The 60,948-nt window shown below is 39.5% G+C and overlaps 1 protein-coding gene and 1 long non-coding RNA gene across 4 annotated transcripts; both read right to left on the minus strand.

Moving 5' to 3' along the window:
- Nucleotides 1-5,793: 5,793 nt before the first annotated feature.
- On the minus strand, nt 5,794-24,642 carry LOC121526590. Of its 2 annotated transcripts, XR_005993328.1 has the most exons (4): nt 24,384-24,642; nt 13,597-13,667; nt 12,970-13,079; nt 5,794-6,682 (listed from the first exon to the last, which is right to left on the minus strand). It is a non-coding gene; the product is annotated as an uncharacterized LOC121526590 (long non-coding RNA). The 2 variants fall into 2 exon arrangements; XR_005993329.1 differs by lacking the exon at nt 5,794-6,682 and having other exon boundaries at nt 12,826-13,079.
- Nucleotides 24,643-30,139: 5,497 nt separating this feature from the next.
- On the minus strand, nt 30,140-58,528 carry tmem229b (transmembrane protein 229B). 2 transcript variants are annotated; one of them, XM_041813125.1, is made up of 2 exons: nt 58,412-58,528; nt 30,140-31,297 (listed from the first exon to the last, which is right to left on the minus strand). In XM_041813125.1, the coding sequence occupies exon 2, from the start codon at nt 31,247-31,249 to the stop codon at nt 30,662-30,664; it is 588 nt and encodes a 195-aa protein (XP_041669059.1). In that variant the 5' UTR covers nt 31,250-31,297; nt 58,412-58,528; the 3' UTR covers nt 30,140-30,661. The 2 variants fall into 2 exon arrangements, with proteins under 2 accessions (XP_041669059.1, XP_041669060.1); XM_041813126.1 differs by lacking the exon at nt 58,412-58,528 and adding an exon at nt 32,915-32,963.
- Nucleotides 58,529-60,948: the final 2,420 nt, after the last annotated feature.

A 60,948-nucleotide genomic window follows, 5' to 3' on the forward strand; every position in this document is an offset into this window, starting at 1 on the left:
ACCTGACACTGGAAACTTCTCCTGTCACACGTTAAATTGCTCTTACCTATCAAGGAACTCGTGCTGCCGTCACCTGTGAGCAATCACTCATCGTCCTTCTCCTGTTCCACCAAACGCTCACTTTAAAACAAACGGGGGCCGAATGCACGTCCACAGAGGGACCATTCTACGGCCAGACGCTGGCGTGCAAAGCTGCAGCAGAGCACTATTTTCATAATGACAAGAGAGATTTGTAGAAAGGGGGGGCGGGTTGTTGTGAGGGGCAGACATGATGTAAAATAACTTAACTGCTTCATGAAGTGCAAGAAGAGGGGGTGGAGGAGAGGAGAGGAAGGACAAGCTCCCATGAGGACCACAGTCGGACTACACAAACCACGCTGAGCTCTGAGCCAAAATCAACAGGAGTAAACCAGCACATGTTGTTTTTGTTGCTGCCAAATTACACTTCTTTGCTACTTGACCTTTTTTGTAGGAAGAAAGATGTTTTCTTTTCATTTTTATTATTCTGTAAAAAATCTGAGGAGTAACCATCCTCTAAACGCTCTCTTATGAAGCATGAGTCAGTCGTCTTTTAACAGTTAATGACTGATGGATGTAAACAGAATCTGTGATTTAATGCATGAGGAATTCTCTAACAGAACAGTTCTATGGCTTTTAGTTTACATGTTTTTATGAATTAACACAAGATGCTTGGGCCCCACAGAAATGATCAGAGCTCAGTGAAGAAATTTCTAACCCATTTCTATTTCCCCCCACAAGTCAACCGTGCCGACAGATGGGCAGCCAAAATCCAACACTTCAGCAGGTTGTTAGTCCCCCGCCACCTCAAGAGGCTGAAAAAGGGTCTCTTTATTTGACAATGTTGATCCATTCAACTCTGTAGAAAGTCAGTTGGTCTAAGCTCTGCCTAATGCCACTTTAAATCTGCAGAATTTCCCATGATGCCCTCAAGCCGAGTGTTTATATGTGTTTTAGATGTTTTTAATTGTGCTTAGATGTGTTTAAATGATGCCTGTTGTACGGTAATCACTGCTGGGATTCCTTTGTTCATGTTTCTGGTGGATAATTTTAGTCTAAGTTTTTAAAATTTTGCACTATGGGTGAAATTGTTTACTGAGTTAGTTACTTCCTGTCTGTAGAGTTTAAGCATCTGATATGTAGAGACAGAAGCATGATGCAGTAAAAAATACTTACCTATAAGACCACAATCATGCCCATGACTTGTGATATTACTGAGGTGATACATAAACAGTTGATTTTACACTCAAATAATCTAAAGCTCCCCTTAAACACATTCAGAGAGGTTGAGCCTAATGCAGCAATAAAAAATATACTTTAACGTAGCAGGAAGTAACACTCAGACTGTTGCAATGCAACACTGTTAGAGAACAATATAAAGTCAAAAGTGTTACATTTGATGAAAACTCTGCAGTGAAAATGAATGTTCAAAGTTTAACTTATCAAGAGTTAATTTAACTCTAACATTTTAACACTAAGAGTACATTTAAAATCAATCTGGGGTGGGACCATAAACATTCGGATATGGTGTTTAAGTGTTACTTTCACACTGCAAAATTTACTCTCCCAATAATGAAAGAGCAGACCTTGCTACAAACCCTCTACATCCCACTTCTACTGAACTCTACTTCTACTCTGAGTGCAACTGCACTATTATAAGACACACAAGGCTGAAAAGTTACACCTTAGTGCCTTAAATAGATCAGTTAAAAGGTTTTGAATTCATATTTTCTTTCATAAGCTTATGGTGGCCCTGCAGGTCAAAGAACCAAATGGCATGTCGAATATAAATCCATCCATCCATCATCTGTATCATTTATCCCATTTAGGGGCAGTGGGAGCTGCAAACAATCCCAGCTGTCATTAGGCGAAAACACTCTGGACAATCACAGTCAGTCACATGGCTACAGATACAGACAGACGCTCATGTTTACACTCACACCTACGGGCAATTTAGAGTCATCAATTAACCAACAAGCATGTCTTTGGTCTCTGAGAGGCTTTTGGGGTACCAACCATGCATGCACATGGAGAACATGCAAACTCTGCACAGAAAGGGCCTGTCTGACTTGGATTTGAACCAGGAACCATCTCGCTGTGAGCCAACAGCACAAACTAATGCACTACATTCACTCAGTAAACTGTTTTGTTTTAGTTTTTTGGAATGCTTTAATGTTTCTGAAATGTGATCACTGAAGCACTGTTGTGCTTTGACCCTCAGGGCCACCGTACTATTACTCTGATCACCTGCAGAGCATGCAGACGCTCCACACAACATGTTAACCACACATACAAGGAGATTGTTTACTGGTTTATCAATCTTTTATGGCATCTAGTGTTTCTTAAAAAGATAGAAATGTCAAAATAATCAGCTGCTCTCTATGCAGGGCTGTTACTGGACACTGGACTTCTATTCTACACTTCAGTGGAAATAGACTGTCTTCAGCTGCTATTGGCTAACACTTACAGGGAGGTATTCATACAGATGACTGGACCATGCAGCCTAACAGTGTTCATGTCAAATTAAGCCATGTCTGACTCTGACGAATATTTAAAGAGACAGCTCAGAACAATCTCTCTCTTCACGTCTTTATCGCCGTGAGAGGAGGAAGAGGAGTTCAGGTGTCTCTCTGCAGAGGTCAGACAGCTAAATGTTGAAAATATCAGCATCAAAGTAGCCTCTATAAATAAACCCTGACTGTACCCCCTCTGCTTTCAGCCCCTCCAGCTTTAAAAGGTGAAGGAGATGGAGTGTTTGGGTTGGGGGGGGGGGGGGTGTTTAACCACAGAACCGACCCGTGCCGGAAATCACGCTGTTTTCTTTGACTCTCAAATGGGGGCTTTTTTGACCGGACCAAATGGTTGCAAAAACAAAGGCTACGAAAGTGCGGCATATTTCATAATCAGACGTCATACTGCAGCACACCTGCACAAACAGCAGCCTCACTGTAGCCTCCTGTAGAGCCGCCGCCATGTGCTCACTTCACAAGCCCCTCGGTGGTTCTTACAGCAGGCTGTGCCATGTTTGGGCTCACGCACGTTTTGCATATAAAACTGAAGTTTAAACTATGAGGGGAAAGTAAAAGAAACAGCTGACCAGGCTGGGAGCTGCAAAGATCCCCCACCTCGATAAAGGTAGGCGCGGAAAAGGCCGGAGTGGTGGTGAGGATGTTGATGTACAGTCTGGGAAATACAGTAAGAGTAAAGAAGTAGTATTCATATCCTGTGCTTAAAGGAAGACTGCCAATACAACCATGCAAAAGTAAAAATTACCCAAAAATAATCCTTTTAAAATCTGCTCTGATCCAAGATGTCTTTAACATTACTATTAGAAACACTGAGGCATGAGAATCAGTGTCTCTCTGTGTGTCTCTTTTCCAGCTGTGGAGGCGACCCGGGCATTTTCAGCTCTGGCCTTTTTAAGCTTGAACTTATTTTCACTAAACTACTTCCAGCTTGAAAAACAAAGCTAATGTAAGGGTGCAAAACCCTGCAGTTCCTTTAGTGTCCACTGAAGGCTGCAAAAAAGTCTGGTAAACACCAGCATTTAAATTCTTTTGGAAGATACAGTCATGTTCACCATCTGTCATCTTTCTGTCAGCCTTTCCAATATGGCGACCACCACTGTTAAATGTTGTCCAGTACTTTTAAAGACAGACTAATTACTAGGGGTGTTCCTAAGCGTCTATTTCTCTATTTGACTAAACGCTCATTTACATTTCATTTAATCGACTAGTCTAAAGAGGAGAAACCCCCTAGAAAACAGTCAAATTCCTCACAGGGTGATTGTGTCAGTGGGTGTGATGTTAGCCCGATATACTCTCTACAGCGTGGCTAGCATTAAAAGCTAGCACTGCCCACCTTCATTCTTTTTTGCAGATTAATATCGTACTTTGATATTTGGCCTCTTTTCACCTCCGGTGAGTAGTACTTTAGAAAACTATCGTACCGCGGTCTTCCTACAACACGCTAACAGCTTAGCCACCGCTGAGCTTCTCATGTTTCCGAACAGTGAAGCGCCAGAGAGGAAGGCAGCGGCCATGTGGCTTTTAGTGGAGGGAGGTTAATTACATTTTAAAAGAGCATTATAGACCGTGATTTCCAAGAGTACCTTGCTGCAGACAAGATGGCCGACATACATCCAATCCATACCGGAAGTCTCAACCGGAAGTCTGTACATCTAAGGTTAGGCTTTGGCATTTAAACCCAAGTGGTTAGCTTCAGGGTAAGGCAGTGGGGAAGGTGATATATTTGAGATCCAGCACCAAGGGTTAGGGTTAGGGTTAGGCGCGAAAAAGACTGACAAACACTGGCAGCTGAGTCCAACTCGAAGAAGAAATTTCCGCGTGGGACTTCCAGCATGAATTGGATGTATAGTGAGGCCCATGTCGGCCATCTTGACTGCAGTTGGGTCCCTCTCGGGATTTCAAGCCCGTGTTCATAAAAAGTGATGGTAATTATTTTAACTGACTTGTAAAACCCAAGCCGGCTAATTTGATAAACGATTTTAACTGTTTTACCGATTAACCATGCTCATCCCTACTAATTACCACATTGTTTAAAAAGTGAGACTCTGCCAACCTATGTTTAACAAAATTGCTCTGTCCACACAAGAATGCAAAACTCTTATGCAGAGTCAGTAACTGTCCCATTTAGTTAGCAAAATGTCAAATAGCACAGGGATCATGCAGAGCATGCACAATGAGTATTTTTCACATTATTGGTAGTAATCTAAACTTTATTTATATGACTTGAGACTACTTATAATGACACCTAGCTAGAAGACATAAACAGCCATGTGGTACATCACTGTTGCTGTTTCAGGAGCATGCTCATTACAAAGACACGTTGTATTTTCCATCCGGTCCGGTGCTTGCACCAGTTACTGGTCTGACTCTGACTGGAGTAGGGTGATCACGTAATGGGTGGCAATGGGCTGATCCAAGGGGCCAATCTATCCTGTGTTTACAGCACGCATGTCCATGTGTTAAAGTTTGTTCTGCCTTGCTTCTTCTACATGAGCATTTAATGAACGTCATTTATCAGCAGAGTTGGTGGGTTTTAAAGCTCAAAGCTTCACATCAGAGTTCTGAAACTGTTAAATGACAGCACAGTGCAGAGCTTTGAGAAATTGTTTATCCCTAGTTTAACTTATCTAATATAGTGCTTGTTATAATATAGAAAGATTTCTTGCTTATGTTTGTTGTACAACTAATAAAATGAGGAACCTAAATAATCTCATATTAAATCGCAGTTGCAATATTGCGGGAAAAATTGCAATTACAGTATTTTCACAAATCGTTTGGATGTGATTTATTACTTCTGTCTTTTGAAAAAAACATAAGACCAGGAATTTTGACATTAGTGTATATTAAACAGAATATCTGGGAAAAAAGTCGCAATTAGGTTATCTTCCTAAATTGTTCAGCCCTTATTGTATTGTACTGAATCATATCATATTGAATGTATCATAACGAATCGTATCCAACTGTATTGTATAGAACTGTATTGCATCTAGTTGTATCAAGTTGTAATAAATTGCATCATATCAAATCTTATTGTATCTAATCATATTGAATCGAATCATATCAAATCATATTGCATGTATCATATTGAATTGTATCGAACTGTAATGAACCATTTCACACTGAATCAAATTATATCACATTTATTGTATCACATGTATTGCATCGAAATGTATCTCATCAAATTGTATCAAATTGTAATGAATCGTATCATACAGAATTGAAATGGATTGCATGTATGGTATGGAATTGTATCAAACCATATATCAAATCATATTAATTTTACTGTATCTATCTACCGTATCATATCAAAACAAATGTATTGTATCAAATTGTATTGTATCCAGTCATATCGCCTGTATTGATTATTTTATCATTGATCATTTCAAATCATATCCATTTATATTGTGTTGAATTTTAATAAATGTATCATATCTAATTGCAAAGGTTCAGCTCATTTTTAGATTTAGTTTAGTTTTATTTGCCGTAGCCTTCATGGTGTATAGTCCAGCAGCTCTCGGAGTGGGGGATACTAAGCACTGAGCAGACGACCACCATAGCTGTGGACTATTGGGAGAGACCCTGAATTGTTGGTTAGGAGAGATGCTGATGCTCGATTCCTGTCATAATTAAACCCTGTTTACTACTTCTTTAGCATCATAAAGGTATTGAGGGAAGATTTTGTGTCAATATTGTGACCAGAACCTTACTTATGTTGCCCCCAAGTGGTGGAAAAATAATTGATTGCAGGTTGATAATACCTGATGATATTCACTTAGTTAACACCCAGCAGGGTGTCTGTCCTTTCTCCACAGCTGCAGGTCTATTTCTGTATCAAAGCTCTGGAAGGTGTTGCTACACATGAGTTAAAAAATAGAGACAGGGCTTCTCAGAGAGGTAGGTACAGAGGCAACAAGCCAAAAAGAGCAAACAGAGGCCCAAACACACACAGCAGCAGTCACTCAAAGTAATGACATCCTGGAGTTTCTCAAGAGGCCTGTGTGTCGGACCCAACCACCAGCGCTTCAGCCCGCAGCCCCGAGGCTTCACATGGAAAACACTCGGCTCTACAGGCCAGTCATTCTGCTTCAGACGGAAAACATGATGATGACCGCGGAGGGTTATGCAACAAGAAGCCCCTACAGGAGAGAAGAGAGGGGCGAGTAATACAGTTAGATTCTTATCTGTACTTGTTTGAATGATGAAGTAGGGTGTTAGCAGACAGAACACGTGCTGGTGTTTGTGCTCCTGCAGATGTCATTAGTGTAAACACAGAGCAATGTGACAGTGATACCGTTAAATACAGTTACCCTATAATGTTGAGATGACAGTTTGTTTGTACTTGAAGCTAATTTGTTCCACGCGCTCCCGACAAGCCTTTGGTACATAGAGAGGCAGCAGGGCGGGAAAATGATTCTAGGAACTGTGCACCTGTTCAGGTAATCCCTATGATGGAAACCAACACTTCACTGAGTCCGCAATTTCTGCTTGTTATAAATTTTAACCATGTTTTCACATTTTTAACTTGTTTTCTCCACAACTACAGAGAGATGCTGGGCTTTTCCGACACCAATACATCCATTTATACTTTACAATAATAATATTTAAAAACATATATATCAATTACATCTTCATTTACATCAGGGGAAAAGGGCCTTTGTAAGAGAGGAGCCCAAGAACCTGATGACCACTCTGACTGGGCTCCAGAGATTCTGTGTGGAGATGGGAAAAAGTTCTAGAAGGAGAACCATCACTGCATCCCTCCACTGATCTGGGCTTTATGGCAGAGTGGATGGACAGTAAACTCTCTTACTAAGACCCTTCTCCTCGGATTGCTCCGTCTGGCTGGCTCTGTTATGGTCCAAACTTCTTCCTTGTGAGAATTCTGGAGGCCACTGTGCTCTTGGGAACCTTCAGAGCAGCAAAAATGTTCTTGTATCCTTCCCCAGAACTGTTTCTGTCACCAATCCTGTCTCTGAGCTCTGCAGCTCTGCGCTTGGTTTTTGCTCTGATATCATTGTCAGATGTGAGGCCTTCTATAGAGAGTTGTGTGTTTTTAAATCAGGTCATGTCAGTTTAATTTATCACAGGTGGACTCCAATCAAGGTGTAGAAACATCTCAGCAAAAATCTGAAAAATGGAGGAATCTTAGCTACATTTACAGTGTAGTTGGAAAGGCTCTGAATACTGATGTTAATGTGATATTTTAGTTTTATAATTTTTAATACATTTGCAAAAATTTCTAAAATTCTGTATTTACTTTGTCATGATGGAGTACTGAGTGTAGATTCATGAGCATAATTTATTTTTTTTTCTACTTTAGCATCAGGCTGGAACATAAGATAAACAAAAGGCTTTTACAGCCACTTTAACCCAACCCATCTGTTCACTAATACACACCACACGTTACTGGTGAGTTTTGCAAATGGCACTTGTTAGTGAAGTTTTCTGCACTACAGACAGCAACATACGCAAAAGCAAAAGGTCAGCTCTCCGCCCCAACTGTATGCTCTTTGTTATGTATGCACACACTTGGTAAAGGCGTATGAACTCTTGTAAAAGAAGCCCATGTTATTAGTTCAGTGAGATTACACACAGACACGGTGGTGCTCTGTGCTAAATTCTTTGACTACATGCTAACATATGCACAAAAATAATGCTAAAATACTGATAGTCAATAGGTGAACTGTTTAGAATTTTCAAGATTTGTTGCACACTCCAGCACATAGACCGTTTCATATCTCTACTGCATGAATGTATTTCACATTCATCTGGGAAAGCTCCCATAGAAAGTGTTTGGGAAGAGCGGGAATTTTTGGAAAATTATCTGAAGGTAATTGGAGGAATGTTCTGTCACATTCATGATGGGCCAATCAGAGCAACAAGGCACAATGACGTTGTACACAGACTCATGCCAAAGCAGGTCAGCAGAAGAGTGAAAACATCTTTTCCATCATAAAATGCTTTTAGTGTTGTTGATACTCTTTATTTTAAACAGAAACGTGGTCCAGTTCTTATAAAACAGCCGCTATGTTGTAGCTACATCCAAGCTAATCACCACACTGGAGGCAGCCATGCAAACGTCCAAACAAAAACCCTAAACCACCCTTATCTACCACCTCATTCTCCTCAAATGATGGTGACTGGTCTGAACTGTGCTTGGTGCGGCACAAACGTTTTAGATTGGAGCTTTTCAAGATGGATTTGCCTGATGACAAAGATGTAAGCTGGTAAATCCATCTGCTTTGCAAGGTTGACTCATTATTAAGAGTAGATCTGCCTCTGTAGGGTCTTTGAACACCTCTTCCATGTTGCCATGTGCGTTTTGGCCATGGGATAGCTGAGGATGTGTAGCCTTATAAACAATTAGAGTTTACACCCTGTTAGTCTGTTTCAAACTAACTAGTCTGTTAAACCAAGTATGAATACTTTTATGCATTAATTAGGCCCATAATCCTGGTCCATGCTTGGTCCATATGGTAGTACAGGCACTTGCCAGTAGTAGCCCTGTAGCTCTGGTTAATGGCTATGGCTGCTCTACTACCTGGATGTAAACAAGCATAGTCAGTGGATAACACTGATAGCATCTAATAGGAGCAGTGCTGTTTCTCAGTTTTTAATCTTTAGTCAGGACTGGGTGGACAGCAAAGACTCTGAACCAGAAGGTCTGGGGTTTGATCCCCAGCTCTTTAAGTCACATGCTGATGTGTCCTTGGGGAAGACACTTACCCCCAAGCTGCTCCCACTCGAGAAGAAGTCCTTCTGTTAGTCTACTCAGTATCCTTTTTCTACCCTAACAGTGCAGTCTTCACTCCCATCACTTTTTTTAAGCAGGTTTTTGAGTTATTTTTTCCCATAGAAGATGAATCCGGCTGCTTCTCTTTTCCAAAAGTCCCTGAGGTTATTTCCATGCTTGGTTAGGCTTTTCGTTGACTGTTTAGCTCAAAACAAGCCCCAAATAAAATCATGTCTGATGGACATTTCATTGCTTCTGTTACTACTGGTGGATAGAAAGCAGTTGAATTCATCTTCATCTTCAGCCAAGGTTTGGGGCCGATCAATCAAGCTTTGTTTGAAAGATCTCCATGGATGACTGAAAGTTCATCAACAGTATGCAAATACTTCCAACTACCTTTTCAGGTCTGCTGACATCAAAACAGAAACAGACACAAGGGAAACCATCACCAGACTAAAATACTCCAGTTGATAGTTTGATTTCTAAGTCTTTTAGGCTATTTTAAATGTTTTAAACCACAGAGAAAGACAGGAGTTCCTGGAATGTTATTTATTAAATGCTATTAAATGTTTCCTTTAAAAAGCGAAGAGGCATAAAGGAGCATTGGTACCATCACAGGCCAGTGAGGCTGCAGCTTAGGTGGCCCATTGAGTGTCTAAGTTCATGTTCACTGGGGAGAAACAGTGGGAATGAAGTGTGTAGTTCATAAGGAGCCAGTGTAACAGAGCCAGCCTCTGCATTTGGATCCCATCTAAACCAAACTGTGATGACGTTAGAATGTGCTAAGTGCAAGAATTCCCACTTCAAAGTAGGGAAGCAGGACGAGCCCGTCCGGCAGTACAGTGAGGCGTCTGTTTGAAGCTTAGCGGACCATGTTAAGACACAACGCAGACCGGGGCCCTTGGGCTTTTCTGGACCGAGGAGAAGCTGGCATCGGCTACGTTGGACAAATACGACACTCTGATCGGTGCCCAAAAACCTGCATCTGAAAAGGCCAAGTGGAAAGGAAGCTGCACTTGAGAATAAGCAGGGATGACACATGTGCACGCAAGAAAAATAAAGACACGTACACACTACAGTCTTCTGAAGGAGAGGAAGGATGGATGTTCACTGGGCCCAGTCCACCCAAACCCAGTTCAGCCATAGTCACAGACCGCAGGAGAAGAACATTAATTTTAATAGCTGCTCCTATTTTCTCTCCTGCCAGCAGCTATTATCCTAATTCATGCTCTGCTGTGTACCTGCAGAGCAAAGCAGCAGTTAATAGTCCAGGACACCTCGGCAAGAGGAAAACACCAGAAACGGGACAGAAGGGACATGCAATGAAGAAGAGGACTCCATCAAAAGTACCAGTCTTTAAAACTGCTCTGTTACAAATACAACATGTATGATCAAATGCTGTTCCATCTTAAAAGTCCAGGAGTAAAATATGTCCAGTCTTATCTACTTTTACTGACTTAATACACCTTTAAGTCCAGTGGTTCCCCACCCAGGTATGAGGACTCTGCAGAGACTACATGACGATTCTGAGGAACTTCAATGTTCACCAGGGAAGGTAAAAGAAGAGAAACAAGCCCTAATGCAAAAATTGCACTATGGATTACTCTAATTTGCAACAGCTGGGTCCTACATCTGTATTCAAACAGAACTCTCTGAGAATTTTGGAGCTGCTAACAACTTGGAGGCCAATTTTCCACCCAATTTTAGTGCATAAATTCAAGCAAATTTGCAAAAATTCAGCCACCACAGCTTGTGGTTTGTGAATACTCTGAGAGGAAGCATCAAGGCCAACAGCTGATGGTGATGATCTCCCATCAGATTCCACTAAAAAACTGCGGAGGAGGAGGATGCTGCAGGAGGAAGTAGTTAAAAGTATGCCATGTTGCCTAAGCTGCACACAGTTTGCACCATTTTCTGATCCATGTGTATGGATTTGAAAGAAAGTCATTTTCACTAATTTAACTGCAATTTAGGTGAGGAATATGGAACAAGTGGAAAGTCATAATTACCTTTTTACTGTCATTGACAACACGCTCTCATTTGATGAAAATACAGATGTAGTTTGCAAAAAAGCTCAGCAACAACTACACTTCCTGGAAGATTTTCTGGTTTAGGATGTGCATAAAATCCATGACATGTTTTACCAATTCCATAGTTATATCTCTCCTTGTGCTTGCTATCATTATAGGATTAGTTATGTTTAAAAAGGAGATAAAAGCAGGTTAGAACATGTTGTTTAAGGTTCCCTGTAAAAAAAAAAAATGACCTACATTTTCTTAAACCTTTATAAAAGAGTAAAATCTCTGGCTCAGCATCATCAGCATCATCTCCACAGTAAATCTGAACTCTCATACCTTCCAGTGGGAGATTCAGATCACGTAAGGTCAAATACAACAGGGTCAAAAAGGTTTCCATCACTCAAGCAATCATAAGTAAATTAAAAAAATGAAGTACGGTACTGTAAAATCCAGATTGCAAGTCATCCATGTATAAGCAGTGAGTTTAGATGCCTCACCCAAAAAGAAATGGAGACTTAAAGACTAACAACGTGGAGTGGGTGGGTGGATGGATATTATTTCTGTTCAAAAGTGATATCTTCTTTGACAAGGCTCAAACAACACATAAAAAAACCTAGATAAAAACTCATTCTAACCCAGAGTCATGACCCTACAGTCATCAGCATGGGAAGAGGGGTGGTATAGCAGGAAACAGTTGATAAAAAACATATACTGTATCAAATGTTATTGGCATTTGCACTTGCCGTCACTACAACATCTCTCAGCACAGATTTTATAGTATTTCATTTCAAGGATGATATCTTAAGATGGCTTTAGGATGGTTTTGGCTTTGTGATCTCTTGGCTCATTCTTGTATATATGACGTGTAATCAGTCTTATAGTTGAGTCTATTCATAGTAGCTGCGTTTTCTATGCTCAGTGGTTTTACCTAGCTGTAAAGAAAAGTTGTTCCTTTGGGGATGATAAAGTGAAATTTTAAGTTGAAGAAATCTTAACCTACTTGTACATTTTTTGCTGATATTTTGTTGCAAAAAAGGGTCATAAAACCAACGGGGAAATGCTTAACTCTAAAAGAGGCTGCTCATAATTTTCTATAAATATTTGCCTATTATCTGATTAACTGATGAATCCAGGATGTCATAAATTGATTATTTACAGTGCAAACAATGAAAGTGGGCAAGGCTGAGAGACATTTGCTCTGGTTGGCAGGTTCTCCACCTCGGGGAGTTTTGCAGCACAGCTAGACGGGCACGTTTTACCAGAGCTCAGCTTAGACAGATATTACACAAACATCCTGTGCTTGTGAGTTTCTTATGTTATGGATCCCTCCTATCTAAATATTTAGAAACAGGCCAGTCTAAGGTTGTCAGTTCTTCATTTTTATCTTCTCTACTGATTTATGTTACTGTACAGGCAGCTGTGAAAGCTCCTCCTCTGCACACTTCTATTCAAAACAAGCACTCCTGAAATAAAACCCATGTAAAGCAGCGTGGGAAAGCGTTCTCTTTATGCAAAGCCTTGCGGGAGATAAGCCGTGACCGTTAACAAAACGGCAGCTTTCTAGAGCGCTACAGCTGGCCGCACGTTCAAACTGTCGGCATCAGTAACCTGCTGCCTGTTGTTGAGGCTTTCCACAGGAGCAGCACCAGGTATGAGTTGTGTTTTTACTAACCCAGGCAGAGGGGAGGGCTGCTCCAAATATGGCAACTTTCACTCAGCATCTGTCATCTGGTGGCTCTCTAAAGACCATCTTTGAGACTGCCAGTGTCTCGTTTCACATGCCTGCAGACAGGAAATGGATAGTGAGTGGGCCTGTTTTAAGAGCTACCTCAGGGAACACACCTGGGCAGGAGGAGAAGGGTTCAGAGTTTGGAGAAAATCCACAAATCAGTTCCACTCAGTCTTAACATAAGCAATGCAAAGGGTCTTATATAAGGGGGGCCTGTGAAATAAAAACGCTTTAGAAGATTTTAACTTAAAAACGGACTTTTAGATTCCCCAAAGACTCTTGTACTGACAGCAGGACTAAGTGCTGTTTATGTGGAATAGTGTGGAGGTCCTGCTAAGTGTTCTTGCTCTGTATAAACTATGGAGAGATATGGTTAATGGCTCAGTCCCATTTTTAACTTTTACCCGTAGCCCCTTGTTTTTGAGGGACCATTTCAGCCTCGATTAGCCATCAGTAGTTATAATGTAACTGGATGGAACAATATAACTGGACATTTCTGCTATGAGCTTTATTTAATGCATGGATAAAAGAAGAATATTATAATACATAAATGAGGTGAGCTTGACTTACAGAGCTTTCCTTGATTGTGATGGTCTCTTTCTTCTTGTCTCTCGCTCTCTTTTTGCCAGAGTCAACCATGTCTGCAATAAAAACACGATCAATGTTAAATGAATGGTAGATTTTTAATATGTGATGAACTACTAGCTATTTTGAAATATGCAAATAATTTTATTCCCTCCAGTCTGTTCTTTCAGAGTCATTAGATCAGGTCAAAGTCTAGGGGTTGTAAATGATGACATAAACATTTACACATACAGATTTAAACCAGAGCTACTGACTCTATGAGGTAAGCCTGGGCAATATGCTCTGAATATCATATCACAGCATTTTTGTGCCCTTCTTGATAACAATATCATATCACAGCATTGCAGAATTGAAAGAGATTATACACTTAAATGCATATTCAGGGGTTACATCCATCCTTCTCCCCCTAAAACAGACCTGTGAGGATTTAAAAGTCTCTCTGTGTTTCCTTCTTTAGAACTGAACCTGTGGTTTTGAGTTTAACTCCTCATTTGCTGAGCTGTGTCAAGCTGTTCCTTTTATTGCTAACTTCCCAACAACAAACACTCATGGAAAATCACAACTACAGACTTTGATTTGTCTGAAAAAATAAACAAGATAAAATATCAAGAAAAGAAGACAAATGAACCTGCTGGATCGATAAATAAATATGTCTGAAATCTACTACTAACTACTGCTATACTGCAGCTACATTTGAGCTGGTGGCAGCCATTGTACTCACCAGCCTCCAGTCTTATTTCAAGAGAAGCTTTCAGTGCTGTTCTTTGGTCTTTATTTGATAGAGAAATGCTGCTCAGTTCTGATAGAACTGTCACTGTACTAGAGCTACAGTACTGTGCAGAAGTTTTAGGTATGTTTGGGCCTAAATTTGAGGCTGAAGTAAGGTGTGTAATGTGAGTATGCCCACTTGAAGGCCCCATCGGGCGGGAAGGAGGATTTACACAACCCAGGTCATGCTCTTGATGTCTTTGTACATTACCAAGGGCATGGGGAAATAATTTGATGAAAACAAAACAAAACATATGAAAAACCACAGCTTTTAGGGCGGAGTTATGGGTAGATGTGGCGCTTAAACATAGCCCAGGGTACTGTTAGGGCGGGTAGGAGGGGTTGTGGAACATCAGGACCAGTGAAGAACCGTTAGCGCTCTACATGGCTTAAACTTCTACACACTACCGTACATCCGAGCTAAATGCTACGCCGCCTGCAGCCATTGCTACTAGCTTCAAGTCCAATCAGACCCAGTATGTAGCTATCGCCTTGTTCTCCTCAGATGACGCTGATTGGTCTGTTTTCAGACCTGGCACAGTCGTTTCAGATTGGAGCTTTTTAGGATGGATCTGCCTGATGACAGACAGAGTCTGGAAAATCCATCTGCTTTGCAGGTTTAATATTTTGTTGACAAACTGTCAGTTCTGTAAGAAAACAAGATGTGGTCCACTTAGCTAAATAAAGTTTTGCAGCAGACAGAATAAACTGTGAAGTATAAACATATTAGCTTTGATGATATTATGATATTGGGTGTAATGATTACTCAGAATAAAATGAAAGATCTAATCCAAAGGAACACAGAGAAAAATATTGCATTTTGTATAGGCTAGGTTTCTTTTCCTGCATGCCCTGATGTACAGTAAACATCCTCTGAAATATGATGGCTTTAACTTCATTGTCTGTACAGAGGATGATTCTCATGAACTGGAAAACTGGCACTGCAGAGAGATAAACTAAGCTGGAGGGTGCTGCAGCCTCAACTTGCAGGGATGACAGTAAAAAGATGCCTTATGGACTCAAATGAACTTTTATACAGAGCCTGCACACCTCTTTTTATGGGCGTTTGTGTGTGTGTTTGTGTTTGTATGTCTCTGAATCCCACCTAAACTACGTTTGTTATGTAATATACTGGTTGATTAATAATAAGCCTGGTATGTATTTACGTCAGAGTTTACTGGAAAATAAGAAGGTCAGCTCCAATCTGGAAAATAATTGTCAAACAGTAAACTTAACTTCTCAACATCCTGGTTCAAACTGATGTCAGAGACTTCTTTAGAGACTTTTAGAGGATTCATTTGGCCTCATCAAAACTAGGAGACAGAGCCAGTAATGTCAGGAGGAAGACCGCTTCATCCTTCTTCAGCTGATGCTGCAGCTCTGACTGCAGGAGCTGCATCCGCCATCATGGAGGGAAAAAGTGATCCGAAAACAGGCTGGAGTTTTCCAGCAGGTTCCCAGAGAAAGTCTGTCCAAAGCTGTGTGAAGGCATGAATGTGTTTGAGCGAAGGCCCTGACGCATTCGCTCATTTACACGTCAAACATCTTTCCCCTCAATGGAGAGTTCTTTCTCCACCGCCTCTGATTCAGTGGAAATGCAAATGCCCAGGTCCTGCCCTGATTGGATGGAGCTATTCATTTTGTCAGCTTGTCCTCCCCTCAGAAACCTCTGCTACCCCCCCACACCAACCCTGCCCTCACTGACGCTCAACAAATGCACCATGACGCCGTCACTCGCACCACCGCTCTCCAACGCCAACCTGACACTCAGCTGTCCAACTGAATCTAAAACACACTTTTGTCCTCACACACCTGCACAAACACAATGATAGTTTATGGACTGAAAGGCCAGGGGAACCCAAAACCACCACAGACCTACAACCATATTATTAAGAGGTTTTTAGACATGATAGGAAGAATCTTAAATGTTTCTAAAGCCAGGTTCTGTGCACTTTACTCAGACTGTTGGTGGACTGGGGTTGTGACTGTCTTTTACTGTCATTTCCTTCCTTTTAATGCATTCATGCTTTCATTGCTTTAGTATGTAAAAGTGTGTTTCCACCAAGCAGGCTGGTTCAGTTTAGTCTGGTTTATGGTGCACAGTGATTTGTGTTTCCACTGTCAAGTTAGGAAAAGCACCAAAACCACTGACCTGCACCATTTAGCATCCATCTGCACCAAGTCTACCATCAGACCCTAGAGAAAGGAGCCAGACTCACAGCAGACTGCTGATTGGTCAAAAGTATCCTCACTTCCTCTGCAACAGCAGTGAAAAACACAAAATGTGCATGTTTTGTACCGAACAGCTTTTCTCTCTAGTTTGGTCATAAGAAACCGTGATGTTATATTTAGCAAATAAATCTTAGTATTATTATTTCTTAGTGATTTTGTGTGTGGTGTTTCTTATGTTGTGTTATTTTTTACTATGTCTGAATTTTAGGCCCTGTTTACATGACATTTCAAGGTGAAAATGCTAAACTTTAGTAGCATTTTGGCTTTACCGTTACATGAGAACAGCCTCTTTTTTTTAAAAAAAAAAAGTCTCCATCTCCATGTAAACAGGGAGAACGACATTTTCTGAAAATGCACATGCGCACTGCAGTCGGCTGTCAAGCGCAGCACTCTCCATGAAAGCTTGACGCAAGTGGTCAGGTGTATTTACCTCTGATTCAGGCTGTCATAGACAGCTGGATTTAGAAAAGGGGAAACATTACCCTCATTACTTTTGGAAATGACCCCTACCTTTTTTTACTGATCATGATAATCCCGGTCATCACCATCGTAGTCCGGCAGAGAAATGTCACCTCTCATTTTAATACAAAAAATGCTTTGCAAGATCTGTCTTGTTCTATAGGTATATACGCTGAGAATAATTAATTTTTCATGCACAAATTCAGCTCCTGCAGCCTTTAATTTCTCATGGATTTTCTCAAAGTGCAGTGCTGCTCATGAGCTCAGCTGGAGCCTTTTCAGAATGATATTTCTATTTCCCCCTTTTTATTTTTTCAAATAAATCTGCTTCTTTTGGATCTTCTTTCACTGCTGATGTTGTCTTTGTGTACCTTGTCTTTTGTGTGCTCCTGCTCCAAAACTAATTTCCTTTTGTGGGACAAAGAAGAGAGTCTGAATCTGAGTGATAATATTCAGGGCAGACTGTCAATGGTAACCTGCAAGTAGGATGGAAGCATGTGTTGCTAGAACTACTAACTATAGCCAGGTTTTCTTGACCACAGACTCGACTGAATGCTATCATAATTTATATTTAGTCAGATGGGAAATTATTCACCTAGGAACATCACTAATGTTTCCCTCTTAAATACATTTTAAACTACTGGCTATGAAGATTACGCAACCAATTTTGCAAACCAATCATAAAAGAATCACATTGTTCCCATTGGAGAATTTCTACTTGGTGCTTTCTTCAGGTAATTATTGATGAAAGCTACAGTTTAGGGTTTAGGGTTGTCTATTTTTGGCCACATCCTTAAGCTTGAATTGTTGATCTTTTAGAACTGTTAAGCATCAGTTTAAGTATGGCCTCTGCTTACCTTACAAAACATTAAAGGTCACATATTTTATCCCTTTAAGACAAAAACTCAGAGATCCCCGAAACATGCCTGGGAAGTTTGTTGCTGAAAAAACACTCCAGTTTTGGATTTTTGCATTTCTAAAAACCCATCTGTTTCAGCCCTGCTCAGATCAAGCTGTGTCTGTGCCTTTAAATGTTAACGACCTGTCTGACCCCGCCCCTGACTCCATGACATCATGAAGGGAAAATCTGAGAACGGCTTATTTCAGCACACATTTTCTGAAAGGTGGAGGGGGGGATTTTTCAGATTCTTGGGGGGATTGTGGACAGGCTAGGGGTACATATTTACATATTTTTGCTAGAAAAGTCTGAAAAAGTGTAGTTTGCATAATATGCAACCTTTAAAGTTACCACACAGCACTCAATTCAAAGTTTTAAAAGCCATCCAAGGTGGAGTTGCATCATGCGCCGCTTTGCTAACTGTGATAAAAGAGCAAATATTCCACATTTAAAACATTTCTGTCCACACCAACATCAAATTCACCCTACAGCTTACTCTGCAAAGCTGTCAGACTGGTTCTCTCCTGTCTTTCTTGTGCAGCAAATTAAGTTTAATAATGTTGTCATTTTAATTATTGTGGTTCTGAAGTTATGAAACCTTGAAGCACACGTGCACACGTGCACACGTGCACACGTGTTTCGATTTACCATCACATGCAGAGTCAGTCAAGTCACGTAAATGTGAATTCTGCGTACATTCGTGCATGGTTCTTGTTAGAGTTGTGTTAAAAGCTGCAGGTGAAGTGTGTCTTCTGAAAAACATCTTCTTCTGAATTAAAAGGGTTTATCTTGTTAGTCTATTCCTAACTTTATTTGGGTGTGTATTATTTAAAGGACGTTTGACCTTTGAGGTAAAAGTGTTACCTTTAAGAAAATTATTCGGGGGGAAAACAGTGACACAGATCTTTTTTTTTTTTTTTAAAGATTTATTTTTTGGGCCTTTTCATGCCTTTATTAGATAGAGGAGGACAGTGGATAGACTCAGAAACAGGGAAGAGAGCAGGGAGAGACATGCGGGAAATGGTGCCACAGGCCAGATTCACACCCGGGCCGCCCGAGTACATGGTGCACACCTTAACTGCTCAACTACCGGCGCGGATCCAAATCTTTTAACTGCAAAATCCAATCAGTCCATCCTCGAGTCCTTCTAGGACCTCCTATAATATTGTGTTTATGGCCCAGAGAAATGTTGTCCTGTTATTTTGAGACTTTATATACTTCTATATGGTAATGGGTTAATTAGGAAGAATGTATAGGGTGCTGTGCAGTTTAAATACAAACACATAAAAAAGAGGGCCTAAGGCCTGGGGAGGAAACCTGCTTCCTGTCCTGTGAGTTCCCTTGTTTTTAAAGACAAAATATAACCTTGTATTTGCTAGGGATGGGTGTAGTTAGATGACTGCACAATCAGACCTTTTCACAGTTGCACAAATTATTGTCGTTTTACTGATATATGCACAAACTATCTTTTTGATGCTGTGTCACTGGCCTTTTCTCCTCGGTCTAAGGTCAACGGCCACGTTCCTGTTCTGAAAATTGTCACTCAATGCTTTGATTATCTGTGAGTCTTACCTGAACCTGATAAACTCTATCCCCATGTACAACATCAGAGTGCTAAACCTTGCTGTTCCCACTACATGCTACTGGTGCCAGACCAACTACAGTGGTTACTAGTGAGAGCAGCTGTGTGACAGTTTAGACAGAGTGTTTGACCTAGATAGAGAGCCTGAAATGATTAAAAATACTAAGAATTAGTTTTAACCAAACCTGTAATTCTAGTGCCAACCAAGGGATGTTAATTTAACCATTTAGCGGGCTAATCGTGCACATCCCTACACCAGTTTGTCTTAGTTTACCCTCAAACACCGTCACTGGGCTGAAATGGTAACAGCTCACCATGTCAAAGACAGTAATGAAACGGTATGTGGTGTTTTTCTTACCTTTAGACTAGAATAATCTTACATTAAATATTAGTTTAACTGACAGAGAAATTAGTTGCTTATCTTTAGGGGAGGTTTAGCACATTTTACACGCTTTTCATTCTTCACTTTTTGATCATTTTGGCTGTGTTCATGTATGCGGCATGAATTGTGGCAACATTGTGCATTGTTGGTTTGATCTTACTATTTCCAGTTCAGCTCTTACAGTAAGTTTAAAACACACCAGTTACAAGCAAGAGTTGCACCCAAGCTGTTAAGAGCAAAAAATGCTCCATTGAAACCCATTTAAAGTTTTGATCTCACCTCCATTAAAGCATAAAACATGCATTTTATTACATTTGGTTGTAAATTTGGGCTTTTGCCTTAGAATTGATCATTTTTACTACTCTCCACCAGATGGCGTCATTTTGACCATATTTGGCATTTGACTAGTAAAATGCAAAGAATAATAATAATGCATTAAAAATTAACTTTGTTGCTATTCAGCCATACCCCAGGCTGTAATGATTCAACACGAAAAATAACTTTGCATGTAGTATATTGAAAATAATTCATTTTTCTGTTTTTTTCATTGAAGAACATGTTGGCATCATGACAAAAATAGTAACGAAAGTAGAATAAAATATTAATGTATAATATTTTAGATGGCTACAGTATGAAAAACACATTTTTTGTGCTTAGCAGCTCGAGAGTGACTAATATTAAAATTATCTTTAAGGGTGAAACAGGCTAATCGTGTACATCCCTACACCAGTTTGTCAGTTCACCCTCACACACCATTACCGGGCTGAAAAGGTAACACAGCTCATCACGTCAAAGACAGTAATGATACTTTATGTGGTGTTTTCTCACATTTAGACTGGTAAATTAATCTGAATTTAATTTTATGTTAAGCTGACAGAGAAATGAGTCACTAACATCATCCCTAGTGGCCTTCTTAATCTCATTCCAGGTCAGTAGATAAAATTACATGCCATTGTTTTAATGTCAGGTTAGTTTAAGATCTTAATCTGAATTATCAACCTGCATACCTGCAACCTGGACGTCCTCTCTTATAGCAGGTCTTCAACCTGGCCATGTTGGACTGGACCTCCTCTCTTATAGCAGGGCTTTAACCTGGCCATGTTGGACTGGACCTCCTCTCTTATAGCAGGTCTTTACCCTGGCCATGTTAGACTGGACCTCCTCTCTTATAGCAGGTCTTTACCCTGGCCATGTTGGACTGGACCTCCTCTCTTATAGCAGGTTTTCACCCTGGCCATGTTGGACTAGATCTCCTCTCTTATGGCAGGTCTTTACCCTGGCCATGTTGGACTGGATCTCCTCTCTTATAGCAGGTCTTTACCCTGGCCATGTTGGACTGGACCTCCTCTCTTATAGCAGGTTTTCACCCTGGCCATGTTGGACTAGATCTCCTCTCTTATGGCAGGTCTTTACCCTGGCCATGTTGGACTGGACCTCCTCTCTTATAGCAGGTTTTCACCCTGGCCATGTTGGACTAGATCTCCTCTCTTATGGCAGGTCTTTACCCTGGCCATGTTGGACTGGATCTCCTCTCTTATAGCAGGTCTTGCCATGTTGAGGGTCTCAGTGGGTTTTAGGGACAGCTTAATCCAGAGGAATTATTAAGCTGAAAATAAGCTTCCAACTGTAGAGAGCAAACTGAGCTCCTAGTTTGTAGATAAAATGATTATCTTACTGTTCCAGTGTTTACGGTGTTCTACATTAATTCCTGGATTTCCATCATTCGATACTTCCTTTTCAGTAGACTGGAAACTCGACACGCAGAACAATGAAGTCACACAAGAAAAGCACTATGAAACCCAAGCCTCAGACGAATCACATGTGAGTAGAAAACACCCTGACTAAACAGGCCCTAAAATCTGCCGCAGGGAGGACACTTGTCACCTCTACCTGTGGAGTGATTACAGGTTGTGCATCTCCATATTTGGAGTGCGAGTGACTGATTGGAGGAGGCTGGATGAAACCACACACTGACGGTGCCAAATGAGGCAGAGCCACAGCAGGTTCATGCCATTAGCGCAGCAGACACACCCTCACAGGTAGGTACTTTTGTGGAGCCCCCCCCCCCGAGGCCGCTGGCAGGACTCACTGATAATGAAAGGATTTGCCAGAACATGAAAATGACCCAGATTCTCGGCACCTGACTCGAGGTGTGGCAGTAAAAGAGGGAGGAGAGGGACGTTTCTGCTCCAGGTCTGCACTGAAACAGATAGAAATCTGTCAATATAACATCATCAGTTAATTTCTTTATGATTTTATTATTCTAACCTCATGGCAGGTTATAATGCATGGCTGGTTAAAGGCAGGGAGGAGTAAAATTTTCATATTCACTGTCATATAGTTGTGTTCAGTCATGTAAAACTCTAGTGCACACAGTTACACATTAAGTCAACCTCCCCTCCTCTACTCAGAGAGCTCAGTCATAAACAGATTTAACATGACTCAGGATCAGCCTGCATCCTCACACTGTCACAGCTGCTTCTCTTATTTGGTGAAAAACTGCCATCATGTGGCAAAAATGAGGTACTGCAGCATCAATGCCGACAGCAACTATCCTCTCCCCTAAGGTCAGACAGTGGCTGGATATCATGACAGAAACATTCAGGCATGATATTATTAAGGTGTTAATGTTGGTTATTTACCATTGCGAGAATTTTGTTCTTTTAACTGAGAAATATTTTACTAAAACTAAAAAAGGAGGTGAGACACTGAACTGTTATTGTAGCACTGGCCTATCTGACTGCAAGCGTGACAGTTTTGAAGGTTTCTTTAGAGCCCGGATGGTTACACAAATGGTTCCAAAAAGAACTAACGCTGTTAGCCATATTAATAATTCAGTCAGGCAGTCTATCGTTTACAGACACGCTGAAGACTGTTGAGAGATCAGCCTGCGAGGTGCTGTTATATTAGCATGGTTATGATTCAGTCACAGGCTAAGTCTTCTTCTGAAGAGCTCTGAAGATAATAAAAACCTGTGCTGATATCCAGAACAACAACCTGGAATGTTTTATTGACAGTTATACAAGGGGAATGTCCTGCCAGCACCAGCACGTCATTATTTTTATGTAATCAATCCTGTGTCTTACATAAATATGATCCTGAACACTTCTTCATGTGTCAGGTCTAAGCGTTGGGATGAACAGCTACTTTATATAATGAACCCATTTGTTTTTACATTAATGTTCCAGTGATACAGGAGTCTGTGGACAGTTGTGTTAAGATGTGTAAATTTTAAGACTGATTAATCTTGACAAAGACATCTGCTGTAACTTAAACAGACTGGATATAACATCTAAAGTAGACAAATAAATCCAGTTAAAAATAAAGAAATATTGTTGTACTTATATAAGATCTCATGAAGAGCGTGTCACCCAATTAGGTCATTCAGTTAAAAGTTAACATTGTGTTTTTACTTTCTGCAGGCATTTTTAGTCTAAATAGGATGAGTTCATCTGATTTCTGTCATACCTTATAAAAAAACCACTAAATCTCAGGATCATGGAAGCCAATTTCAACCACTTTAAGAAAAAAAAAATTGTAATGGCACTGTTATAAAATACTTAAATAATGGGAAAGCCAGTCATTTTATGAAACAAAAAGTCTAAAGTAAGTCACAATTATGAGATAGAAAATCTAAATTATGAGTTAAAAACATTTTTATGAAACAAAGTCATAATGGTAATAATTATGACAAAATTAATTCGTATTTATGAGTTTAAGCCATTAAAACAGATTTTAAAAAGTCATAATTTTGAGATAAAAAGTTATAATTACAAAAAAATCATAAAGATAACACAAAATGACAAAATTATTAGATTAAAAGTCACATTTATAACATAAAAATGGTCAAAATGATGAGATTTAAGACAAAAAAAAATGACCTAAGAAGTTGAAAGTATGATAGAAAGTCAAAATCATGACAGTAAGTTAAAATACTGAAATAAAATAATAAAAGTTGTATCTCATAATTAAATGACTTATAATATCGATATTTTCGGTCATCATTCTGACTTTTAATCTCATTATTTTGCCATGAAATTGTATTAATTTGTTTACCATTTATGATAATATAACTTTCATATTTTCTTCTTTTTAATAGCAGTCAGTCTTCAAAAGCCATAAACATAATTGTTATAATTAGTTAACTCTGCTCTAGCGCCACCATCAGGTTAATGCCATTAAGAGTTTCCTCACCTGAATTAACGCTTATTAGCACAGTAAAATAGCCAGACTGTAAATAACACGGTACACCTGGATAACATGGTGTGCTGCGGCTGCTAACGTTAGCATTATGCTAAAAGCCCCGGTTCGTACATTCAAGTAGAACAGTTAGCATAGCCGTTAGCCATGAATAATGCTATATATTTAGTCATTTTAGCCAATCCTCCAGCAAGCTCAGACCACAGAGGCAAACACTAGTTTATTTCAATATTTGATATCGAAACTCTCACCTGTTCTGACGGTGAAGCCGGCGTAATCAGTTTCAGGTAGTAACGAGCCGCCATGTTTTTCTTTGTAATATTTACTAATCAGTGGGGATGTGACCAGAGGTGGAGGGAGTATAAATACTGTGGTAGTCAAGTTAAAGTGCAATTACTCTGGTTTGAATTTACTAAAGTAGAAGTAAAAGAACTGGTCTATAAATCGACTCAGGTAGTTTAGATGTTTACTTTTAGTTCTGGGTAGCTGCCGAGGAGATGCCCAGCTAAATCTGATCTTTCCATATTGGAGATAAAACAGGAGAATATGGATCTCCAGCCAGGTCATTCAGGTAAAATCACACCTTTATAATTAGGTGATGTACAACAGCTGTTAAGGGAATCAATCTCTCACTTAGTACCGACTATCATGTGGAGTCAAAGCCAAAATACTGGCCACTTTAATCACAGACAGCTAGAAACTTCTCATTTGGGCTTTTTTTCTTTACTTAGTAATGGATTGTTTTAAGTATTGAAGAAAAATACTTACCCCAAAATGTTTTTTTTTTGTTTTGTTTTGTTTTTTTTAATTATGCATATGAAAGTGCCCAAATGTATCTACTAAATTACAGTAATTTGAGAAAATATTAAATTAAACTGTAGCACAAAAAGTAAGCAAATGTTTACTTTTTTTTGTTGTTGTAATAATGCTTCTTGTCAATAAATCTTATCCTGTTATAAAGCCTGCTTATTCCCCTTTTAAATGGAGCCACATTTGCAAGGAACATGCATTTGTGGGATGGGCAGCAGAGCTGAGTATGTGGGTTGGCACTGGCAGAGAAGATTCGGTAAATTTTTTATGGGTGGGAAACCTAAAACCAAAAATGTCATAGCACTTTTTCACGTTAAAATTAAGCTTTATAAAAAAAAAATACTCCAGCCTGGTAGTTTATGAACAAACATTTCCCAGTTCATTCATTCATAAGGCAGGCTATCAGTCATCATACATTAAATAGTCTCCAAAAAGACAGCAGAATGGTGATCAAATAAATACATTTAATCTCAAAACTTGATAAATCATACATGGAAACATAATCAAAGTGAGTGATATACAGTACAGTCATTTCACTAAAAACCTGTACACTGTATTAAAAAAGGAACCATTACAGTACTAATAATGGGGCTAATTATCACTTGGAAAAAAGTCCTTTCAGAGGAGAGGTTGAAAACTTTTGGACATGCAGCTTCAAGGTAAAAATACCAGAGAATCAGTTCAGTTTTAACATACTTTACATGCACATACACATACAGAGGAGGTGTCTCTGTAAAACACACTATACACTCACCTAAAACGCCTCCTCTCACATATTGCAATAAACATACACTTCTTGCATTTTCTTGTAGTTTATCTCATCGAAGCAGAAGAATTGGGTACAGACATTCGCTGCATACCACTTCTTATAATGTAGTTAAGTAGATTTATTTAGAGAGGAAAAGTTAACGGCCTTGAGCTGGATAATCACTGCTGGGTCTGAAGCCTCTATTGCTTTAAAGCCTGGTGATTTATGTATGATAAAAAAAACATATGCATCACAAAAATTAATTAAAAACATGATTAACAAAAAAAACTTTTTTTTTTTTTTTTATCCTAACAGGGACTTTGACTCCTTTTATTCCTTCAAGCTTCTGTTTGTAAAGTTTTTAATTTGTCCACTAGGTGGCAGCAATTCATCTGCCATGTGGAACAGCTCCCTGCTAGTCTGGTAGTGTTGTTCAAACACTGTTTATCATCTCTTTTTTGCAGTTTTTCATTTAGCAGTTAAAATAGAGAAGACTCTACTATTATGTTCTCCAATAGCAGATACTATTCTTCCATTTCATGCTTACATAAATCCCCTTTTACCCTAAAATCTCTGTAAAAAGGTCTGTGCCCATCGTATTTTTTGCTTGACTCAATAGCACCATAACCAACTCTCTCAGTCTAAAATCACAAACTTTATTCTGTTTATTTTGCACAAAGAAGGAGAGTGAAAAGTCTGGGTCCTTCTACTAAAAGAGGACAGGAAGTCACATGATCAACATGGACATGATTTAAGAAAATAAGCATTATTTGTCATTTTTTTTCACCTGCATGCAGTACCACACGTTTAGACATTAAGACCAGTGATTCCATAACATCTCAAACTGGTAATATATTTTATCTGGTTTTAGACCAGTTAACAGATGCTAAAAGTTAACCATGATGATTTTAAGCCATATTTAACCCTTCTGATGTGTTAAAGAAACCTTTCTCACAATACCACAGAGGTCTGCTGCTCCAGCTGTGTGTAACTTCTTAGTTTATGGTGTAAAGTCCACACTAAACCCTACACTGAAACTGCTTACATTGTAACGTTAATGTTTGGGTGCTCCACAGTTAGGGATGGGAATTGATACGATTTTATTGATATTGTTCTTTCAATTCTTTATAGATTCCTTATCGATTCCATCCTGAGTTTTCTTTATGGGAAAAGTAGACTATAGAGGTTTTCACTGTTAACCCAGATTTTATTGAGTGTCTTTCTCTCTGAGCACTGACCATGATGTATGCCAGCTTCAGTGAGAGTCAATGGCGAGCACACTTTAATTACTGCTATAATAAACTGTTCAGAGCAGTGGTTCTCAACTGGTCTAGCTTCAGGACCCACCAATATCTTTGATGACAAATCGCGACCCAGATTTCCAAATATTTTTAACAAGGCACGTTTAGTAAATAAAAATGTTTCGCTTAAGATCTTAGATGGAACAGAATTTATGACAGGAACAAGTGGCAGGTCAAAACTGACATGTTTTGTTCCACCTCTTTCCCAATGAAAAACATGTAAATTTTAGCCAATTTTCCAGAGATCTTGAGAATTTACTTCATTAACATGGTAAAAGCAATTCTTTTATTGCCAGAAAAGGAGATAGATGAGTCGAAATATTGATAGAAATTTAAAATTATTCATTATCACAATAAAACTGAGAAAAATTAAATGTATGGTTGCATGTTCTCGAAAGATTTTTGCCATAATTTTTTTCCAGATAACTGCTCCACGACCAACTTTTGGGTCTCGACCCACCAGTTGAGAATCACTGGCTTAGGCTACACTCAAACTGCAGTTAAAAGTGACCTGAATCTGATTTTTTTGCTCACATGTGACTCATATCTAATTTTTTTCTGACAGTGTGAACAGCGCAAGTCACATCGAATCTGACCTTTTTGAACCCGATTCAGGCCACTTTCGTATGTGGTTCTAAATCAGATACTTATCTGATCTTTTGGAAGTTGACTGCAGTGTGAACAGGCAAACAAAAAAATCAGATCTGAGAAAAGATCAGAATTGAGCATTAAGGCCAGCAGTGTGAACATAGCCTTAGAGAACTAAAAAGCTTAACATCAAGTGTTTGGGGAGAGAAAATGCTAAAATATACAGAAATTCTATTGTTTGTTGGAAACGTCTTGGTTAAAAACGAACTGCTCTCTGGATCTTCAATCTCTCAGCCTGAATTAGAAAATGATACTCCTGCTTATTTTGAAAGATAAAACCTTAAATATAAAAAACTAGTCTCTGGATCCTAGATCTCTGGACAGATAAAAATAAATTGAAATGTACAAAATTAACAGTTCTTGTGCAAAAAGATGCATGAAATAACTGTTCGACAGACATTTCTGTGACCGTCTGCCATGTTCGCTTCGCTGATGTCCTCTCATCAGACCATAATTTTCAAGGCACATGGAAGTAAGGTATTGATAAGGAATCATTAAGATTAAATGCTAATGATGTCAATGGATTGAACCAATTGCAATTGGAACTGGCTCTCGATTCCCATCCTTATCCACAGTGATGTAAGGTTCATCTTCACCTTTACCATGCAGTCTCTAAATTAACCAAGATATTGTTGCAGATGTGACGTTTTCCTTTGTTTGATGAATCGCTGAAAGGTAAACTGCAACAAAAATGTTTGCAAAATGTCAAAACACAAAATTAGGTGATAATTAAAGCATGCACCCTAAACCTACAGCCTGGGTTAAGACCACAGTGACAGCGAGCAGTGGAATCGTCATTAACATACGATAATTTAACTGTACTTTACTGTTTAATGGTAGAAATAATCTCCATTTAGAGAAAACTCCACCAAACAGCTTCTAACCTTACAAAGCAGATGGACTGTCCAGATTCCACGTCTGTCATCAGGCAGATCCATCTTCCAAACTTTAATTCTGAAATGTTTGTGCCAGTCTGAGAATGTACAGACCAATCAGCGTCATTTGAAGAGAACGAGGCGCTGCTAAACAAGACGACCGACGAAGAGATGATCAGAAAGCAGCAGTTTTATCAGGACTGGACATTTCTTTATCAGAAAGATCCATACTGTAAGCTTTTCTTTGCAGAAAAGATCTCTCATCAGAATGAGTTTGATTTACCAACAGGCTCCACTCATAGGTAACAATAGCAGCTGCCTGTTGAGCTCATGCTATGTAGTTTACTGGGACATGCCTTGTGCACCACTGTTGCTCTGATTGGAGCATAATGAATGAGACAGGCAGAACATTCTTCCAATCACCATCCAGGGTTTTTTCAGAGGTTCTGCCTTTCCTAAACATCGATGGATGTGAAATAATTCCCATGCAATGGTAATGTGAAACAATCTATTTGGCATCAGCTCCTCATCTTTCTCCATATCATCCCATCTTTTCAAACCATGACAGCCGTATTCACCGAGGACTTTACACTGGTGCAACACCTAAAATGTTAGTGGACCCTTCACTCCTCCATACCTTACATTTAATCTTGGTTATGTTTGAATTTACACATAGCTGGTGCAACCTAGTGAGTGAGTAACATCACAAAATCAGGGTTTTCTTATTCATTTATCACCACTGTCTGCAGCATATTTCCAACTATTCAAAAATAAAAGTTAAAAATTGGGTAAAAACCTGATTAATCTTTGAACAAATGCTCCAATGGGCAAAGCCTGTAAGACTTTTCCTGCATTTTCAAGTAAAAAAACAAAAAAACAATCTCCCTCTTAAAATGGACTGCTTTTGTAGCTTACAGTAAAGCAGGAAATTCAGTAGTATTTGTTCCACAAACAAACATTGTTTTGATCTTGTAAAGAAACCATGAAAAAAGGGAAAAGTAGCAGAAATTTGTCATAAATTATAACATCTAGTGAGTAAGGAAATGAGGCTTAAGTGATCCCGGCAGACAGCATGAGAGACGACAGTTAAAGCACACATGCACACACACTGAGTCATGACAAGACTTTCTGGAAAAACTATAAAAAGGAAGAGGGTTGATGTTTTATGCTGCTGCTCATGACTCATCACCACTGCCATGGACAGAAAAGCGGCCCTACTATTATTGTAAATGGACTACATTTACTGTATGTAGCACCTACGCACACACACGCACGCACGCACAGGCCCATTCACACAGAGATGGCGGAGAAGCTGCCATGCAAGGCTGGGACTGCTCACCAGGAGCAGTTTGAGGTCTCACTTTCAGACACTAACATGCTGTCAGGAGGAGTACTGTCCATGAATCACTGTTGTCCTTCACACACGAGCAGCAGACCGACTCACGAGACGAACAGTATGGCGGCTGAATGTAAAAATGTACATTATATAGGAAGACAACGTTTTCATGCTTTTTTATACCAGGCATTGTGGGTAACATTCTTCATGGAGACACGTAGCGCTGCCTCTGGATGGACGGATTGTTCTTGAAGAGCTTTTGTAGCTACATTACTACAGTACTTCTGGATAATACTAAAGGACTTTATTTACATTTGAAAAAGAACAGCTGCAGCTACTTCTTATTTTGTCTTCTATGCAGCAGACGTTTTCAGACACCCAGAGGTGCCCTTGAAAACAGAATTATTACTATTTGTTGCTCTGCAGGGTGATAACGCTAATCTCTGAAACTTTTTTTTTTTTTAATCCCGAGTTCTTTGCAGTCTATGGGATATGAGAAATTGAGAGTGTAGTCCCGGTCATTCAAGGAACTGATCTCCTGAAGGTCAACGGCACATGGGAATGGGTGGGGGTATTATGGGATGCAGCAAACACAGCAGCATGGCGTTATCTCTGTTGACCAATGAGGGCACACAGAGTGATTTGGGTGTTCTTAAACCCAGTTGAATTTTGTTTTCTGAGCCCAGCCCAGTCTGCATGGCTGTCTGTTTGTCCCCCCCCAAACAGTTAACAGGGGGAGATAATGGAAAGTGGCTGAAGAGGGTGGAGGAGGTGTAGCAGGACGATTGGGCTGGGTTCAAATGTTCTTCATTCATTCAACTTTAAGGTAGCCATTAGCATCACTTCCCATCCCTCTGCTCCTCTCTCTCCTCCTCCCACCCCCCACAGGTCCTCCTCCACCCCCAGCATCCAACCGATGCTTCGACCAGCCGTCCTCCGGCCCCTCGTGGAAGCGCAACCGCAGTGTTTTGCGAATAACCAGGCGCTCCACGATGAAGGAGGCGCAGAACCACGGCACCGCGTACTCAGCCGTGATCAGCCCCATGAAGTTGTAGCGGAACTCGGAGTAGTCCCAGGGACAGGCATTGAACTGGCGCAGCAGCAGCCCGGTGCCAAACTCCCACAGGTACGTCCATAAAGTGTAGATGATGCAGCGCAGCAGCACGGGGCAGCGGCCACGCAGCTTCAGGTACATCTGCTCCACGATGAGGATGCAGGTGCCATAAATGAAGAGCGCCCACACGCTGGTCACGCCGGGGAATTTCCAGTTGCAGTTGACGACAAACTCCCAGGCAGCCGTGAACATGACCTCGCAGAAGTAGCCGTGGATGGCGTAGAGGTACCAGCGGGACAGGGCCGTCAGAGGTACGGGAGCCTCCGGGGTTTCCAAAGTCACCATGTTGATTTCACGCAGATTTCCCGTCTGTGCAATTTAGGCAATTTAGCTCTGAGGAGAGAGGAGAAGGAAAGGTGTAAGAAAAGGACATAAATATGACAAAGTATCACACGTTATAGATAGCCTAATAATCAATATTAAACTTTTTTTTAATACCATGATGCTATCTCTGTTATTTTGATATTATTTTACTAAATGCTGCTGCAAGTGAAGGAGAGACAGCATTGTTTAAATAGCACAAATACTCAGGAATTTATTTGGTGCCAAGCTGCTTTTTGTGCAATTTAGATGCATACCCAGAATTGTTTTTATTTTGCTTTTGCTCAAATTTCTTATTTTTCTTTTCTTTTTCTTTATTTGTTTAACTTTTTTTTATTTTATTTCTATGTTTTTTTTTGTTTTTTTTTGTTTTTTTTTCACAAATAATTCATTTTTTTATTTTAAAATTTTCTTCTTATTTTGTAAATCTTTCAAATTTATTTTTTTAAACTTATTTTATATTATCATTTCTTCTTTTATTTTTAATCAGTTAAAATCTATTTTTCTTTTTTAAATTTATTTTTCTTGTTTTTCTTTTTTTGGTTCCTTTTTTTAATTATTTTTTGGTTAAGTTATTATTTGATTTTATTGGTTAAGTATCAGTCAAAATTCGGATGTTGTGACAACCCTTCTAATACTGTAGTACTGTTGGGGTTGTAAAGATGCAGAAAGAGAAAAAAATGCCTGTGTTCTTCTGGACCCTAACGGTCACAGTCTACTATTTAAGTCCACAAATAATGGAAAATGATGAATTATGTTATCAGGCATACTTTTAAAGTACTGACATCATCCTCACAGTTTAATGTTCAGCCTCTTGTAAACATTTCAGAGTTGTACTAAGTTATATGTAATAGAATCACTGATTCACAGTAGAGGCATTAAACTGGCTATATATTTGGGTATGTTTTCAGTAAAAAGGCCTCTGTAAAGGGACTTTATTGCTAGACTCTGCTAGTCCTAACAGTGAATGTGTTGTTTAATATCAAAGGTAGTACTGGATTTTAAAAACACAACCATGGTGAGCTGTTAGTTAAAACTGTGGGGGTTCTCTACACAATGATAGGTTACCAACTCCTTTCACTGAGTCCTGCTGTTGTGTGAAAAACTGTGTGTGCTGAGCACAGCATGAAAAAGTTTTGGTTAATTATTACATAATAGGAGAAGCAGATTATTGACTGAAATCTTTGTTGGAACTTGTTTTGTTTTGATAAAGAAAAAGCAGCTAATGTAACGTTGTCAATTTTAAATGATTTTATACTTTCCAAAAAAGTAATGAATATGTATTTGACATAAGATGCCCTTTTATACTTTAATGCCTTTATGCATGCATACTTACATACATACATGTATGCATCTATTGTGCAATATTACATACACAAATACACCAATGTATGCTATCCCTGTGCAATAATAACATACATAAACACATCTGTGTATGCAAAGTCTGTGCAACAAGGCAATGTGCAATTACACCAGTACTTTAAAAAAAAACAGACAAAGGGCAATTTCATGCCCCTGCCAAATAAACCAATAAAATCAAATAAAAAATGTATTCCTGGTAAGTCTGATGCATAGTCAATAAATCGAATTGTGTGTGTGTGTCTGTGTGAGGGAGAGTAAAATGACTACCTTATCCTGTTGTCTCAATCAACAGAAGTAAATTCTAAATCAGTGTCTGCACACTGTAGCTCCTACTAGACTAAAAAACATCCCCATGTGGGCTGAAAAAACTGAAGACAAGTCCACAGAAGCAAATGTTTACTTTTTTGTTATCTTCCTCTCCAAACACCAAAGTCCACTCAGAATCAATCCCCAAAACAACCACATCTCAACAAACTAAGACATAACGATCTAATCTTTGCTGTTTCACAGTCTTGAACTCTCTCCCATGTCAGACAGGGTAACGGGGTCACAGCGGTCTCTTCAGCTTGAGCAGACATTCAACAATCTTGCACAATCTATTCAGAATTTGTGCAAGTCCTCCTCATTATGCAAAACATTTTAAGGACTTAGACCCTCTTTTTTGTCTGACTGTCTTTAATTAACACACACTGAAGAGCCCAGAGAGAAACCGCATAGTGGTCTATCAGTAAAACAGACATGGTGACGGCAACAAGAGAATCCTACCTCTGAAACAACTGAGTTTAGTCCTTCAGTACCTGCATCTGCATATTTTTCACCAGGGATGCACCGATGCATCAGTTAAACCCTCTGAGCCCTCAGCTATTTCCAACCATAAGGTCTCTCCTGGACTTACTGGCTTGAAAAGGATGTAAAACATCAACCCTGTGGTGCACAGTCAAGCTCCAAACATCCTTTTTTCAGGGCAACCTGCACTTTAAGAATATGTGTGCTGCAGAAATGTCAATGGAATTAAAAAAATATATATATGGGACTATAGAGAGACAAGAATAAACCTAAATGTGAAACTCAAGGATTTTTATGTGTGACACACAGTAAACAATAATGACTAAGACTTTTGTGAACAAACTTGTCCCATCTCTTGGGGACCAAAAGGTGAAAAAATAATCATTCTGTGTCAAAAATTCTTCAGAATATTCACATTTCTAAAAAAAAAAAAAAGTCCTTGTGCTGGGAGCGCAGATGGTCGAGTGGTTTAAGCGCTACCCATGTACACGGGCGGCCCGGGTTCAAATCCAGCCTTTGGCCCTTTGCCCCATGTCTCTCCCCACTCTCTTCCTGTTTCCAAGGACCACATCACAGGCTCTGAGGGCCAAAACAGGCTCTGGGGGCCACATCACAGACTCTGAGGGCCAAAACAGGCTCTGAGGGCCAAAGACAGGCTCTGGGGGCCACATCACAGACTCTGAGGGCCACATCACAGGCTTTCTGTGTCTATTTCTCTCCTTAATTAACATTTAAGCCTGGCTCAGGGTGTCTCCTACATGATCTACCTCACCTGAGAGCACTCTTACCACCCCTACACAATGTTTCAACCTTTATTACTCTCCATTGTCTTTTTTCTAAAACTGCAAAGTAAATTTCACTTCACTATATGGACAAAAGTATGTGTCCACACCTGTTAATTATTGAATACAGGTGTTTCAATCAGACCTACAGGTGTATAAAATCATTGCCTAGCCATGCAGTCTCCATTTGCAAACATCTGTGATCCTAAATGGGTCATTCTGAAGAGCTCAGTGACTTCAGGCATGGTAATGTGATAGATGCCACCTCTGCAATTAGACAGCTGGTGAAATTTCACTCCAGCTGGATAGTCCACAGTCAACTGTAAGTGATATTATTTCATGGTTTCACAATTAATTCAAGAATTCAAGACACTGCAAATGAGCAAGTTCCATATCCAATTTGCAGATGCTGCAGTTTTTTTAACATGTGAAAAAACACCATTATGATAAATCTGCACTGATGTAGAAATGCCTTGGCCTACAGTGTATTATTCTCTTGATTCTGGAAAATCCCCAAAACTGTCACATCATCATATTTTTAATAGTTTAACCAACTGAAAAAGCTGTATACACAAATGCTCATTCCCACAAATAATGAAGCACACTGCAGTGATTACATCTGTCATTTACTATGACTTTCACCCTATATCTTGCTTCTCTAGCACATTTTAAACTTCTATTTCAGTGGGCTGGTTGCATTTCTCACAATAAAGCTTCTCAGTAAGTGTTAGCTGCAGTATGAACTCACACTTGGTGCTCCCCACAGTAAGCCGGGGTATTTCCTAATCAACCAGGGATGCAATCTTAAGGATTACAGCTTTAATTGCAAAGAGCGCTTAGCCAAAGTTCAATTAAGAACAGGGCAAAGAAACACTCAGCTGACATCAGAAGGATGAAATTAGAGACCACAGAACTCCTAAAGTCCGAGGCCTTCCCTCCGTCTGTGCTATTTACCGACTGACTGAGGGGGTTTTCTTATGTAAGGTATAGCTTTATCATCTGACTGCCTACATCATGTGCTCTTTTTCCAAATCCCGCAGCTTGACGCGCACTGGCTTCAGTATCAGGTGTCAGGAGGCCCACGCAGGGCTGGATCCTTCCTCTACTCTATTTATCACACAGCATGCCTAATAAAAAACACTGAAGCCTAGCAGCATCATACTGAGGAGTTCAAAGACCACTTAGTGGAGGGGGGCGCTAAGCGTATATCTTCTACTATACAATACCTCCAGAGGAAAGCGTGGCATAATAACAAGCATTATACAATGCATCATAACCAGTCTGTAAAACAGCCTCAGAGAGAGAGGTTAGCAGTACAAAGCCTGTTTGAAGAACAAAAGCTGATTTTTTTGGCTCTTTTTGTCTTCAAATGCTGGCTGGGGTCCAGAGAGGGCCCATGGGGATTAGCACATTTCTTCCAAACAAGGAACAAGGGTTTCATGTGAGGAACTGGGCCACAGAGATGGACCAACTGACCTCACACAAACCCTTTATACCTTCTTTTCATGCCTTTCCTGGGAAACTCTCCCTCTTTCCTCAGCTATTCAAAAGAGCCTGGGTCAGAAAGCAGCTTGGAAAGATTTCCAGCATAAATCTTGGTTACGCGATGCAGTAAAATGACTTTATTACATCAGACCATCAAAGATTAAAGGGATAGTTCGGTGTTTCATAAGTGGGGTTGTGTGAGGTACTTGTCTATATTAATTTACAACAGGAGAAGCCAGTCAGTGTGGCCCCTCTAAGGAGAGCCAGGCCAGGATGTAGGCATGAAAGCAAGCTATACGACCAGGGTCTGGAACTAAGTTTTAGACTCAGTGGCTGAGTTGGCAGATAGATGAAAAAAACACTTGCCAAAATAATAAACTGTGCTTCAGAGCAACATAAACATTTAAACACATTTCACTGAGATAATAAGGTTTTACGTTCATGCAAATATGACCACTTTAACAGATCAGGAAAATAAAAAAGAGAACAAATATTTGCTTCATTAATTTTATGAAGTCAGAGCTGCCCACGCCTCCTCCTGGATCCACCCCTGCAGAGTTCATCAACATAACAAACATGAAACAAGAAGCTGTGATTCAAAACTGTGCACAAATTTACAAAAAAACAAGCATTCTTTCCACCTTAAGTTCTGAAACTGTTGCACATGTACATAAGCTCTGTTCATTTAAACATCTGTGTATTACTGGTTGCTCCTGCATCTCCTCTAAGTTTGATTTAACAACAAACAGGGAGTATTTTAGCTTTAGGTTTAACACAGTGCTGTCTAACAAAGGCTATTTGAGTGTCATATAAACAGTAACCATACACCAGTGCCAGTTTAGCTCAGCTGGTGGAGAGGGTGCACATATGCAGAGGTGACAGTCCTTGCCACACGGGTCACACCGGTCCCTGTCCTGGTGCTGTTTGGTGCACGTCTTCCCCTGCTCTCTCTCCCTATAGTCCCAGTCTCTGTTCAGCTGTCCTGTCTAATTAAAGGCAAAAAGACACCAAAAAATGGAGTGACACCTGAAAAGCTAGTTCTGGCAGTCAACTCCAGCTTAATGAATTACACCTCACATACATTATAATCAAATCACATGCACACATCCTCCTAATATGTCAGTTTATTTAAGCTGCAAGATGTCTAGTTTCTTTCTTTGCTCTGTAACTCTCCTCTGAATCAGTACTGCGCTCACCACCTCCACCCCAGCATCCACATGTAGGCTCCGACAGAGGGTTTAAGATGTGTTCCCATCACTCCTCAATTCTGCATGGAAAATAAAACTGGAAAGAGTGGAAAAGTCGGACACTAAACAAATGTTATGCTGCCATAATAAATGCTAGAACAATTCCAAACGTGAGATGACTGACTGAAATGGAGCTCAGCAAAAGTTCAAGCAGGAAGACTGTTTCTACTCATTCATTAGTCACCACTCCCTCATCTCTCTCCCTGGTGATTAGCTGATTATGGGCTGCCATAGAAATGCATTGAAAAGAGGGAAGAAGATTACAGAGCATGGGTATAAAGCAAAAACACAAGCCTGTAATCCGCCATTATTGTTTTGGCTTGAGCCGTGCATGCCGCTTAAGTGGGCTATGCTATGTATGACGTAATCATTTTGAGAGAGATGCAGTTGGCTGTCCACACGGAGACAAAACAGTAGGTATATACAGGTTTGTTCACTCCGGGACCCAGTTTCAAGAAATAGCATTTATGGCCTCCCAAAATGTTGTTTCTGTGTGAATGAAATGCCAATACGACAAAAAACTTTTGCGTTTACTCCTGAAATCTTCTCTGTGTGGACAGCCCTAGTCTAGAGCCTTGCAGGTCTTCTGCTCATCTCAGTCTCCTCCTTCAAGCCACCTCATTGGTTCCTGGGCCAGCGTCTCAGAAGTCCACTCTCAATGTGATCCTTCCTCCCTTGTCAACACCACCACCAGTGTCTAGGCTCCACAGGAGGGTTATCCTATTCCTGCCATTTGCCTCACTACCCCTTCAAGTACACTGATGGCTAATCGGCAAGACTACAAATTTCTCTTTCACTACATTTGTGAAACAGATTATTGTTAAATTCATACTGAGACTCACCTGAAATATCCTTAACAGCCATCCTGACCTATATATCAACACTGCAAGACTTTATTCTCTGTGAAAGTTTACTGGACTGCTTTCAGTGGATCTCTGTGGCGCTGTCAACCCATAGAGACTGCACAGACAGAAGTTCCTGTTTGTGTCTGTATGCCATGATATATGTTGGTGTGTGTCAGTGCCCTCCTGCAAAGCTCTAACATGCCAAGGCAGAAAAGCAGGAGAAAAAAAAGCTATACTTTTGGATAAAAATTCTGTATTTTTTTTTATTTAAATGACTGTTTTGGTACAAACATTAACCTGGCACGTACAAGAAACTCTCTGAAATCTTCACGTTTTTGGCACTTGGCAGGCGTTAATTTACGACCCAAGATGTGGCAATGCAGACGGAGATGTTCACAGAGTAATTCAGCTAGTTTATTGGCTTTATTTGATAGGACAGCTGAAGAGAGGCCAGGAATATGAGGGAGAGAGTGGGGAAGATGTGTGACAAACAGCATCAGGATTAGGCTTCCATTCTCCAACCAGTGTTGGGCACACACAGGCACCAGCTCCACCAGCTGAGCTAAACAGGTGCTCAGTGAATTATACTAAAAACAATTCTCAGCACGTGCACTGAACTGTAGTGAACTATCCCTTTAGTTACATTTTACAGTTGAGTATGCAAATGTTTTGTGCAATCTAGACAATAGATTAGTCAACTTTTTAAAAGTGAAATCAAGAAATGACCCAATGCAAGGGGTCAAGGACTTCTATTTTTGTTGCCATTGGTATCAAAAACAGCATTGATTCATTGCATTTTGAGTAGTATCGTAGAAGAATTCGTATTGTAACCCTAATAAAGAAATAATTTTTGATATTATTTATCAAAATAGTGCTCTGGCTCTTGAGGTACCTGGTGTTACCTTCCCCTCAACATCCTCACAACTTCTCTCTCTCTTTTCACGATTCACTTCCCCCTGCTCTCTTCCTTCATTGCCTGCTTGGATACCATTTGTTCAGCACTCACATGCCCACTAAGCTGCTAATGATGACAAATATGGAATGCAGTAGGAAGGTAGGAGCAGAGATTGCAGAAAAACGCTGTGGTGGAGACTCATCCTCTGCTGAAATCAACATAAAGCAAAACTTAGCATGCACTTCTCTATCTCGCTGTATGCAATAAGCATGATGAACACTACATGAGAGGTCAAAGGTCAGGCCAAAACTTTAGCAGCTGATTTCACACTTGTTGAAGTGTTTGTTTATCCACACATCTACTAAAGTACTCTCTGGCTGGCGTTTGTGTATCTGAGGATTATCATAATTCCTCTCTCTAGATCATAACAGAGCCTTAAAGGGCCAGATTATACTACTAGAAATTCTTCAGATTGTTGCTCTGTATAGGCAGATCAGTTTGTCACGGGAGAGAATGAGCGTGTTGTAACACAGCAAACAGGTTTCTGAGATGCTGGCACAGGGAGATGAAAAGAGTAATTTAACTTTAACACGTTTATTCTCAGCTATGTGAACATGGAGGGGAAGGGAAACTAAAGAACAACATCCTCTCTGCTACAGAATTCAGTGAGGCTGGAAATGTGGTCTAAAGCATGGGAACAAACAATGAAAGTGGTTTTATTTCTGGTTTACTGTATCTGAATACACAGTCATGACCTGAGTCAGCCTTTCAACACATCTGTTAATAGACTTATTCAGTCTTCATAGCACTGCATCTGCAGAAGTCCAGTAACAAACGTCATGTGTGTATGCTTTCTAGGTTAATTTGCTCATTACTGATGACAGACTATCCATGCCAGGGACAAGAAAGTGTATGGGTGTTGAGTTTAGCACAGTTCAGACTGCCTACCAGTGAGTCCTTTGTCATATTGTTACATCGGCTCAGCTCTTTTGGAACGTCGCCAGAGATGATGAAAAAAAGTACCAGGCCCTGGTTTTTATCCCTGATGGAAAATTAACCAAAAAAGGGAAAGATGAGTCAAAACAAGTCAAAGTACCACATTTTGGAAAAGGTCAGCTTGATAACAACACATAATGAAAATGAAATTGTCCATTAACAAACAAAGTTTTTCTCTGACTTGACTGTTTCGCTGATTATTTACAATGCAAAATTACAAAGTCTGAGACACATTTACAAAACTTACATCACCCAGAACATTTTTTAAAACAAATTTACATTAAAAAAAAAAAAAAAAAATTTGTTAAAAAAAAAAAAGTCTGAAACATTTTTACAAAACTTCCAACATTTGGTAAATTTCCTTTCAGCCAGATAATGTTTGTAAATTTTTTCAAGAAGTTGTAAGCATTCTTCAACTTGTTATTTTGTCTCAGCTCATACAAAAGTGTTTTTTTGTTTTCTAAATTTGTTTTGTAAAATGTAAATTTGTTTTATTTAATGCAAAAATGTGTTGGTTAATTTGTATTTGGTTCAAGCTTTGTATAAGTGACGTATTTTATATCGCACTTCCAGGCCACCATACACATCAGTATGAAGGATGCAAACAGCGTTGTATATGAAAAAAATGGGTGTAAGTGTGCCTTACACACTGTATTTCAAGGTTAATTTCGGCAGACTGTGATGGTTCATTGACAAGCTTGATTCTGTTTATCATATGGAATAAAACGGTAAGCACTGGAAATACAGGAATTATAGGAAGCTTAAGTGAAAACACATCACATCTTTAGCCCTAATTTCAACACTGGATAATCTAGACAAAATCACTACCTGACTTTTTGCTGATTAAGCTCTCTGTTTGACAAACTTTTCCATGAGTAGGTTGGTAGCTGACAGGGGAATAGGAAAGAGAGATGTATGTGGAGATAAAACCCAGTTCTCTGTGTGGACTCAGACAGGGGTTGCTGTGCTAACACGGTCAGCATCTTAAAGCCCGAAGCCCCCAGGAAGCTGGAGCTTACCCTTCCTGTGTGTGTATTTAGGCATTTTTATTGACTTGTAGCCTCAGCATGACACAGTTCACACACTGGCTGTTGTTTGATTCTGCTGCTGTTGTTGCAGCTGTCAGAGGATAGCGCCCACCCCCCACCACCCCACCAGCGCTCTCATCGGCCCCAAGTATCGATCGACAAGGTTCCTGCCAGCTCTCGCTGCTGAGGCCCGCTTCACCACTGCTCACTATTGAACCCCGCTACAGGACAGCACAGTTTGATGGAGATCAGGACGGCCAGTGTGATAGAGCTGCCTGCTTTGTAAACCTCCCAGTGACCACAGGGAGACACGGCACAGGCAGGGTGCTGTCTGAACTGAAGGGAGGGAAGTCTAACCAAGGAGCATTGGAGGTTTGTCTGAGGACATGGAGGGAAGACACCGACTGAGCATGTGCTTTTAAATGAAACACAAAGTGAGAGAGTGAGGTGGAGAGAGGGAGTGTATGACAGGCTTTGAACTAAAGGTTCAGGTTGAAAACAAGGCAGGCAGGTCTGACGGCAGGTAAACACAGATGAGCGTGACAAAACACATCAATACTCAAGGTTAAATTAGAAAAGAGAGACGAAAACAAAGACGTGCTTTCCCTGTGCTGACAGCATGCTGACAGCTGTGAACTCTGACACTGTGATTAAATCAGAAAGCTACCCTGCACTGACCTCTCATCATGACATAATCCTCGTTCATGTACTCTGTCTCTGTGGCTCGGCCCATGGCACAGATCCCAGGCCTATGCAGACTTTCAGAAGGTCACTTTGGCAGGCTGCGGTCTAGCGTATAGAAAACCAGCAGTATCCAATGCAGTTAAGTGCCAGTGACCAAGGTGACCTGAGCATGGCTTCATCATCACCAGCTGGCAGAGAAAAACGCGTCCTTGTAGCTGCATCTGTGCTGAAGCTTATAATTCTGGTTGTACTTTCCTGAGATGACACACCGCGGAAACAAGAAATCATTTAGCAATCAATTTGACTGGTTTGGAAAATGTGTGCATGATCAATAAAACTTCTCAATATTTGTATGTTACAAATCCCTAAACCTGAGAAATTTACTGTTTATTTCTAAGAATTAAAATCTTTTGAATGGGTATAATAAACTTCTACCAATACCTACCCTTTCACATAGGATAGGAGTCAAATGATTACAAGAAATCCCCTACCTACTGTTGGATATGATACAATGTGATATGTGATAGCCAGCTATAAAGGTAATGTCGTGATTCAAGGTTTCTGTATCAATTAATGCATGGCAAGACAATTAAATTATGTTTTGAGATGATTGCCAAGATATATGATGCATAATATTGATAATATCATAATAAAGAGATTCTGCAAAAATTGCAATATCAATCACATAGAATGAAAAATGCTCCCAAATTGGCAAAGAGCAGAATGAATGTTTTATTCACTGCAGTTTTGTACCAGTTTCTCCTCTTATCATACTTCATTTCTTGCTTTCTTCTAACTGCAGTTTAACATTATTCCACTATCTTCTTACTTATCTACCACTTCTTTATTTATGTTATAGGCACCAACAGATTTGTGGCATCTTTAGTGAGCCCTGATTGACCCTTATCAAATTCTCTCCTTTCCGTTGGTGATGAGGAAGTGAAGATGAAAGGTGTGTGTCAATTGAAGGAGTGACAAGAAAGACAGACAGGATGAGGGCTGGGGAAAGCAGAAGAACTTTCTGAGGCAGCACAAACTAAATGGATCCCAATCAATCAAAGAGACAGGTCAATTACCCCGAAACAGCAAGCTGGCTCTAACCCTAAACTGCCTCACACGTCTCCTTCAACCAGGAGTAGAGGCAGAATGGAGTCTGAATACCCTTTAAGGACAAAATATGCACATAATAAAGAGGATGTGACTAAGGATTACTGAAGTATGCCCAAGGAAACCTGATAGAGAAATGTTTCCACTAGTTACACCTGAAGGTTAGGCTCCATCACAGAGAAGGTAATAATTCATACACAGGGATCATTCAACAAATTCAGACAACAGCTGTTCTCTCTCACATCAGACTAACGATGGGAATTAAATTTTTACACTGTTTACCTCCGTACACACATATAGGCTGAAATACATGCTCAAGCAGGATCCTACAGACATGCATGGATGTGTCAGAGGGTCTGATGCGTGAAGTAGTGCTGCCTTGCACAGTGGTACCTCAGCAGTACTCAGGAAGTAAACTGGCCTCACAGACTGAGATACTGCTGCTCCCACACAGCATTCAGTTGCTATTAGGACTGTCAAAGGATTACAATTCTTAATTGCGATTAATCTCAGAATTTCTAAAGTGATTATAATCAAATGTGACGAATGGAAGATTAGCGAGTAATCTCTCATTTGTTGCATTGTGCATTTAAAACAAAGGGTTACTGACTCTTCTTTGGAAACAGACCCGCTTTTATCCTGAAAGAAGAGTAAATAATATCAGGTAGATTGAAGATTATGACATTAAATGAAACACAAAAAAGGAGGTTATGTATTGAAAAGAAAAACAAAAGAAAAATTAATTGATATCACAAGTTGTCCACTGAGCCGTCTGAGTTTTTAAAGGCAAATTAATGATTAAGGAGCAGTGGTGGATTTATTTTACATCACTGTGTCTGCAGGAAGACACTGATGTGGATTAACCAAAGCGGGCTAAAAGAGACAATAAAGCATGTGATTCATGGGATTAAAATAATTTACTGCACTAATTATTAACTTACTACAAATCAACAGCTCTTTTTAGTTAGATGCAACTAGGGATGCAACGATTTGCCGCCATTGACTTCCATCACCGACAAATTTTAATTGTGGATGATTTATTTATTGCATCTGCCCGTTTTTTTCATGCCACGTGTTGCTATTGTGTTTGTAAAACGTTGTTATCTCAAGCTGAGATGTTTGGGAGTGAGCCACCTGTCATTCATACTATCTCTGTGGAGAGTTGAGCATGCTCAATAGTGATCGACAGGAAAAAAACAACAGAGAAAAATGGCAGCACCTGATGCAACATCTGCATATCCTAAAATGTTGAAAGTCTGGGAGTATTTCACTGTCGGCGGTTCAGAAAAAACAACTGCTTGTAAAATATGTAAAGCAGACCTATTATATCCCAGAAGCACATCAGCAGTGCAATTTTACTTTGTATGCTAGCAAACTGTCATCCACTGTCATCCTGGTTTTTAACATTAATGTAACGCTACAGTGCTGCAGACAGAACACCTGTCCCTTTTTACTTCTAACTCAATAGTATAACATTACAGTAGCTTTTTTCCCTCATCCCATTTTCTACCTCTGATGTACATATGGAGTACATAAGGAGTGATGCATGTCATCTCTTTCCCTTATCAACACTTAAACAGTAAAGCGAACTCTAACCAACACAGAATTATTAGGCTTTACATTTGTAAAAGAAAATCATTCAACCTTACTTCAACACTAATTATGTTAAAAGCCAAGACAGAAATATTGCTTGAAATGAAGGTATAAAAGCAATTAAGTGTTATTAAATAAATTTTTGAATGAAGAACTCTGACTTATTGCCTTTATTTTGGTTCATAAATGTTTGTAAGTACGTCAAAGCTCTTTTTTTCAGCTGTTAGTAAAATACATTTAAAAAAGAGCTGTCAAAGTCATCAAGGGATAACACAGCGTGCACCTGACTACTCGGCTAATCATTTCAGTGGCTGGCAACTAGCTGGCTAATCATTTCAGCGACCAGTGACTAGCTGGCTAATCGTTTCAGTGGCCGGCAACTAGCCAGCTAATCATTTCAGTAGCCCTTGACTAGCCTGCTAATCATTTCAGCGGCCGGCAACTAGCTGGCTAATCATTTCAGTGGCCTGTGACTAGTTGACTAATCATTTCTGTGGCCAGCGACTAGTCGGCTTATCATTTCAGTGGTCGGGGACTACTCGGCTAATCATTTCAGTGGCTGGCAACTAGTCAGCTAATCATTTCAGTGGGCGGCAACTGGCTGGCTAATCATTTCAGAGGTCGGGGACTAGTCGACTAATAATTTCAGCGGCCGGTGACTAAGCAGCTACTCATTTCAGTGGCCTGTGACTAATCGCCTAATCATTTCCGTGACCGGTGACAAGTCAGCTAATCATTTCAGTGGTTGATGACTAGCCGACTAATCATTTCTGTGGCCAGCGACTACTGGGCTAATCATTTCAGTGGCCAACGACTAGTCGGCTAATTGTTTTAATGGTCAGCGACTAGTCATTTGTTGCATCCCTAGATACAACAGTAATTTTAGTCTTACAGTACTAAAAAGCAATTTAAGCTTAACAGCCTCAAGAGCAATATTAGCTATCATTCATTTAAGAAGCATTCAACACAGTAAAATCACGAGCGTTAATCATAGGATTAAACTTGACACTTTTTAAGAGTTTAAATCACCATCATTGGTTCTGAGTTAAAATACTGATGCCCTAATAGTGTAAATATTTAGCTCTCTCTTATAGTGTTATTTGCTTCTTACACATGAAGTGTAGTTTTAACGCAATATTGTATTATTTTCTTTCACTTTTGGTGTGAATTTCTGGTATTTCTAGCTGGAATCATAAACACAGAGCAATGCACTTTTTGCTTAACCATCTTTTGTCTTTTCAGCAGGTAAACCACTCAGCGGTGGTTAGAAGTTAACATGACTGAGGTCTTACAAAGGATTATAAGACAAGCAAAGCTGGGTATGTCAGACTTTGTTGAGGCTGAGTTTGATTGTGTTTTTATGTTTTGTGGTTTTAGCTGGCTGCAGAGCAGAATTCCCTCAGGGGACAAAAAGTGTACTGTAGATAAAACTACTGTATATATCCTGTTTCAACTGGAAATAAATCTGCTAATTTACTCGCATTTTAAACTGTCTCATGTTCATTTAATCTGAGCTGATTTTGTAGAAAAGCATATTTTATTTGCAGAAGATATGGCTTTATATTGCCACAACGTACAATTCCTCATATCATTACTAGTCATCCAACTACTTTGTCCAAAAGGACCCAAAATACTGAAAATGCAGTCTCAAAATTTTCAAATGTCTTGTGTTACGTAAAAATAACAAGATGTCAAATTTAATCATTTTAAAGGAAATGGGAAGTTACATGTACTAAAACTGGTCAAGTGCCAGGGAATGCTGGGTGAAAATTAGACTTAAAAAATAACTTTTATTTTTTTGATGTCTTCTTTGGAAAATAGAGAAGCTAAGAGTCTCAGTACTATGTGCGATGAGGTGGATTCAAAAGTGTCTGGTCCAGATTAAATGGTAAGTGTGGTTCAAAAGTATGAAGACAGAGTCTGATGCAATCTCAAAGGCTGTGTCAGAAAGAAAAGATGAACAGATGGACGGCTGTTGTGTTCGAGATTAAAAAGCAGAGGCAATGACTGCTACAGATTAGAAGAAAACTATTTCACACACTTTTTCAACACATTGACATAAAAGACACTTCTCATCAACCTTTGCAGGGTTTCACACAAGCACAACCTCAAATCCAGAGTTTCCCTCAGAGGCACATAAACTTTCTGAGTATCACTAACAATACATCTTGTGATAGAGCTGGAGAGACGCTGTGAGGGCTCACACTAAAAGCCTGGATGCAGCACAGTCAACAGAGGCTCATATAACTTTACAGCAGACATCCTCGCCATATCCGCAAGGTGAAAGTCTGAACAAGAGAAGAAGAGAAGAGGGGAGGCAGAGGAGGAGGAGAGCTCTATGCAAACAGAGGGGCAGAAGATGCACTCTGGGGGGGTTCTTATACAAAAGACTACCTAATGTGGAAGAAATATAAAGTGACTGCTTCTTCACTTTTTGTCCCTGACATTGTAAGGAGGATATAAAAGTTACTATATTACACCATAACCCATGAGGAGAGTCTGGTTAACACAAGACATGATGCTGTATGCAGTTAGGTACTTCCTTCTGTCAACTGAATCAGTACACACCTCTGTAAAACGTAGGACCTGAATAGATAGATATTGTTGTAAAATATTCCAAGTTTTAAGAGATTTGTTTACTATAACTGTACAATATTTTAAAAACTAGCACTACTTCCAGGCGGTTATGTACCTCCACCAGGGTATATTTGCCGGAGAGTGAAAGTACAGGGGTGGGTCAGGGAGGAGTGCTACTGTAGGAATGGATTAGGCAAGGGATGCTCATGAGACCCAATGACCTTGATCTCCAAAGTGTAAGCAGTTCAAATGTCAGAGTGGACATTAGAAGGTGATTGGACTAAAGTTCTGTCTGTCACATTTATTGAGGGCAAATCAGAGCGTCAAGACAAAAGACATAGTAGACATGGCCAGCTCAGGTAGTAGTCTGAGCTCGGCAGAAGCTGCAATAATAGTTTTCCAATGGTGGAGCCAAAAGTTGGATAAAACTCATGCCAAAGCAGGTCGGGGAGCAGTGAAAACATCTTTTATGTCATGTAAAACTTTAGTGATGTTCTTTGCTCTTGCATTAATAAAGTAGTGTGGTCAGGTTCTCATGAAACTGTCAATATACTTTAGCTACATCAGAGCTTATGGCTATTCTGGTGGCAGCCATTGTAATCAGCTTTCAGTACAATTTAACCCCGCCTTCAGCTACCGCCTCATTCTCCTCAAATCACACTGATTGGCTAGATCCATTTTCAGATTGGCCCAAATGCAGACTGAAGCTTTCAAGATTTGCCTGATTTCAGAGATGGAATCTGGCCAGTGCTTTGCAACATTAGGACACTGGAGCTAAATAAAGCTGAATGGTTTGGGAAAATAATCTAATAGTGAAGTTCCTCATCTCATGTATTTTCCAACAAAAACAAATGTTCATTCGATACCATAATCACCACAATATTATATTAAACCAGGGCTGAACATTTTTAAAAAGTATTGAAGTGAAGATTTTGACTCATTTTGCAAATTGGATATGAACTGTTGTATTCAAATGAATTATATTTTTATACAATTCTCATATTTAATAAGAAAAACACAGAGAAATGAAGAAAATTGTTTTTTCTTGTACAGTATTTTAAAAATATGGCACAAGAATGATTGCTTGATATGTAATGCACAACCTCTGCCATTTTGACACAAATTTCAGGTCAAATGAATATTGCACCTTCTGTGATTTGAAAATTGCAGCAGGTCATATTCAATTTAATCTAATTTGCGATTAATTGCCCAGCCCTAGTGCTAAGTGTGTAAAAAAAAATTCCTTAATGCATTCTTAAGATATCGCATTGATCATACCTGGCAATGACCGCCCCCTTGACCTATGACCTCCAAATGTAAACAGTTCATCCATAAGTCAAAGTGGACAACCCTGCAACATTTAGAGATTCCAAATATACGTTATTGTGATCTCAGATTCACAAGCAAGGGATGAACATGAGAGCCAATGACCTTGTCATTGTTCATTGATCCCTAAAATCTGATCAGTTCATCCTAAAGTCAGCGTAACATTAGTGCAACGTTTGAAGAGAGTCCTTTAATGCTTTCTCAAGTAAGGGATGAACATGATGGTCACTGGCCTTTAATCTGATCTATAATCTTCTAAATCTGACCCGTTCACGCTTAATCAGAGTGGTTGTTTGTGTAAAGAGTGGAATAATCCCTCAAAGCATTCTTGCATTCAGAATCAAAGAATGAACCTGAGGGCTATTGCCCCTAACTTTGACCCATGACCTCCGAAATCTAATGAGCTCATGCTTGAGTCAGAGTGGGGTTTGTTGAAAAATTCAAAAGGATTTTCTCAAAGCGTTCTTATGCTATGACATTCCCAAGAATGACCTGGACAGACAGTGTGAAAATATGCCTCCTACCTCTGCTATCGACATAGCAGAAATACGACCTTATCCAGGCTGATGGGCTCTGTCCAATTCATTCTGTACACATTTATGAATTATTTACAGTATTTCATCTTTATATATGCACATGAAATAATTGTATCTGTGCCTTTATTAATAATAAATAAAAGCCCCAAAATATTCATTTGAAAAATAAATGTGTAGCCATAAGCACCAATGACCACCTCCACTTTGGAACATTAATATATTTTTTATTAAAGGTTTTAAGATATTGTCATCAAAATATGAAAGTTTCTATCACCCTCTGATATTTACCATCATATTATTGCTCTCTTATTCTGTCTACATTAACCTTTCATTATCAGATCAGCTACTGACTGCATTGTTGTTCATACACAGGTGAGTACAGCATGATGAAACATTTTCATCAACCTCTCTGATACAATTTATATTATCTTAAATGTGTTTATCTATTAACTTATTAAGTTGATCAATAAAACTGCTGACTACAACAGTCATTCATTCAAAGATCAAGGTGTCAAATACTGATAAAAGCATTAAAGGCAAAGAAAGAGATAAAGAGGTGATAAAGATAAAGAGGGAAAAGTTTGTTAACTACCAGAAAACTAGACTAGATTAAAGTGGGTCAGAAGTGTTTATAGCCATTCTGAGTGGCCACACTGGGAGGCAGAGGGGAAAAGCGGCCATCAAAGAGACCAAAATGGGGTTAGGAGGGGACTCTCTGTCAGAAAATCTCTCATTGAAGTCATTTTACTGTTGCACTCATTTGTTTTCACATGAAAAGTCACAGAAATATTTGAAGTCAAGGATAAAAAGAATAGAAATACACTTCTCTTTAGTCTATTCTCACTTCTTTACAGCCTTTTTGCATATTTAGAAAAGCAGCTGTGAATATCAAATTGTTGGTTTGGGAAAATTAAAGAAGTACTCTGATTTAGTGACCTCAAACAGAAGTTAGTGACTCTAGGTTGGAGGTTGTTTCTGAAACTTTTACACCATTTATTCAGCAGTTCTGATCAGGACAAATTGCTGATAGAGGTGTCACTTTCTGCTGATGTTGGGTATCACATTTAGAACAAAGTCTCCTCCCTATTTTGACCCTGGCTTAGCACAGGCTGATGGTAAATAGCTGGGCCTGTTCAATGTTCAATATGGTGCCTATAGACGCACCTATCCCACACTGACTGCCATCTTAGCTCAAAAAGCTGTCATGTCAGTGAAAACGTGGCAGACGTTGCTCAGGACGGTTATTTAGCTTGAAGGGAGAGTGAAAAAGAAAATGCGTCAGCCTTTTGGGTGTACGTGCAATGTCCCCAAGTTCTATGTCTACTCGCATCATCTAAGAAAAAAATGTTAGAAGTTTTAGAGTTCTTCAGCTCTAAAGAAGCTTTCAATAAGAGGTGAAAATCTCTGGGAACATCCTTCAAATCCTGTTATCTTTCGGATAAAACTTTAAATTATCTGATCTGAATGACAGAGAACCTTTACAGACACACTGCAACAAGTTTAACTTCTAAAATGATTGATATGTTCATTGATCAGTCATTTTCAGATCTAAGAAATAAAAAAAAGTCTTGGTTATTTGACTTTTACATGTCTGTAAATGTGAAAAATAAGTCGTCAAGTCGTACTGCTTATGAGCTGGTATTCATGTGAACTCTATTCATAATGAAGGATCTGAAACCAGGTGACATGATTCTGGGAAATGGTTCCCCCAGATGCCCAGAAGCTTTTCTGGTGGAGAGAAAGGCCGAACCATCAACCATAAAACAATCCTGTGACCCACTAGCTTTCATCTGGTGACAAAGCACCTTTTGTCAAACACTATGAAAAGGTTTCTATGTGAAAGTACAGCCAACGATCTGCTCTTGGACTACATTTCTCAACTCCTACACTATTCTCACTTCCCAAGTTGCTACAACAAAAAATTGAGCCTGGCAGAGGTCAAAGATCGGTCACACAACATGGCCACTTTGCATTGTTGAAGACTGCTAAAGCTACGTGAACTGAACCAGCACAGAAGCTGTTTCTCATAGTCCAGGATCCCTACTCTGTGGGAAGGATCCTCCCCAGTCAGGACCCTTGGAGGCGAGGCCAGAGTCCTCCCTGGCAACTCTTGAACACACATTTGGAACAAGCTAGCGAGTGTGCGTGAATACGTCATAGGAAGGGTCACGCCTGTATACGCGGTGGTGGAAGAAATCAAAATGGGAGGGGTACTAACAACAACAGCATTATAATCATATAATTATAATATATATAACAATATGATTATATAATCATATTGATCATTTAATATAATATAGAATCATATTATATGGCACTACTTTTACCCGTCCAGCTTTACTTTGATGATATGACATAATGATGGCGACATATTTACAGTGGAAACAGGACATCTGAAAAATGTATTGAGTGCGCTAGGACCTGGCTTTCTCCTGATGTTTTTTTAAATAGAAGGAAATGATGCGCAATGGATTGTGGGTAATTCCTGCGAGCGGAGGATACACATGTGCATCCTTGAAATTCTCTGTTTGAAGGACTTAGTCCTTGGAAAATTTTCACGGATCCTCGACATTGGAACAGTCCTCTGACAGCAGTTGATGACGTATTGTCCTGAGGATCCTTCCTTGGCTTTGAGCAACAGCTAGGGATTCAGTTTAGTCTCCAACAGCTCATTTTAAGACCTAAGGCTCATCATGTTTCAACAGCCAATCAGCACCTAGGAATCCAGAGAGGAAGTCAGCTGGTCATGGCAGTTACAAAGTTGTAAACAGCTGGATGTAGAAGCAGAGTTTTGGACGGAGGAGAGAGAGGATGTATATGCTGTAAAACCCCATTAGTAAACCTTACTTTAAACTATCATGCAAACCAATTGCCTTAAAGAAAATAAGTACAAGAACTTTTTGAACTCAGTAAACTAGATACTTGTGTGGCGCATTTAAAAGGCTTTTTTGGTGTTGTGCACTTAAATTTGAGTTTAAGTAAGATGTATAAATGACTAAGTGATGAGTGCAAGTAATTCCCATTTCATACTAGTAGACAGTTCAAAGTAGAATTTTCTCTTACTTCTATCCCATACTCAAACCTTGAACATTTATACCAGTCAAGGTAGGATAACTTAAGTGACTACAACAGAAAGGTTCACACCAAACCAGGAAGTCCTTCTCCATCATGTTCAGTAAACCATCTGTAGTGTAACATGGTTTCTCTCCACAGGTGGGACTTTTCTGAGTCAGTAACTTCATTTATGGTGCAAAAGTGTCTGATGCCCAAAGGCATTCTGGGAAAACTCTGCAGATTAAGGGATGACTGTCAAATAATTTGAGGACAGCTGTGTGGTTTCTCCAGTACAAGTTAATGTAACTGGATTCATGTATTCTCCTCTCTACTGCCAAAGTAGGACAACAGGGGTTTGTCCTGTTCTGCCCATATGTGCAAAAAATTAAACACCATTTTTAGGATTGGCACAATATTATAAAGCTGCAGACTTCTTACAATCAGAGCAAACATGCAGTTCTAGACCTTTTGAAACTAGGCTTTTACCTTATAATTTATAAAACACCAAGAGCTAGATGAATGTTAAAATCAAAGAAACTTCATGTTGTACTCACTTCTGTTTACAATGCAAGCAAACCTGGCCCGCACATTCTCAGATGGCTCATCTGTGAAATTTCTTCTTCTTTTTCTGTTGCTTTAACCTGGCTACTGCCACCTGCTGGACAGTGGTTTCAATCAGCAAATTGGCCCTTAGATGTTACTGGTTTACCTTACTTGAAACAACAGTTAACTGGTTTAATTCACCCTGCAATACTAAATAGAAAACCTAGTAATAAGACATATACCTGATTATCAAGTAAAGTTGACTTAATGTGTGTGTTTGGATTATTTATCAGGGTTTACACTGTACATGCTCCGTCTAAGGAACAGCCCTGTCTGTATAACTCTGGCCGAAAGCTCATGGCATAAACTGGTGTTAGACCCGAGGCAGACTTTACTATTAGGCAAAGGTAGGCAGCTGCCTGGGGCCCCCAGACTACCAGGGGTCCCGTGAGCACCTACTAATCTGAATGTTGGGCTTATATTTTTACCCTTCATTAATTAATATTTTTATTATAAATATCCATAAAAGGTAAAACAGCATCAGAATACTTGTAATTCATGAATAACTGGTGTCTCAGCCTTGTAGCCTGTGAGAGAAAAATATGTTAATTTATGAAAAACCAAGACAGTAAGTGTGGGCAATATGGCAAAAGTATTACATCACAATTTTTTTTTCATTCAATTTTAAAGACAACTTTGTTAACAACCAGAGAGAACTCAAGATTTTTTCTTTTTCTTTTGTAACCTGCCCCTGATGTTTTAAAAGTTTGGCATTTTCATAGTTGGCACCATCAGGTAAGGAGGGGTGGGGGCCTGAAGGTCCAATCAAGAATATCTAAACACCAAACATTTATTTTCCTACATTCTGACAGAGTTTGTTGTACAACTGTCTGTTTTTCACACTAAGGAGGGGTCGAGGGAACATAGATGTAGAAGTACTAGAGCTGGTTCTATGATAAATCAGTTTTAGCAGATCGTCAATACATTCTACTTCTTTACAAACTAAGATCGTCCTATGAAGCACCCCCAGATGACCGATAAGTGGTCAATAAAGTGCATTTTTTACAGATATTATTTTGTTTATACAAATGCATTTTTAGTATTTAATGGCATAAACTGCTGTTTTTGTTTGGACTTTTTTAGACAGCTAAAAAACGGGAGAACGATGTATATGGAGGGCCCCATGCCTGGGTTTACCTTACTGGTGAGACCTCTGGGTAGTTTGCAGATCAATTGCTCCAGTCTGGATTCTCTCATTTTTGTAGGATTGACCAAAGCAGTACTGCAACCACTGCTTTTAACTCATTATCACTGTTCTCATTTATATCACACACTTCAAATTAAATGCAGCTACGAGACATGCAAGAAAAGCAGAGGTGGAAACTGCAGGATGGAGGATCTTTGCTATGGGAATAGCATCTCTCCTAGTTGCAGCAGTGTGAACAGACAGGCTTTCAGAACATTGCGGAGTGGCCTGCTGCAAGTAAAAGCGAGATTCTACTTGCTTTGGTCTGGACTGGGCCCAACAATGGAAATACATGGTAAAAGATCCCTTATCACTAACTGAAGGCTGCACAGACTCTCACAAAGTTCCTAGAAGCCATATTGTTGTCAGAAATGAACAGTCCAGATTGCTACAACTGCAGCTGAAGTTATTTTTTATGTGAATCAGAAATGGTTTTATATCATCTCAGTGCGCTGAACTAAATTATTACCCTGTCACTGCAAACTTAACTGTCTGCTAATACTGTGTTCATGTCCAAATGAATAATTTAATATATCACAGCAGAACTTGTGATTTAGACTCCAGACAGGAGAAATGCAAAATACAAAACAATGCCATTAAGTGAGCAGCTAGCTGACTGATGCTCTTTCTCTACTGGTATCTAAAGCTGGGGTAGTGATATAGAGATGAGGAAGTCAGGGTGTTGCATCCCTCATGGTGCCTGTCACTGACACTGTGCTACCATCTACATTGACCTTTGTCTGCTCTGTTGAATTATACATGTCTAAACTGCTGAGCTGGGGTTGGGGGGTCTTCTGTTGTACCTGAGTCTCTCTAAATCAATACATATCCACAAACTCACCTTTAACAAAATGACCTTTACAGTCCATACCTTCATATAAAGTGTCTCTTTAACATCCTCCCTTCTCCCCCCCACACACTCATTGCAGCTCTTTGCAGTTTAATGAAAGACCCTAAGACATGGGAGCTAAGCCCCCTGTCCTCAATAGCATGTGGGTCATGCCCCGTAGATTAGAAGTCTTGGAGCAGCTACAGAGAAAGCAGGAGATTTACTGACATGGTCATCATGGTGCAGAGGAGAGTAATGCCTCTAATGGAGGGATGCATGCGCATGTTAATCTGTTATCAGACAAAGAAGCTTTATAATCAATCGTTGACGATGCATAATTGATGCCGGCTGCTCTGCAAAGGTTTCAGGGACTGAGATCTTTGGAAAACAAAAGAGGGTTTGAGCTAAACAGGCACCTGCTGTGAACAGAGTTAAATATTCAGCATCTTAAATGGAGCTTTTGTGTTCAAACAATGTCAGTGGGAAATTAGAAGACTTTAAAGGTAGCAAATATCCTTAAATGTGTCGCCTGCATGACAAAAACGTTCATGAGAAGTCTGACTCATATTTAACTTTTAAGTAAACATAATATTTATTTCATGTCAGGTTTTGTTTTTTCTAATTTTCTAACAAAAGTTAACTATACTCAGTGCATTCGCATGTACAAACTACATGTAAAAGTCAAAGAGCTGTGACCATTTGTACTTAGAAAAATAGGTTTTTACTGTTTTTGCCTTTATTTCAAAACATGGTTCCTACACACCTTTAAAAATATAAATTAAGACTTTTTAAGGCCTTTTTTATCTGAGAAAAAGATGTAAAAAAATTAAAGCCCGAGATTCCTCAGTAATCTGCACCATGAAGATTATTATAATTAGGGCTGGGCAATTAATCAAAACTTAGATTGAACATATCTACTTCAAATTTGTAATCGCAAGAGAAGCAAGCAATATATAAATACCAGTTAACACATTTTTTGAGGCAGTTCTTCTCTACACATCATGCAAACATTCAAGTTTCATTTTTTTATATAATAATTTGCAAAAGATCCTACTTTCCTTGTCTACAGATCAGATTGTAATCCCAATATTATGGAAAGAAATACAATTAGATTATGTTCCCAAATTATCCAGCCCTATTTAAAATTGTCCAAGATTGGCTAGAAAACAAAAATTGGATAAGAACACGTCTTAGTCAAAGTGCTTTCTAAAATCTAAGACCTATCGCTCACAAGACTTTTTATAGCCTTAAATTTCGAGTAAAAACATTTAAGACTTTTCAAGGATCTGCAGGAACTCTGTAAAGACCATGGAAAGAATCGTAAACTCAGGGAGTAACATGCATGAATGGAGCCACAGGTCAGACTTGAACTAAGGGTAATTGCTTGAAGGACAACAGCCTTTGTATATAAGGCACGACTGAACCACTAGGCCATCAGCACAGGATCAAAAATGACTTTGTCAGTACTTAATGTAATGTCTAGGCTTTAATCAGCTAGTATAGGATTTCTGCAGCTCAATTTTAACCTTGCAAAAATGATGGATTGACCGGATTCCATGCCAGTCTTCAGGCAGATCTATCTTGCAAAGTTTCAGTCTGAAATATAAATTCCTAATCAGAGAATGACCGGAGCAATCAGCGTGATCTGATGAGATCACAGACGAAGCTACAGGTTTGGTTTAGCTGTACTGCAAGTTTAGTTTTCTTATGTTTGGTTTAGTTTTAAACCTCAAGGTCCACTTAAGAGCCTACAACAATTATTTTGTGTGTGTATGTGAATACAGTCTGCATTAACAATCTAAATGCACCAAAAGGAGACAATAGAAAAAACTATCAAGGCGCCTTCAAAGCGCAGTTGATCTGTAGTCTGGGCGAGGGGTGGACTGCCTGTCAGTGCTTAGGGATGGGGAAGGGCCCAGGGCAGCAACCGCTGCTCACTGAGAGGCGCTACAACGATACGTGCTTTCATGTCAGAGTCTTCAAAAGTCTCCAGTAACACCAGAAAAAGTCACTAGATTTGTCGCTAGTCGCTTTTTTGAAAAAGAGTCACTAGAGGGGTCTGAAAACTGGCTAATTATAGCAACAAAGTCACTAAGTTGGCAACACTGCAAGGAGGTACAGCTACATTAACAACCAGCTATCCACCTCAGCACACTGTGCATGATGTCATGACTGACGCACTTACGTGACCAAAGATCCTCTCAGCCTGAAAAACACATTACTCTGCCAGGAAACCAGCCGACACCAGTATCGTTCTCCAGTAACAAAAAATGAATTTTTCACTGATAAAAAATTACTCGCCAGAGTGGCGAGTAGTCTTAAAAATTTACCAGCCAAAGACAAAATCGACCCGTAATTGGCAAGTGGCGAGTGTTAGTTTTGGACCCTGTGTGTCAGGTTAAGTACTTTTACCATCTTTATAACCTTACTTCTTGTGCTTTAAGTAAGTCTTAAATGTACTGTATATGTGCACCCATCTGCAATTTTGCTCTTATTTATTTTTTATTTTGGATGTTTTGTTACTGTTACAGCTCAAAAGCACAGATAGAAAGTTTGACATAACAAAAACCTGGATTCAATTTTAATTTAGGGGCTTATATTTGACTGAACTTTGAAAATGTTTGCATTCAAAGTGGCATACTTTGCACTACATATCAGTAACATGTGCTAACAGTCAACAGGATATTATGTGTAGAAATAGTAACATTTACATTTTCAACATTATCAGCACATTATTTTTATGTAAATACAGAGTGCATTAGTATTTATGCAACATTAGCCCCTTTTGTTTCATATTAACATGTTAAAATGTCACCCATGTTATGCCACAGGCTGGTTTTGCGAGATATTGAATCCTGAATGCTGCAATATTTCTCAAAAGGGAAACAATTTTTTTTTTAGCAACTTAGAGTTAAGGAAGTGACTCTCCTTGTGACACACAAAGCTTACAAAAAGACAACAGCAGCCACAGAAAGAGTCCTTTGCATATCATTTTGTCATCAATAAAAGACTTCAGCCCCTTACTTTATAGAGAGTGAATGAAGGGTAGTCATCATTAGCAGCTTGGTTTGTAATTTCCATCTCAATTCTCACAGGATATTGGAATATGAGTTTCCAAGTGTAATTATGACATGCAGAAGGCGTGCATGTAATACAATAATAATAAGAACCTCTGTGTCCACACAGCAAAGGTGGGCTGAGTGTTATTTTTAATAAACCAATGCTTCAGCCATGGGGATTCCTAGCTGTGAAGGATGGTGTGTGGGTTATAAATAGGTCCAAAAAGTCAATACAGGCACTGTAAAGCTGAAGGGGAATATAGGCTACCAGGAACAGCAACAGGGATTATCTCACCCCAAATGATAGTGACGTGCAGGCCTTATATGGGAAAAAAATCAATGAGGGATTTGAAAATCCAACTCATTGACACGAACATGCAAACTCTTCTTACAATGGCATTAACATATGTGACCATGCTGAAGATATTTAATCACGACAGGGGTCAATCGCTTGTGTAGATAAACTCCATGGGTTGTAATTACGCTGCATGGCCAAAGTCATCTTATTTCGTCCCTGGAAATGAGGAGCCAGTGCGCAGGCCCGGCTGCTGGGACTCCGCTGCAGCATCACGCCTCCTTCCTACTGAGCAGTGCGGTACAGTTATGGTCCCCAAATAATATAAAAGCAGACCCCTTAAATTTTACTACGGGGGTATTTTAGACACTTCTAATCCATAAAAAGTCTTCATGTAAACAACAAGAGAAAACGACACATAAAAGCTTCTGCTGCAGCCTTGTTTATGAGCTTTCAATGCAAGTGCTGTCTCCATATGAACAGGTGTAACAGCCCAAACTATGCACACAAACATGCCGAAGAAAGAGGAATACATGAGTGTTTGAACACATTATGTAGCTACGATAACTGACATACATTGTTGTGTATTTGTTATGAAGGACAGTTGAGGAAAAACAAGCATGCAAAGGCTCCAACTTACAAGGAAACAGTGATTAAAGATACCCGAAGGCATATTCATGTCAATGGGGAGGGAACTGCGGAAGCTAATGAATGCCATCACTCCCATCTAAATGAACCATTATGCTGTTATATTGGACAGACATGCTTCCTACATCCCAACATGTTCGCTACATGTCGCTTAGCTCCAGCAGACCGACATGAATCATCCTCAGTGCGGTCTTTTTATTTACCTTCAGTTTGAGCACTGCGGTGTCTCCCTCAGCACACAGGCCGGCAGATCGAGCACATCACCCGGTCAGGTCGTGTAGGATGTCGCGGTGTCCGTCTGCGGTTCGTCTGCTGTCCCCGGCTTCTCCTCCACGGTGTCTCTGCTGTCCGAGTGGAAATTGACACATTTTACTTCACTGCAGCAGCGGCAGCAGCAGCAGCACATGCTCAGTCAGACTCACGCACCTCTTAGTTAACCCTTAGTTGACCGGAGTCCACTCAGTGCTGACTGACCGGACAGTTAGCGCTGTCAGTATCAGTTTAGGCGGAGTAAAAATGAATATTTATGACTCCCAGTAACACTTTAACATATCTATATTAAAGCTTTCAGCAAATTTAAGAACACACATTAACTTTTAAAATAAAGAACAAATCACAAACTACCCCCTTGGACCGTACTGTTTGTTTTAGCTTAAAAACAAAGAGCACGAAAACAGCTGAGCTAGGCATGAATTTGTTTACCTGTGTGTACAAGGCTAAAATATAAAGAATTAAAACTTCCCTTTTTTTACATACAGAAATGAAAAAAAAAAAATACAGCTTAAGATAAAATTTTAACAAAAGCCCCAGCTTCTAAAGTTAGCTGGTTATATAGCCACAGTTACAGCTACAGCTACATTTTCTTGATTTGCCACCTGGCTATCTGCCATCCCCAGATTTGTTTTTCTAAGTATTTCTTCTTGTTTCACTACAGACTGAATGAAACTTTCCCCAGACATATTTCAGACTGAGCTGCTGTCAAAAAAAAATCACTAAATGTTTAACCGCCTTTAGTCCTGACGTTTTTGATGAGCAGTTAAGTGCTAATGATAAACACCGGCATTTCCTGTAAGTAGTCTAATCCTGTGGTTGTGAAATGGTGTGGTAAGACACACTGTTGTGCTTTAAGGCAAGTCCAGGCGTGCCTTTGTACCATACCTTGTTACTACAAGTGGATAAGTACTGTAACCAGGTCTGCCCACAGATCTGACTGGACCCCTGAAACACCCCAGAGAAAGGGCGTTGTGATTTATGGATGACGTCAGTGCATGTGTTTGTGTTGGATCCGTAGCATTGGTGCTAGCATCCTGGCTAACAGTTACCTCACAAAGAGCTGAAAAGCATGGCATTCTACTATTGGGTTAAAATTGGTGTTGAAATTATAAATTCATGCTATTTTTAACAAAGGTAACCAATTTTTCTACCCATTTTTGCCACTTCTTTTGACAACTTAAACCATTTTGCTGCTTTTTAGCATTTTTGCCCACTTTTGACTCATTATTGCCACTTTTTTTAAACTTTTTGCCACATTTAACCAATTTTGACCATTTTTGCTATTGGTTTGCCATTTTTTCCATCATATTTAACCTCTTTTTACCACCTTTTAGCAACATTACGCCTTTTTTGCCTTTTTTCCGCCACTTGTGGTCTATTTTGCCAACTTTTTGCCAATTTTTGCCTACTTTTGCCTTTGACAATTTTTGTTTCCCAATTTTGTCCTTTTTTTTATCACTTTTAACCAATTTTGATCACCTTTTAACAACATTTTACCCTTTTAGACCATCTGTAAGCCTTTTTTACAAATATTTTGACACTTTCAACATGGTTTTGCCAATTTCAACCCATTGTTTTTACCAGATTTTGCCTATTTCTGACTTTGTTTTACCACTTTTTGCCCAATTTTGCCATGTTTTTTTTTAACCACTTTTAACCCATTTTTTAAACCATTTGTCCACTTTTCCATCTCCATGATCCCCCAGTTGGCCATACCTTAGAAAGCTCTCCCCTTTATTTCCCTTTATAGGCCACCTTGACTGTAATACTATTTATAAAGTCTATTTTTATAAATGTGTTGTGCCTTGAGATTTTGGCTTAAACTTAGGTGTGCCTTGAGCAAAAACGTTTGAAAATCACAGGTCTAATCTTCCTTCAAAATAAAAGTCTCAACTAGCATTTTGCGTATTAAATATTTTAATTGAGAAGCTACAACAGCAGGAAATGTTTGGTTTTCAGTTGGCCTTATAGCATAATTGCCTGAGTCATATTTTAAGGTTTTCAGAAAAATAAGGCACAATAAATCAGCAGTGTTAGGAGAGCAGAATGAGGCAGATATCACAATTTTGCCAAAAAATGGCTTAGGCTATTATGCTATGCTTACAACAGGCGTGGTTCTGTAACTTCACACAGTGATATGGCAGCTCTTTGATGGAAAAATGTTCTAATAAAATTAAATAAAGTAAAATAAACATTCCTAAAGCCAGAATTTTCTCGGGAAAATACAGAAGTTAAGTGAACCCAAGTAGTACAAGTAGAAGTACATTGAGATTATTTCCTTAATTTATTTAACCTGAGTAACGACTCAGTGCTTAAACTAAACTTTAAATTAAATACTTTTTACTTTTACTTGATGTGATTTTTTGACCAGTACTTTACTTTTACTTTAGTAAACGTTAACTTAAAAGTAACTGTGCTTTTATTTAAGTACAATTGTCGTGTAGTTTTTTCACCCTGACTTTATCTC

The sequence above is a fragment of the Cheilinus undulatus genome, linkage group 18, assembly GCF_018320785.1.
Source record: "Cheilinus undulatus linkage group 18, ASM1832078v1, whole genome shotgun sequence".
Classification (NCBI taxonomy): Eukaryota; Metazoa; Chordata; class Actinopteri; order Labriformes; family Labridae; genus Cheilinus; species Cheilinus undulatus.

Bases quoted from the DNA above. Each gene is read 5' to 3' on its own strand.
- tmem229b (XM_041813125.1), bottom strand. From the start codon at position 31,249: ATGGTGACTTTGGAAACCCCGGAGGCTCCCGTACCTCTGACGGCCCTG.